At 54.0% G+C, this 60,948-nt stretch overlaps 2 protein-coding genes across 6 annotated transcripts in view; one reads left to right on the forward strand and one right to left on the reverse strand.

Annotated features, from left to right (window-relative positions):
• Nucleotides 1–12,532, reverse strand: part of LURAP1 (leucine rich adaptor protein 1) — a 16,935-nt gene extending 4,403 nt beyond the window's left edge. Inside the window, exons 1-2 of the mRNA XM_038411985.2 lie at nt 11,981–12,532; nt 1–357 (exon numbers count right to left, since the gene is read on the reverse strand). The exon at nt 1–357 is cut by the window's left edge and continues 4,403 nt beyond it. Of these exons, the coding sequence (XP_038267913.1) occupies nt 1–357; nt 11,981–12,175 (552 nt within the window). The 5' untranslated portion in view covers nt 12,176–12,532. The remainder of the gene's footprint in view (nt 358–11,980) is intronic.
• Nucleotides 12,533–29,602: 17,070 nt separating this feature from the next.
• Nucleotides 29,603–60,747, forward strand: POMGNT1 (protein O-linked mannose N-acetylglucosaminyltransferase 1 (beta 1,2-)). Of its 5 annotated transcripts, none has more exons than XM_038414139.2 (22): nt 29,603–29,891; nt 30,951–31,162; nt 36,160–36,268; nt 38,620–38,735; nt 39,264–39,329; nt 40,825–40,938; nt 42,218–42,335; nt 42,725–42,823; nt 44,134–44,261; nt 45,386–45,456; nt 46,337–46,412; nt 50,504–50,587; nt 51,199–51,240; nt 51,789–51,847; nt 52,903–52,975; nt 53,827–53,955; nt 54,519–54,644; nt 54,907–54,971; nt 55,460–55,504; nt 55,739–55,874; nt 56,449–56,558; nt 56,939–60,747. In XM_038414139.2, exons 2-22 carry the CDS (start codon nt 31,037–31,039, stop codon nt 57,030–57,032), a joined length of 1,986 nt encoding a protein of 661 aa, XP_038270067.1. In that variant the 5' UTR covers nt 29,603–29,891; nt 30,951–31,036; the 3' UTR covers nt 57,033–60,747. The 5 variants fall into 5 exon arrangements, with proteins under 5 accessions (XP_038270067.1, XP_038270066.2, XP_038270065.2 ...); XM_038414138.2 differs by having other exon boundaries at nt 29,680–29,891; nt 30,922–31,162; XM_038414137.2 differs by having other exon boundaries at nt 29,681–29,891; nt 30,954–31,162.
• Nucleotides 60,748–60,948: the final 201 nt, after the last annotated feature.

A 60,948-nucleotide genomic window follows, 5' to 3' on the forward strand; every position in this document is an offset into this window, starting at 1 on the left:
GCTCCTGGACCAGTCCTGCTCCAGCCTGGCCGGTGGGATGCTTGGTCTGCCCGGCATGGAGGACAGGACAGGCTCCATGGCGCCATGGCAGTACTCGTCCATCTCATCAGCCAGCGTGTCCAGGTAGCTGCCAACGGAGATGCTGTCCAGCTTCTCACTGGGGTCCTGCAGGCTGGTCCAGCTGCCCCGGCGCGAGGTCTCCTGGCTCTCCACCAAGCTGTACTGGCTGCTGGCCAAGCTGCTGCAGTGGCTGGTCAGGGTCCCCTTCTCCTCCAGGAGCCACTTCACGGCCTCGATGCCCTCGTTCACCACCACCAGCTGCTGCAGGATCTTGACGTCGATGGCTCGCAGGTAGGCCTGGGTGGGGAGACAAAGGGAACACGGGTCAGCCTATACCCTGGAGTCTCCCCAAGGGCGCTCGCCGGGAGATTCACCCCCACACTCTGGAATTAGAGCAAAGTATTACAGGCCTCAGGATGCGAGGCTGGGATGTGCCCCTGGCAGAGAACAGAACAGACAGAGGGGCCACCAAAGCCCTTCCAGTGGCAGGGCATGGATTGACAACGTGCCAGCCTTGTGGGGGCCCACAGACCCCTCTTCTGGCCTTCTCTGCTACCGTCCACTGGGCCCACTCCTCCTCTCACCTTGCCACGAGCCGGGTGCCGCGTGACTGGGGCTACACAGCTGTCCAGGCAGGGTGAGCACGAGGAGGGGCGGGCCTCGCATCGATCCCGTGTGGAGGGTATCCTCCATGCTGTGCAAGGCACAAGGAAAGACAGTCCCTGCCCCTGATAGCTTATGGTCAGAGATGGCCAACCAAAAGCCACTTAGTCCTACAGTGCCTCAGTTTTCCATCTCTACAAAAGGGATAACAGCATAGCCCTACCTCACAGGGCTGCTGGGAGGGGGACAAATACATCATGGGCTGGGAGGCACTCAAATATGACAGGGATGGGAGCCATAGATACACAGAGCCGCTAAATCTATCTCCGCCCGCTCCTCTCGAATCCACAGGCAATTTGGCCGCTCCAGCCCCCAGCAGAGCTGGCAGGACGGTGTGGAGACGGGCCCAGCCTGTTGGAACTGGCAACCCCCAGGAGCCTTGCCAAACCCCACAGGTTTCTACAAATCACCACTTCCTCTGGCCTCCCTGGTAGTGGTGCCTGCGGGAGCCCCACCTGGACAAGTGCAGTCTGCTTTGACACCGGAGGGGTCTCCCTGAAAGAGGGGGACGGGAAGGGGAGTGCTGTAGCGGTTCTTTTCATACCCCCAGAGCAGAATGTAGAGCAGCTCAAAGGCTATTCTAACCTACCCTGGAGGATCTGAGAACATTGGAACTCAAGGGGATCATAAAGCCACCCTCCTGCCTCCATTCCTATGCTTATGCTGGGGATGGGGTAACAGACAACTGGGCCCTTGGAGATACTTTTGGATGTGGGCTCAGAGATCAACCAAGGAAGGGCTGTTAGCACTGGTCTGGGCCTAGTGAGCTCAAGCCCTGTCTCCCACAATCCCAAAAGGCAGCCTCACCCTGCCTCCTCCTGCTCCTCAAATCGCTACCCTGGGGCCAAATTCGGCTTTCTGACACTGGCGTAACTGCATTAGGAGGAGTCATTCCAGAGTTACCCTGGCTGGACTCAAGAGCATAATTCCCCTCGGACGCGCTAGGCTCCTGCCTCCCCCGAACCACTCACGCCACCCCACATCTCAATTGGGAGCGGGGCGTGGAGTGACGGGCCGGGGGAAGATGTAGCTTGGCACGTGGGAGGGGAGTGTGGGCTCTCTCCACGTGGTCACACACCAGAAAATAAATGCACGGTCGGTCAGCTGCCCTTTGGGTTCCGAGAGAAGAGCCGGGCGGCGAGGAGGCCTTGCAGGAGCGGACAGATAAACAGCTGTGTGCAAGGGGGCTGGGGGGATTGCTTGCCTCCCGCCCCCACCCAGATCTGGATCAGCCCCAGCAGCCAGCTGGCCGGCTCTGCCGTCGGACTGGCTTTCGGGGGGGATGCGCAGACTGGAGGGGGCGCTCGGAGGCCAGCGCGGGAGCTAGATGGAGAGAGTTGGATGGGCGGCAGACAACTGCACATGGGACCCGCTGCAGTTTTGGGGCCCGTGGCTTGATTCTCCTGCTGCTCCGCGCGCGGAACACGTCCAGCCCATTGAACTGGGAACGCTGGCCCAGCCCAACCCCCTCTTTGGCAGGGGGGAGGCATCTCCCACAGCGGCCCCTTCTCTGTTGGGGAGCAGCCCGGGTGAAAGCAGCACCCCCTTCCATGGGGCCAGCTACCCCAGGCACAGCATGTGCTGTGTGGACAGGAGGGGGCGAGAGGCGACCCCTGGGTTAATCCTCCAGTGAAGACAAGCTCCCATGCTTGAGCGAACGGAGACCCCAGTCCTCTAGCAGAGGAGGGTGCTGGGATCATACGCACACCCCAGGCACCATCCCTCCGTGCCCAGACCCTGGCACGACGGCACCGTCCTGCCTTGCAGAGATGTCAAACAGCAGCCATCCTAAGAGTCCCCTGGCATTTCCCACTCGGGCATGGGGGTGTTAACCCTCCACGGGTTGAGGCCTTTATCTGCCTATAGCTCCCCCGCATCAGCTTATTAGCTCTCTTTACCTCCTGTCCTCACCCTCGGGATGCTTTGGTCACTTCCCTGGTCTTGGCTGGTGCAACTAGGCTGTAATGTAACACCAGGAATAGCTTCCTCCAAGCCGCGGGTGGGGGGCACAGGCATGCGTGTCCGTCCCTAAGCAGGGGACAGCCCTGCTGTGTATGTGTGGGGCGGGGTCTGTCTGTCTCTACACCCCTCCCACCCCCCACTGGAGGAGACAGCCCTGCTGCGTGTGTGTTGTGCGGGGGGAAGGGTCTGTGTGTCTGTCTCTACCCCCCTCCCACCCCCCACTGGAGGAGACAGCCCTGCTGTGTGTGTGTGTGGTGGGGGGGGTCCATGTGTCTCTACCCTGCTCCCACCCCCCGCTGGAGGAGACAGCCCTGCTGTGTGTGTGTGGTGGGGGGGGTCCATGTGTCTCTACCCTGCTCCCACCCCCCGCTGGAGGAGACAGCCCTGCTGTGTGTGTGGTGTGGGGTCTCTGCCTGTCCGTCCCTACGGCTCCCTGCTGGAGGGGACAACCCAGCTGTGGGGGGGGATGTCTATCTCTACACCCCTCCCACCCCCGCTAGAGGGGATAGCCCTGCTGTGTGGGGGGGGGCGAGGGTGTCTGTCTGTCCATCCCTGCTGCCCCCTGCTGGAGGGGACAGCCCTGCTCTGGGGGGGGGGATGACATTTTAACTAGGTCCTTAAACTTCCAACAGCATACGGGAGGGAGACTGGGGGGGGGGAGCAGGGTACGACCCAGAGGATGTGACATGGGTGGGGTGGGGGCTGGGGGAGGGCGCGCCCTGCTATTTGAAAGGCCGTGCTTCGAATCGCTGAGTCGGGCCAATTGAGGGCTGGGGCCAGGCCTGCTGCAGCATCAACCATTGCTACAACATCTGGCTCGCTAACAGAAATCCCGTCCTGCCAAGACATTCCTGGCCGTTCACCCCGCTCTCTGCCAAACGGGGCTCTGCTTCCCCGGCGTGGGCCGGAAACCCACAGCCGGGCAGGGGGAGGGAGGGGGGGGTAAAGCAAAGCCTAGAAGAGGGCTGGGGCAGGGGAGGGCTGGCTTAGGAGGATAAATCGTGCTGGGTGTGGCCGAGCACTGACCCAAGCTGGACACGTCCCGGAGGGGCACGAGTGCTAAGGCAGGAGAGGAATTGTAGCTAAGGATGAATCCTCCCACTGTGACCTAGCACCCCTAACGCAGTGGTTCTCAACCTATTTATCATTGTGGGCCACTTACGCAGCCCCCACTGTGTTACCTGGGCTGCAGGTTAAGAACCACAGCGCCCCCCGCAAAGCCCCCCTCAGTCCCTTATGCCCAGCACCCCCCACCCAGAGACCCCTCCATGGGGTGGGGCCAGGAGCAGAGCCCTGGGCGGGGGGCCTGGCAGCCGGAGTCCACACCCCAGAGCCAGGCAGCCAGACCTAGCAGCGCGGGGCTGGACACCACACCCCGTGATGTAGGGCCAGGCACCCACACTCCGCATCCTGCCGTGCAGGGCCTGGCAGGCTAAAACCTGGGGGTGCTGCAGAACCCCCCCCCAACCCCTATGTTTCACCCCCCCACCCCCTCACTGCCCAGAGCACCCCCCCCAACCTGCCCAGAGACCCACTCCCTTGCCCCCCTCACTCGCCCCCTGCTGGCAGGAGCACTCCAGCAGGCTGTCAGACGCCATCTCCCACTCAGCCAGCCCCTTTCAGATCCCAGTGGAAAATTTTGAATTTTCTTGAGCACACAGCTGAGCGGCCGCTGTGTGCTAATTAGGCCGTGAACCGCTGCCCTAAAGGGACGGGTGGAAACCCCAGCACACAGGCTAAAACCTCCTTTTTTCAGCGGCTTATCAAAAGCTAGTCACAGGTGAGGCGAGCGGTGTGCTGGACTGCAGCTAGCAGTGGTTTCCCTGTCGCCGGGTCCTTCCCGTATCCATCCGGTGGCTCTCGGCTTCTCCTCAGATTGCAAGGTCCTTGGGGCAGGGACCGGCTCCTTGGCAGCTGCTTGGACAGCTCAGGCACGCTAATGATCATCGGAGCGATTGGAACCAGGCCACACAGGGATTCGGTGAACAGGCTGCAAGGGAGAATCCCGCCCTGGGACGGGGTGGATGAGCTAATGCAGGGCTTCCCAAATGCAGCAGTGCACTGGCACAGGATGCTCTGTCCCCCTTCCAAGAGAGTGGGGCCTGGGGTCAGCCAGCCCTATTCCACGATATGGCCCATTTAAGGACACCGGTGCTCAATGGGGTCAGGTGTTAATCTGGGAGCTACCTCCGGAACAGGAGAAAACCCAGCAGGTAGGGTCCTCCCAGGAGGACAGAAAGCGCACCTTGAGGTGGAGGATGATGAGTGCAGGGGAGCACCAGGCTGGGGAAGCCTGCCTGCATCACTACACAGTGGCACAAAGGGAAGCTGGGGAATCCCTTGGCCCGGAGGAAGGAGTTGTGAGCCCGGGGCAGGAGACCTGTGGGAAAGCCGCTCCCCGGGGCTGCGGTGGGACTGCCAGGGCTCCCTGCTTCCGGGAGAACTGGGAACCTACAGCCTTGGAATGAGGGTGAAATTGGAGCTGAAGCTGCCTGGGGACCGGGGAAAACACCCCCCCTTCTAGCCTAAACTCCCCACCTAAGCCCTCCCCACTCCGTTACACAGACACACACACACCCCCACCCAACCCCCAGAGCCCTCTGCTCTCCAGCCAGACCCGGCCCTCATTAGATCGCGGGAAGGGGAAATGGTTTTCCCCAATCTCAAAGCTTTTGGGGCTTCAAAAAGTTTCCCATTCTCCATCGGCACAAACTGGAGCCCTTGTAAAGGTTTTCCTGAAAACCCAGCAAGAGACCCCGCACCCACCCCCGAATAGCCAGTGCCCAGGGAAATCACTGGGCTGTGCGAGTCCTGGATCAGGCTATTGGCGATTCCAGGGTAGGCCTTTCTCAATCTCGCCTGTCAAAGCCGTTTCACTTGGTATGTATAAATATTCGCCATGCTGGGTCTTGAACCTGGCTCGCCCACATCCCAGCTGACTGCACTGGCTAGCAGGCTACAGTGGGGGTTTGACCAGAAACGCCACCCTGGCCCCAAGGAATCTTTCTCAAGGAAAGGTTCCGCGAAACTGGCACATTCCTGCAAAAAGGTTTGGTTTTGACAAATCCAAAAAAAAAGTGGGGTCAAAAAATTCCCAACTAGCCCTAAGCCACATGTCCTCCAACCCTCCCACCTGTCCCAGCCCACCTCGCTTCTCTTCTCATTTCTCCCCAGATACATCTCCACCAGCCCAATTCAAAATATACTGATCTTGGGGTCCCTAAATAAGGTAACCCGATGGAGGCCTAAAAGAAATGGACACTAAAAGGAGATGTTTGCATGTCATCCTTCAACCATCCATTATTTCAGCAAGTGGGACTTGAGCCAATCAAGTTTGGGAACTGCTGACTTAATGCATCTTTTTTCATCTCTGGGCATGTCTACCCTGCAAGAAAATCCCCTGGCACCGAGTCTCAGAGCCCGGTCCAACTGACTCGGGCTCACGGGGCTGCAGGACTAAAAATAGCAGTGTAGACGTCCCAGCTTGGGCTGGAACCTGGGCTCCAAGACCCTCCCCCTCGCCGGGTTTCGGAGACCAGGCCGAGATGTCTGCAGTGCTCTTTAGAGCCTGGTAGCTCCAGTCCTGCAACTGACCTGGGCTCCGAGACTTGGCACTATAGTGGATTTTCTATGCAGTATAGAGGTACCCGCTGACTCCATATTTACCATCCTCCTTCCCTGCTCATTTCTCACTGTCTCCCCACAAGAGTGGCCTAAAACAGCACTCTCATGCCCACACTTGGGACCATAACCCCTGCACACAAGCCAACTGTGGTCGCATCCTGGCAACAGAGCGACCCCCCTAGTCTCCTGGACTGAGCTTAGCCACATGGCTGCTACCTTACTCATGTCCACCTCAGCTCCGGTAGGAGGAGAATGGGGGGCTAGGGGAATCCGGTAGGAAACGTTCTGCTAGAGTTTCCTTTGAGCACTCAATACGACTGGCCTGGGGCTGCACGTTCCACACTGTTGTGGAGGAGGGGGCAGCATGACTGATCAGTGAGCTTGTGCTTGATCCCAAGGGCCTGTCTTGACAGACTTCAGCAAGGGGAAGTAACAGATGGAAGAATCAGGGGTAAGGAAATATTGTCCAGGAAGTGTTCACAGGCCTCCGGAAAATACAGAACAAATGGCCTCTCCACAGGTCTCCAGCACATTGCATCCGACTCCTATTGTTTCCTTTAAAAGACCCACAGCAGGTGTTCTTTAAAGAGCCACTGCTGTCATACAGCAGTATTTCCAAGATGTGGGGTGCATGGAGGGCTAGCAGAGGCGGGGAGGGGCACAGATGGACCTCTTTATTGTTCCCCAGAGTCTCTAGCTGCTATGGTGGTGAATACCACTCTTCCAATGTGAGCCAAGTGTAACCGCTGCAGTGATGTTCGCGGATAGCCCAGACACACTGGCTCCCAGAGGTGTGAAATGCTAGTCATTTACATGTCAACATTGCTAACTATTTCACTGCTCATCAGGGCATGGGAGGAAGGGTCAGATGCTGAAGATCAACACCAATCTTCCCCGAAGTGGAGGAGTGTGGTGGCAGGGTTTGGGACTAAATGAAACCCCGTCTTAGAACGTGCCGTTCCAGTTTGGACCAAGCACCAGATTCAATACAGTTTGGATTAAGAGACAGCTGGGATTTTAACTTGAAAAAATGCCAGGCGCTAGTTGATCTGCCAAGATGCCCAGCATTCAGCATTGCCGAGCACAGCAGGCTAGATCCCTTTGCCATGGGTTCCAAACACGAGCATGCTGATTCTTCGCCCTGGCCCCTGAATCTTCACCCTATCCCAGCTCCCTTCTCAGCCCAGCTTTGGTCTCTAACAACCAGGTGAAGTAAAACATCCCCCACGGGATTATTTCTAAGTAGGGCAGAATGCTTTTGAACATCAGCTGTCAGGTATCGGTGGCTCCTTTAAACACCCTCCCCTCTGGGAATTCATCAATCTAATGACGTTTTGGTCTGTGATTTTGCTGTGACATGATCCATGCAGCGAAGAAATCAAACTGAACAGATTAAAGAGTTTGGGAAAACCGAGTATGCATAGAGTGGATCTCAGCAGATTCAGAAGGGAGTTGACCCTTATATGGATCTGAACAGCCACAGTTATATCAGGCAGAATAAAAAATTACAAGGCAGAGCTATAAACCAATTCCCTGCTTTACTCCAGATTCATTTCCTCTCCCTGTGTCTCAGTATCCTACCTGTATAATAGGTATAACAATTGCCCTACCTTACAGGGGGGCAGTGAAGCTAGGTGAAAAGCTAGATCCTGCAGCAATGGTGAGCTCGATAAGTACCAAAGGTAGCCAGAATCCCACTGTGTTTATGCATGAGAAACAGGCAATGAAACTAATTGGAAATGAAATGTGAAACTGACCAGTTGGTAAACAGCAGCAATGGTGAAAAATAGGTTTTTAATAGATCTCCATTCTCATGATCCAAGGCGCTGTCAGCAACACAGATGAGGAAATTAGTTTGTAAACATAGCTGGGCTTTTGTTGATGGTGCCTCTTTAAGAGGAACCAGTGGTTTGAAGCAAGTTGAGCTAGCTTTCCCTGCGGTTGGAGGTACTTTGTCACTATCACCAGCCATGCACCCTGTCAGTGGCAGGGAAAGGAGGCTAAATGGGCATGCATTTTGAGCAGAAGGCTAAAAGCGGTTCAGAGCAGATGCAACCAGCACCATGAACCCAGTCAAATATAACAAAGGCGTGAAAGGTGAAAATATGCTGGTGTTCCCCTAGTGCTTAAGATCCCTAGTCTTGCACTCAAGATCCTATTGTGGTAGGCACTGTGCAGACCCAGAAGCGCCCCTGCCCTCAGTCACCAGGGCGGTGGGATAGGTCAGTCCATGCAGCATATTCAGTGCTTGGTCTCTCTACCCACAAGGATGTTTAAATGATACCTTAATTCCCGTTAGCTGCTGCCAAGGCAAGGAGGGCTCTCCACTGCTAAGCATGTTGGCCCAACTGCCTCCCCCCCAACCCTCCTACCCCATTTCAAACTCCCCGCTTTGGTTGCAACTTTAACAAGAAGTGGAGAGCGGGGGCTGATGTACAGGGAGTTTAGCGTCTGGGTGAGCCAGGGTGGCGGTTTCTTCCCAGCATAATGGCAAGGCAAGATTTATTGACTCAGAGTCCCGGCTCTCTCAAAGCCGCAGCAGGCTGCCTGTCCACCCAACGTGGCATGTGAAAGAGAATCAGTCAAGATACAACAAAACAGGCCCTAAGCATTCCTTGGTACAGCAGGGAGGAATTTGGCCTGCTACATAAAAATCCTCCCACGTTACTAATACCTTAGATTTTTAAAGCTGAAAGGATATTGTACATTTTCCCCTGAGGGTTTCTTTTTAGTTTTCATGTGCTAGCACAGGTACGAGGAGTTTGGGTTGGAGGCCATTTGGGGGAATGTTTAATCCTGATCATTAGCGCTTGGGCCCTTTTGGATCCAAATCCCAAGTTTCCCCAGAGATCAATGAAGGGGAGAGGTTTCAAATTCAGGTTTCTGGTTCCAGATCGCATCTGCTAATATACTAAACATACATAGCTGTTATCACAATGCATGTCAGAAACCTGGGGCCATAAAACTCCACTCACATGCAGCTGCTTCTGGGGTGGAGAGCAGCAGCCAGACATCTTACAACAAGAGTATTTTCTCTCAGGCAGCACATTTAAAACCCAGGGTTAGTACTTTGGAAGGGAGACTTCTATGGATGTTGCAGGGAGTGGTGGTGACTATTTTCCCTTCTATGCGAGTGATGGGCTGATGCTCTTGCACGGCGGTTGGGGTCAGTGCATTGTTGGAAGTAGCGTCTTTCCAATGAGAGACAAACCTGAGGGCCTAACCCCTTGTAATCATTAAAGAACTTCCACTAGAGTAAAGGGGTTGGAAATTGGCCAGTTCACTGCACCCAAAGTGGATCATTCACTCTCCCCCCTCTAAGCTCCTGCTGCCGTTTCAACCGACTACAGTAACTACGCTGTCTCCTAAGTCATCCTGCAGCCGTGCTGGGAGTCACTCGCCAGCTGCTGTGGCCAGCTGTTTCCTTACTGCCTTTTGCAGTGTTAGGGTTCTGTGCGCAGAACACAGCTGACAATGCAGGAGGTAGAACAGAGGCCAGCTGCCCCTTCCCAGAGGTAAGTAGGGTGAGAACATCTATCATCGACAGCAAAAAGAAGTGTCTCAAAAAAGCAACCGATATGCAGAAGGAGAAAGGTTATTTCCGCTAGCCTCCTTCTCTGTCCATAACGACATTTTAAAGATGAGTCAGTCTTGACTGTTCTTTTGGGAAGAAAAACCTGCATACCAAGGTTTGGCTGGATAATAATATTTTGCTCTTCTGTGCCCTCTTGTCTTTGAGGATCTCAAAGCACTTTACACTCATGAGCCAAAAGGAGCTCCACCCAAGCCCGCTATGAGGTAGGGGAATGTGACTACAACCACATTATAGCAGGGGAAATTGAGTCACAGGCAAGATGAGAGACTTGTGCCTGAACAATTAGCAAGCAGCAAAGCCGGCAACAGAGCCCACAAATCCTCTGCTTTAACACGAGCCACGGGTCGGAGTTGCAGGTGGGAAAACTGAGGCACAGAAAGAGATGAAGAGACTTGTCCAAGAAATTCAGTGAAAGAGCCAGGAAAGTAATCCAGGTCTCCTGAATCCCAACCCTGTGGTTTAGCCACAAGACTTTGCTCCTTTCCGGAGGATAAGTTTTTAAATGACAAGGAGAGCAGTAATATCTATTTAGAGGCCCCTTTAAATTTTTTTGCTCTTGCAGCCACTCTCCCCCAAATCAATTAAAGTGTTCAGTTACCAATGTACCAATCAAATCAAAATGCCCCACAAGCCTTACGCAAAAACAGGAGCTGGTGCTAGTGGACAGGCAGGTTCCTGGGCCCTGGGGAGGGATAGCTCATTGGTTTGATCATTGGCCTGCTAAACCCAGGGTTGTGAGTTCAATCTTTGAGGGGGCTATTTAGGGATTGGGGCAAACATTGGGGATTGGCCCTGCTTTAAGCAGGGGCTTGGACTAGATGATCTCCCTGATATTCTATGATTCTATAAGCTGCTGCTGTGTACTGATCCCCTTAGGAAAGGCAGCTCCTACCTGTGCTCACATCATCCATGGCTCAGCTAGTCAGAGTAATAGGTTTCAGAGTAGCAGCTGTGTTAGCGTTTTTTCCACCGAATGCATCCGATGAAGTGAACTGTAGCTCACGAAAGCTTATGCTCAAATAAATTTGTTAGTCTCTAAGGTGCCACAAGTCCTCCTTTTCTTTCTAGTCAGAGTAGTTGGTGTTTCCATCCAGACACCAGAAGGCGCTAGTCTAGCTTGAGAGGGGGAGCCTGATCCCGAGAGGCGCCCAGCGCCCATAAGGCCAGCGGAAAGTGAACAGCTCAGGCTGGGTAACAACACCTGACCTCATTCTGCCTCTCTGGGCCTGCAACTAAGCCAAGAGCAGAGAATTACACCAGGGAGCTGGGAACTCCAGCCTGGGTCTGGCATCTCCTCTAACGTCCCCAGGCTCCGAGCTCAGAACCAGATTATCTCCCACCCTAACCAACCTTCCCACTGACCCTCTAGAGTCTAGAGGGGAGAAGGGCCTAGGCACCCTGGTGATGGGCATGGTAGAAGATCAGTGACACACACACACACACACACACCCCTCAGGGGGCAGACAGTGGGATTATGGTCCCCATATTTCCCATGGGGCAGAGAAGAGGGGAGGATATTGCCCCAGAGGGCTGAGAAGCAGAAGGGGAGTGAGGGGGTTGTGGCCCCAGGGGGAAGAGAAGAGGAGATGGGGGGAAATGTTAGTGGCCCCTGGGGGCAGAATAAGGGGGAGGCTGTGGCCCCAGGGGCAGAGCAGGGGGAAACAGGGTTTGTGGCCCCAGGGAGGAGGTGGGGGGGCTGTGGCCCCAAAGGGGAAGGGTAGAGAAGGGAAAAGGGGACAGTGTAGCCCTAAGGGGCAGGGGAGGAGGGAGATGGGAAGGGACATTTAGACCCCAGGATATGGGGGGCTGTAGCCCCAGGAGGCAGGTGGTGGGGAATGGGGGGGAAGATTGGGTCCCCAGGGGATGGGGGACTGGTAGGGGGATGGGAGGGGAGGTTAGCACCCCAGGGAGTGGGGAGAAGAGATGGGGGCAGTTGGGGGCTGGGGCCCCCTAGAGGTGGAGGGAAGATACGAGGGGCAGATAGGGCGAAATGGGGAGGGAGATTGGGGTCCGAGGGGATGGGGGGGGAGTTGGGGGCAGGCCAGGCAGGACCCAGAGAGGGCCGGTCACACTCACCAGTTCCAGCTTCAGCGCCTTGATCTTCCCCGCCAGCCCCCGGCGCTGCCCCCGGGCCGGGCTCTCCCCGAGCAGCGCGGCGGCCGGGTCCTCCCGCAGCCAGCGCACCAGCCCCTCGGGGGCCCGCCGCCCCACCTTGCTCTCCAGCTCCTTCAGGTCGGGGGGCAGCGGCTCCCCGCAGCCCGGCCCCTCCATCCCGCACGCGGGGAGCCCCCGTCCCCGGGCTCAGCAGGGGGGCAGCCCCCGCAACGCCGCCAGCTGCCCCCGGGCGCCCCGCATCGCACCCGGGGGGCGAGCCCGGGACCCCGGCGGGGCTCCCCCCAGCTCCTGCCCCCCGACGGCTGGGGAGGCTTTAATGCAGCATCAGCCCCACGCAGGATCCCCACTGGGGGGTGCAAAGGCAGGAGGGGGGCCCTGCAGCCGGGCCCCCCGCTCCAGGCAGCTCCCGGGGCGCCCGCGACCCCCCGCCCCGGCGGATCCAGCCCCGGCCTCGCCTCTTCCACCTGCCCGACTGCGACCCGCCCGGCCGCTGCGGAGACGCCGCTCGCCAGCCGCCCGCGGCCGTAAGGCCCCGTGTGCAGGCGCAGCTGCCTTATTTCTCCGAGTGGAGAGCAAGCGAAAAGACGGGGGCGGTGCGGAGCCCGAGGCGGACCAATCCTTGGCGCCGCAGGCAACGGGGGGATGGGGGAGACGCTAAAGGATGGGGGCACCTCAGAGCCGGCACCTCTTTTTTGGCTTCCATCCCCGGGACTGGGAAGGCTTCGCAGGTATGTTAGCCCCAGCGGGGGAGGGAAACGTTAGCCGGCCCCTTGGGGGTATTTGCGGGCCTAGGGGCTGGAACTAGGGGGGCTGCCGCACCCCCTGGCTTGAAGTGGTTTCCATCATCTACAGAGTTTACAATTGGGTTCAGTGGCTCTCGGCACCCCCACTATGCCAGTTGTCCCAGTACCCCTGTTTGCCAGCCAGAGGAAGGCTGGGCCAATGGGCAGGGCATTAGCCTAGCGCTTGGCAGCCCTGGGTTCAAGTCCCTGTTCTATCACCAGCTTCCTGGGTGACCTAAGCAAGCTCTCTAGGCCCAGGTCCTCGCAGGTATTGGGCTGGCAGCTGTCTGTCTCAAAAGGCAATGGTGTGAGTGCCACTGCACCACTGTTACTATGTCGTGCTGCAGTGTCTCCAGTTTGAAGAAGGCGACGGATGGTCATTCCTGAACTTTCAGCACATACACCTAGGTGGGGGAAAAGAGAGACAGAGGCTTGCCTTAGGACATAAAGCCCCCCCTTGGCAGTACCAAGGGTTCCATTTGGAAGCCAGCACAACTGCAGGAGAGGGCAAAGCTTTCTCTGCAGCAGATTTGGATCTGGGTTTTCTCCCCAGCCTTTGTTCAACCAAGAACTGGCTGGAGTTATGTCTTTGTGGATGTTGTTGTTCATTCCAGTGGGGAGCTGGCATGCCCCACACATGGTGAGCGGTGGGGTTCCTGGTTTAGTCACCCTGTGCCTGACGCATGGCAGATTGTGCTGGGTTATGTTTACCAGTAGCAGTCCTTACATGCCTGGCCTGACTTAAGGTCCAAGGTATGTAGGCTCCTAACTTCCATTGATTTGAAGAGCTGGGCCTTAGTCTCTCCTGGTTCTCCCGGTTCGCACTGCACAGTGGGGATAATTGCACTTCCCTAAGGCACAGGGGTGTTGTAAGGATAAATCCATGGTGATTTAAGTGCCTTGCCCAAGGTTGCCCTGGAAACCAGTGTCGGAACTGGGGTAGAGTGTAGAAATCCCTGTCTTAGTGTTGGAACTCCAGGTTTGGAAAGTCTCACCATAGGCGATCAGATGGTGTCCAGATCCCACATTTTGGATGAGGCTTTTCCCAGACAATGTTGTTGCCGCTCACAGGATTCCAGGAGGAGACAGAAAATAAAACTCCAAACAGAATAGAAAAGGCAAAAAATGGCCTGACGTGCATTGAACCCCCTGGGACATGCTTTGGTGCTAGGCAGTTGTGATAGATCCCTTGAAAAAACAATATGGGGAAGAGATTTCTGAGAGGAGACACTCCCTCTATCTAGCAGAAAAAGGCATTAGACAATCCAATGGCTGGAAACTGAAGCTAGACAAATAATTGGCAATAATTATTAACAGGGAGGGTAATTGACCACTGAAACAACTCACCTAGGGGTGTACTGGATGCTTCATCCCTTCAGATCTTTACATCAAGACCACGTGTCTTGCTAAAATACATGCTCTAGCTCAATCAAAAGTTTTGGTCTTGATGCTACAATCGCTGGATGAAGTTCTCTGGCCTGACTTATACAGGAGGTCAGCATAGATAGTCACAATGGTCCTTCTCGTCTTAAAGTCAATGAATGAATCTATGAAATAGCATAGATTGGACAGATAGAGGCTCTTTCCATCTGGCTGGTGATGCTTTTCCAAACAGTAAGGGGTGCTAGTTGCCTGTGCCAAATTCCAGACAGCTAATCCCATTCAAAAGCTCAAAGGGTATTTCTAAGGCACCCATTGCCATGCTCTCTAAGCATCATATTGATTCTGCCAGGCTAATATTCCCCCTGCCGTTCGTAGGTTCCTCACCTCTCCTGTCCTACACTGAGTTGGTACACGCTGATAAGCATCCACCACAGAATAACACACTGAAATTCAGTGTCAAAGCAAACCCTGAGAAGCATTTGTCTATCTATTTGTAAAGGTGCTCTGGGATGCAGAACTGAATATTTTAGCTGGGTTTTGAAACTGTAAAGCCCTAGGGAAGTACCAAGCATGGTTATTTGGACAAAAGGCCCCATACGGATGTAGGAAGGATTGTCTTGAGGTTACAGTACAGGACAGGGTGTGAAGAGATTGTGAGCTTTAGTCCTAAATCTGTTACAGATCTCCTGTGTGATGTTGGGCAAGTCATGCCCCTTTCTGTGACTCAGTTTCCCCATATGTCCAATGGCGAGAACAGGACTGACCTCCCTCACAGATGTGTCATGAAAACTACCTACCTGCTATTTGCAAAGCCTGCTGAGATCCTCTGACAGACGGTGCTAAATAAGTGCCAAAACCATCAATGTGGCTTTAGTGTCAGGCAACAACAAACCTGGACCATTTACATCAATGGGAGTTTTGCCATAGAGTTTAGTTGGTGCAGGATTGGTCTCCAAGTGCATGGGATCCACTGATCCTTGGGCAAGGAGCCAGGAGGCCTTTCTGGATATGCCGGTAGTCGATTGCTGTGACTAAATCCTTTGCCTTCTCTTGGGGTTTAACAGTTTTCATTTTGAACCTCGCTTGCAATTTGCGTCTTGATTTATATGCATTAAAAAACCCCACTGGGCTGGGGAGATGTAGCTGCCTTTGTAATACTGCCCCCGCCCTCCATGTCAGCCTGGGACACTAACAAGTCTAAAATTAGCCTCCAAGAACACCCTGTGTGCTTCAGAACTTGAAACAGCTCACTGAACCCAGAGGAGGCACACAGCAAGTGCTGCTGTGGAAGGATACAACAGAGCAGGACTCTGTAATCCCCAGAAAATGATATTAAAATGAGGCTCTTTGGTAGGTAGGAATTGCCAGGCAGGAAGTGCACCAGACCTCTGGACCATCTGGTACAGAAGCCCTGCCTGAGGCAGTGTGGGCTTGAACTCAGGAGACCTCAGGACTGCTCCCCATTCAGCCTCCAGACTCCTGTGTGCCTTGGGCATGTCTTTTCCCTATTCTATGCCTCAGTTTCTCCTCCCACCTTCGTCTGTCTTGTCTGTTTGGAGCAGGGACTGCCTCTCGCTGTGTGTTTGTACAGCACCTAGCCCAACACCTTTATCTTGGTCAGAGCCTCCAGGTGCTACCTTAATACAAGTGATAAATAATAATAAACAACGCTGGGTACTTCAGGGGTAGGTGCAAAACCCCTACATGCAATTCAGATGATCATGTATTTGTATTTGCCTATGAGCCCCAGTCATGGACCTAGGCACTCTACAACATGTACAATATTCTACACCTAGGGAATATTTCTTCTTGTTCCCAGATGGAGAACAGTTTATGGGACTGAAGTACCTGTGAGTCTTGTTATTGACCTTAATGTGAGTGGTTGGATCAGACCTGCTATCATGAGGTTGGAGTATGGATAGCCCTTTTTATTTTTATGGGAGCTAGCGTACCTGCAGATTCGAATTTTTCTCCTTAATTTCCTCTGTAATATCATGTGGCACTGAGTTCCACAGGTTAATTGTACATTATATAAAAAAGCATTCTTTATTCTTAGCAGAATGAAAAGCAAATCAGTTTGAGGCAGGTGACAAGTGATTAAAACTCTATACTACACGGGGCTGCAGTTGGAGTGAACTGTCAGGGCTTAGTGCTGGAAATTTGGCAGGGGGCTGTTGGGAGGTTAGTGAGGGGCATGGCCTACAGGAGGAGGGAGCTTGCGTTGGCACTCTGACTAGCAGCATGAAGGATGACATCTGCTCTTGGCACAGGCAGTGCGAGGGGGGTCTTGTGCTGCTGATCCTCAGGCTGGAGATATCAAACGGCTCTTGGTCTCCAGGGCCCGTCATGAGTGCTGAAACAATTTGCTTAAAAACCTAAATCACAATATTGAGCTTCCCAGGTGAAAAATCAGGCATTTCACATCACCCCCAGCCTCGCTGCAGCTACAATATAGTATCACGTCTGAAGGCGCCGGCTTAGCTGGCAGCCCTTCCCAGAACTAAGCCAGTTCCACTAGCCACGCTCCCTGGCTTCCCACTGAAGTGTTACAAAGCACAGCCAGTGCAGCAAGTTGGCACGCATCACCCACTGCAGCACCAGCACGGTGTAGCACTAAAGTCCCCGGGGCCTGCCGCTTCCTGAAGGATTCAACCACCACCCATGCCAAGGATTCTCTTTCGATGCGGCGGAAGTTCTGATCAGCTCATTTATCTCTAGTCTTCTTCGCTATTATTATTTTTATCGCTCAGCCTTAGCAGAGCAAGGAGGCCAGCCTGGCAGGTGGTTGCTGATCTTGTGACTGTCTCCTTTCAAGAGGCAAAAATGCATTCCTACACAGGAACTGGCAGAGTGGATGCACCCATGGTTCATCTGGCCCAGTATCTTGTCTCTCTGACAGCAATCAGCACTGGATGCTTCAGAGAAAGGTTTAAGAACCCTACCATGGATTCTCCCTCACCACACACATTAATTATCATCCTAATCCCTTACAGTTAAAGATTGGATTAAACCCAGCCTGGGGATTTATATCCCATCCAAAATTTTGTGAGCATTAACTGTTATAACTCTGGATATTCTTGTTAGCCATACAAATATCCAATCCCTTTTCCAGTCTTCCTAAATGTCTGGCCTCAACAACATCCTATGGCAACGAGTTCCACAGTCTAATTCCACTTTGTGTAAGAATAATAACAATATTTGCACAATAATAATAATTCACTAATAATTTGCATTTGCACAGCACCTGGGGGATCTTAATATCTAACCCACTCTGGGCCTTCAGAGCATGAGCATCTACTGCTTGAGCTAAAGAAAACACTGGTAGCAGTAGTATACTCTTATCCTTGTACATGGAACACTAGAGGGAGACCAATACCCACGCTCTCCAAGTGTGGGCTACATAAAGACTACAAGCATTAATTTTGCCAAAAGTCCCAGGTGGCAGGGTCAGGAGCATTATCCCCTTTTTATGATGGGGAAACTGAGGCACGGATAGACTAAATGATTTAACCAAGACCACACTGCAGTTTAATGCCAGGACAGAGATTACGATGTAGGATTCCTGATTCCCAGTCCCTTCCTATTAGCATGTCCTTCCTAGATGGAGGCCTCCACAGGGAAGGGGTCGGTCTCACTGATCTCTTGGTGTTATTGGTAATTCACAGGGAATGCCATTGGGTCATGGAGGGGTGAACCTGAAGGATTGGAGTTCAACAATCACAGGAATGATGTGTTTCAGAGTAGCAGCCGTGTTAGTCTGTATTCGCAAAAAGAAAAGGAGTACTTGTGGCACCTTAGAGACTAACAAATTTATTAGAGCATAAGCTTTCGTGAGCTACAGCTCACTTCATCGGATGCATTCGTTTGTTAGTCTCTAAGGTGCCACAAGTACTCCTTTTCTTTTTGCGAATACAGACTAACACGGCTGCTACTCTGAAACCTGTGATTTCTTCTACTGAGGCAGGAAAGCAAAATGTCATGACAACAAGCTGAGCTGTGTATGCAGAGCTATGGAACCAATGTCATTTAATTAGTCTTTTCTTTGTGTAATACTCGCAAAAGAAGGACCGTCATCGCTGGGCAATCTCCTCCACAACCACACATTTAACTACCATCGCTGTGCTGACAACTCACAGTTCTACCTCCCTAAGGATGGAGATTCCACCACCTCCCTAGGTACCTGGCTACGCAGGTGGTGTCGGAGAGAAGGCTTTGGATTCTTTGACCATGGGATGGTGTTCCATGAAGGAGGAGTGCTGGGCAGAGACGGGCTCCATCTTACGAAGAGAGGGAAGAACATCTTTGCCAGCAGGCTGGCTAACCTAGTGAGGAGGGCTTTAAACTAGGTTCACCGGGGGAAGGAGACCAAAGCCCTGAGGTAAGTGGGAAAGCGGGATACCGGGAGGAAGCACAGGCAGGAATGTCTGAGAGGGGAGGGCTCCTGCCTCATACTGGGAATGAGGGGCGATCAACAGGTTATCTCAAGTGCTTATATACAAATGCACAAAGCCTTGGAAACAAGCAGGGAGAACTGGAGGTCCTGGTGATGTCAAGGAATTATGACGTGATTGGAATAACAGAGACTTGGTGGGATAACTCACATGACTGGAGTACAGTCATGGATGGTTATAAACTGTTCAGGAAGGACAGGCAGGGCAGAAAAGGTGGGGGAGTAGCACTTATGTAAGGGAGCAGTATGACTGCTCAGAGCTCCGGTACGAAACTGTGGAAAAACCTGAGTGTCTCTGGATTAAGTTTAGAAGTGTGTGCAACAAGAGTGATGTCATGGTGGGAGTCTGCTATAGACCACCGGACCAGGGGGATGAGGTGGATGAGGCTTTCTTCCGGCAACTCACGGAAGCTACTAGATCGCATGCCCTGATTCTCATGGGTGACTTTAATTTTCCTGATATCTGCTGGGAGAGCAATACAGCGGTGCATAGACAATCCAGGAAGTTTTTGGAAAGCGTAGGGGACAATTTCCTGGTGCAAGTGCTAGGGGAGCCAACTAGGGGGAGCGCTTTTCTTGACCTGCTGCTCACAAACCGGGTAGAATTAGTGGGGGAAGCAAAAGTGGATGGGAATCTGGGAGGCAGTGACCATGAGTTGGTTGAGTTCAGGATCCTGACGCAGGGAAGAAAGGTAAGCAGCAGGATACGGACCCTGGACTTCAGGAAAGCAGACTTTGACTCCCTCAGGGAACAGATGGCCAGGATCCCCTGGGGGACTAACATGAAAGGGAAGGGAGTCCAGGAGAGCTGGCTGTATTTCAAGGAATCCCTGTTGAGGTTACAGGGACAAACCATCCCGATGAGTCGAAAGAATAGTAAATATGGCAGGCGACCAGCTTGGCTTAATGGTGAAATCCTAGCGGATCTTAAACATAAAAAAGAAGCTTACAAGAAGTGGAAGGTTGGACATATGACCAGGGAAGAGTATAAAAATATTGCTCGGGCATGTAGGAAAGATATCAGGAGGGCCAAATCGCACCTGGAGCTGCAGCTAGCAAGAGATGTCAAGAGTAACAAGAAGGGTTTCTTCAGGTATGTTGGCAACAAGAAGAAAGCCAAGGAAAGTGTGGGCCCCTTACTGAATGAGGGAGGCAAGCTAGTGACAGAGGATGTGGAAAAAGCTAATGTACTCAATGCTTTTTTTGCCTCTGTTTTCACTAACAAGGTCAGCTCCCAGACTGCTGTGCTGGGCAACACAAAATGGGGAAGAGATGGCCAGCCCTCTGTAGAGATAGAGGTGGTTAGGGACTATTTAGAAAAGCTGGACGTGCACAAGTCCATGGGGCCGGACGAATTGCATCCGAGAGTGCTGAAGGAATTGGCGGCTGTGATTGCAGAGCCCTTGGCCATTATCTTTGAAAACTCGTGGCGAACGGGGGAAGTCCCGGATGACTGGAAAAAGGCTAATGTAGTGCCCATCTTTAAAAAAGGGAAGAAGGAGGATCCTGGGAACTACAGGCCGGTCAGCCTCACCTCAGTCCCTGGAAAAATCATGGAGCAGGTCCTCAAAGAATCAATCCTGAAGCACTTAGAGGAGAGGAAAGTGATCAGGAACAGTCAGCATGGATTGACCAAGGGAAGGTCATGCCTGACTAATCTAATCGCCTTTTATGATGAGATTACTGGTTCTGTGGATGAAGGGAAAGCAGTGGATGTATTGTTTCTTGACTTTAGCAAAGCTTTTGACACGGTCTCCCACAGCATTCTTGTCAGCAAGTTAAGGAAGTATGGGCTGGATGAATGCACTATAAGGTGGGTAGAAAGCTGGCTAGATTGTCGGGCTCAACGGGTAGTAATCAATGGCTCCATGTCTAGTTGGCAGCCGGTGTCAAGTGGAGTGCCCCAGGGGTCGGTCCTGGGGCCCGTTTTGTTCAATATCTTCATAAATGATCTGGAGGATGGTGTGGATTGCACTCTCAGCAAATTTGCGGATGATACTAAACTGGGAGGAGTGGTAGATACGCTGGAGGGGAGGGATAGGATACAGAAGGACCTAGACAAATTGGAGGATTGGGCCAAAAGAAATCTAATGAGGTTCAATAAGGATAAGTGCAGGGTCCTGCACTTAGGATGGAAGAATCCAATGCACCGCTACAGACTAGGGACCGAATGGCTCGGCAGCAGTTCTGCGGAAAAGGACCTAGGGGTGACAGTGGACGAGAAGCTGGATATGAGTCAGCAGTGTGCCCTTGTTGCCAAGAAGGCCAATGGCATTTTGGGATGTATAAGTAGGGGCATAGCGAGCAGATCGAGGGACGTGATCGTTCCCCTCTATTCGACACTGGTGAGGCCTCATCTGGAGTACTGTGTCCAGTTTTGGGCCCCACACTACAGGAAGGATGTGGATAAATTGGAAAGAGTACAACGAAGGGCAACGAAAATGATTAGGGGTCTAGAGCACATGACTTATGAGGAGAGGCTGAGGGAGCTGGGATTGTTTAGTCTGCAGAAGAGAAGAATGAGGGGGGATTTGATAGCTGCTTTCAACTACCTGAAAGGGGGTTTCAAAGAGGATGGCTCTAGACTGTTCTCAATGGTAGCAGATGACAGAACGAGGAGTAATGGTCTCAAGTTGCAATGGGGGAGGTTTAGATTGGATATTAGGAAAAACTTTTTCACTAAGAGGGTGGTGAAACACTGGAATGCGTTACCTAGGGAGGTGGTAGAATCTCCTTCCTTAGAGGTTTTTAAGGTCAGGCTTGACAAAGCCCTGGCTGGGATGATTTAACTGGGACTTGGTCCTGCTTTGAGCAGGGGGTTGGACTAGATGACCTTCTGGGGTCCCTTCCAACCCTGAGATTCTATGATTCTATGATTCTATGATTCTATGTGCTGTTGTATTACGATGCAATGTTCCTCTCTGCTTTCCCCAATATGAGGGGCCGGGCAGCCCACCACGGGGCACAGAGCAGACACCTTTGGGCTAGATCCGCAGTTGGAGTGGCACAGCACAGCTCCACTGACTTCAACGGGGAGCTTCAGACCAGCTAAGGATCTGGAAAGAGGGAAGTTGTCCTTAGAGGTGCCTCCATTTCTGAAACGACTCTGCACTAACAAGCTCCCGTCAGGCAGAGATGTGTGTGGCCCAGGGATCTCTGGAGATGTTAACAGCCACAGCAGTACACATAGTGCTAGTGCAGGCACCGCAGGGATTAGCCGGTCCACCCCCTGCAAGGGTGTCGACCGCAGCTGGCAGCTCCAGGTCAAAAGAGAACCCTTCCTACCTTTTCCCTTCCCCCAGAGCGCTGGAGATTTCACAGACTGCCTGGCCATGAGCATCATCTTTGGAGGTCAGGTACATATTTGTCCAACCTCTGGCCACTTTCTCAGCTGTTGATCTCTGAGGCACTGAGCACCCATGAAGCCAATGGGAGCTGGTGGTTGCTCTGCACTTTTGAAAACCGGGCCACTGATTTAGGAGCCTAGCTCCAACTCTGCATAGAATAAGCTAAACGCTCTAGTAGGGGTCCCGTCTGACTGCTGAGTCTGGGGAGAATCTGGGGATGCAGTTCTCAGGAGCTGTCTCTATTTCAGTTGCTCCAGAGTCCTGATAAGGAACGTGGAGGGGACCATTCCAAGGCATGACAGATATAACAAAGCCATCATAGTAGTTAATTAGGCCTAAACTCATATAGCATGCTTTATATGTCATTCTCGCTCCACGTCACTTATAGGGAAACTGAGGCATGGGTACAACAAGAGTCAGATTTCTTGTTCAGTGACCAAAGTGCAGAGCTCTTCTGAACATCTGGTCACTTATTGTAGTGCCAACATGGGAGCTGGGCTGTTTTGAAAATCTGGGCCTAAGTGACTCACCCAGGGCCACACAGTGAGTCAGTGGCAGAGGAAACACATAACAGCAAAATATTCTATTATGGTAGCATTTGGAAGGCCCAGCCAAGGTTACTTATCCAAAGAGTTTACAAGTATCAGGGGAGTAGCCGTGTTAGTCTGTATTCACGAAAACAACGAGGAGTCTGGTGGCACCTTAAAGACTAACAGATTTATTTGGGCATAAGCTTTCGTGGGTAAAAAACCCACTTCTTCAGATGCACGGAGTGAAAATTCAGTCAGGGTGGATGTGGTCCACTCCCAATAATTTATGAAGAGGTGTCAATATCAAGAGAGGGAAAATTCTCTGACATTATAATCAAAGGGGCTGACCAAGGAGGTGCTGTCGTCATCATGAACAGGTCAGATTATGAACAGGAGGCTGCCAGGCAGCTCTCCAACACCACATTCTACAGGCCGCTATCCTCTGATCCCACTGAGGAGTACCCAAAGAAACTACACCATCTGCTCAACAAAATCCCTGCTATAGCACGGGAACAAATCTACACGGACACATCCCTAGAGCCCCGAGCAGGGGTATTCTATCTGCTACCCAAGATCCATAAACCTGGAAATCCTGGACGCCCCATCATCTCAGGCATTGGCACCCTGACAGCAGGATTGTCTGGATACCCCATCATCTCAGGCATTGGCACTCTTACAGCAGGATTATCTGGCTATTTGGACTCTCTGCTCAGACCCTACGCTATCAGCACTCCCAGCTATCTTCGAGACACCACCGACTTTCTGAGGAAACTACAGTGCATCGGTGATCTTCCAGAAAACACCATTTTGGCCACCATGGACGCAGAAACTCTTCACACCAATATTCCACACGAGGATGGGCTACAAGCCGTCAGGAACAGTATCCCTGATGAGGCCACGGCACACCTGGTGGCTGAGCTTTGTGACTTTGTCCTCACCCACAACCGTTTCAGATTTGGGGACAACTTGTACCTTCAAGTCACGGGCCCTGCTTCTGGCTCCTAGACTGTATTTCACTCAGAGCACTTCACAGCTGGACTTGCAGGGCTGAGTGGATAACGGCTGGGAAGCCACAGCCGGCTTCCCCCTCAGTGTGACATTTACATCAATAGCCACGACACTTAATTAGCGCAGCAGCCTAGAGGCAGCAAGGCTCGCCCTGTGGCTGTTCGGTGGAGTCAGCCTGCTGCTAATTTAGCTAGAGTCCCCAACCGGCGCTGGTTCAGCTAGGCTGCTGAAGGGGGCCCAACTTGACTCTGGGCCAGCTCTGAGCAGAGAAGCGAATTGAAGGGGGACCCTGCCCAGCTCTGCCCTGCCACTCCTCTACTGCCTGACGCCATGAAAAGGTGGGGTCAGCCAGATGGCTGCTGCCAAGGATCCTGTGTGTGGCCTATGTCTTGATATGGGCACAGGCTGGTCTGCCCTGAGGGAAGGAGGATGAGAGATAGGGATGGGCAAAAAGAGGGGATGGGTCTCCCATTGACACCCACTCTCCAGCTCCTGGGGTGGAAGACAAAGTGCTGTAGATGTAACACTGGCCGAGCGTGCGTCCACTACAGGATAACAGCCTACTACCACCAGCAGGGCTCATGGAGCTCTTCCTTTAGTTCAAGTGGGAGAAGCACGTGCGGCAGCTCCTAGGTGGAGGCCCTACTGGTGGCTCTGTTAGAGAGGTTGTTATCGAGGCAGCTGTAAAAACTATCTGTGCTGACCCACGCAGAAAAACCAAGGCAGGCGGTGTCCCAGGTGCTCCTGTCTCGCTATTTAATTGTGCAGAATCCTAAAAGTTATCAATGGGAGAAGGCCCCTTAGGGCCGATCTAATTCAGGTCCGGCTGGTGCAGGATCCTCCCTCGCAATACTTAACTCCTGTAGCTTGCAGTGGCCCAACCGATGGGGTTTCCAGTGCAGTGGGCAGGGTGCTAGCATGGGACTGGGAGACTTTGATTCTGTTCCCTGCTCTGCCGCAGACTTTCCTGGGTGACCCTGGGCAAGATCCTAAGCCTCTCTGTGCCTCAGTTTCCCCTCTCTAACATGGGGAGAACAGCTCCACCGTGCCTCACTGAGGTGTTGTGTGAGAATAAATATCTTATGAGCTGCTCAGATATGCAAGTTGGGTCGGGGAGGGGGGGCAGCTGAGTCCCTCAGGCAGACGGCTCTACATGTACTGTTCACACAGGGCATAGAAGAGAAACAGGAGCCCACTGTGAACCCAAAGGTTACTCTTGGTCCGTTCTGAGATCTTAGCATTGCTTTCGAACTCGCAGACCAGCCTATTCTGTCCCGAACTGAGCTCCCGCAAAACCAAAATGCATTAGCCCCCTGCAGCGCGAAGGGCCCAGTGTCTCTCACTGAAATGGGAAATCCTGTCCCCTCACCCCCACCCCAGCTCTGGGACAGACAGAGCGAGCACCAGCCTCTCCAGGGGACAGTCCGTGAACGAGGGAGTAGTGGCTCCAGGACAAATGGGTTAGAGGAGAGACTGTCAGGATGGACGCGATGAAAGTCTAACGATGTCCCGTATTTAACTCCCCCGTGTCCTAGGGCTGTGCCACTGTGATCCAAACCCCGGGCAAGCATGGGACCCAGGGCTGTGGGAAAGTCCTGGAAAACTTTAGAAGCCTGTAAACTGTGACAGGTTTCAGAGTAGCAGCCGTGTTAGTCTGTATTCGCAAAAAGAAAAGGAGTACTTGTGGCACCTTAGAGACTAACAAATTTATTAGAGCATAAGCTTTCGTGAGCTACAGCTCACTTCATCGGATGTAAACTGTGAGAAAGCCTGCACTGGCCCCTACTGGTGCGACGATGCAATCAGTCCCTCCGGCCAAGCAGCCATCACTGCAGCTAGCGACAGGTCCCTGCTCTTCTCTCCGTGCAGTTCAGAGGCCTTGACCGTCTTGATGCACCGTGCAGCCTGGTGGAAGGGATCTGGGCTGGAGGAGAAAGACATCCCCCCTCCAGCAGCAGCCTTAGGCTTTCCAGGGTCCCACATAAGGGAAGCTGCTGGAAATGAGTGGCACTTCCCGTCTGGCCCCACTGGGGCAGGAGGAGATCAGGTAGAGCTTGGATGGCCCACGGGCAATGTTCCCTCTAATTTTTGACAGGCCATGTGCACAAAAAATTTCTTCTGTGCAAATTGTCATCCCTCTGAGCACCACAGGAGATGAATGATTTTGAAACATCTGTGGACCATAACTTTCCTGCTGCCAGATCTTCCAGCTGCTGCCACGTCGCGGATGCAAGGATCCTGCGTACACAGCTGTGCTCTGCCTGGTCCATTCAGCAGCCCAGCGGGTCAGCTCTATGGGGGAGGTGCAGAAATACACAGCAACCCTGCCTGTGCCAGGTTGTTCAGTAGCACTGGAGACGTTTGATGGGCAATGGGGGATCATGAAAGTCTGTGGTCTAGATATTAGAGCCAATGGGCCGGTCGTGGGTTCAAGTCTCAACCCAGGCACTGAATGATGTGTGCCGACAAAGGGTTTAACATGCAGATTGTTGTCTAGATATACCATTCGGTGGCACCTCAGAGAGAATATCTAGCGCTCTTCATCCATAGATCCACAAGCACTTTGCAAACAAGGCCAGCATCATTATCCCCATTTTAAAGATAGGGAAACTGAGGCACAGAAAGGGGACGTAGTCTGTGGCAGAATTCCACAGTCCCAGAGATAATCTACTAGGCTGCACTGCCTCCCTGGAACTATGCCATCCTCCGTGACGTGGCAGCAGGGGATTGGAAACCAGTGATCTCCTGCCTTCTAGGCCAGGGTGATATCTCTGGTCAATGCCATTTCTATAGAGCCCTTCCATGGGAAGGGTTTTCCTTGCTCCCTCGATAGCACCCCCTCTCTTTTCGAGGGGCGCTATGGAAGGCTGTCTGTGAGATCCACTGCTCTACCCGGCACAGGGAATATTCAGGGAGGTTAAAAATAACCCCAGACTGGGTTAACTTTTCTGTGCAGCAGCCCCCTCCATGCAGGGAGCGGGGTGATCCCAGCCTGGGGGTTTCCCTTACAGAGAGCTACCCTGTCCAGTATGTCGGAGGGTACTGGGGAATTTCAAGTATCTGCTACCTGGTGCTGATGAATAGCTGCAGCAATGTTGCAGTCATGATCAGGGACCCGATCCTGCAAACTGCTCTCTGGGGGTCCACAGGGATCCCCCGTTCAGAAGCAGGGCTTGGGATGTCTGTGGCTTGGGAATAACAGCCCCCTCACAAAGGCAGCGGGGTGGGGATGTCAGCCCACAGAACGCTTTTGATGCCAGCAGAGCGAGTTTCCACGCATGTCTAATTTCATTTTCCTTCCTCCGCTCCCGTGCAAACTTTGACACTTCAGCATTCAGAGGAGAGCGAATTACCGGCGAGCAAAAAAAAGTGAGCCCGCAAGTTGTCCTGGGTGAGCGTGACCCCCAGTAGGAGGATCTGGGCCTGAGTAAGTCCCTTGAATGGAAAAGAACATGGATCCCCTAATCCTCCCCGGCCCCAGTGCTGGTTTCAAAATCACAACCATGCCAGTGGTACCCTCCCATTAAAGGGCTGAGGGCTGGGGGGAAGGGAGGCAGACTTTATGTTGTGACCTTCACCTTCCCAACATCTGGCTTCCTCCATGTGACTGGATACCCCGTCCTACAGTCGCCCAAAATAAAGATAGCAGTCACCCTTCTAAACATAGCAGCTGAGCGCACCACCCGATCTGGCATGGCTCACTAGTACAGACAGAGCACAGATCTCGGTGAGCTCCCAAAGGCTCCAAGCATCTGTTATTTAAAATGCCTGTGTCCAGTTGGCAGCCCTCTCTTACCACCAGGTATCTGATGACAACATCACTATGATCTATATCGAGGAGACACGGCCTCAGGGTATCTCTTAACCCCGGAGGAATCATCCACTCCTCATGCAAGAACAGAGAAAGATCAGGCGTATACCATTGCCAGTGGAAGTACTCCTCCATAATCGGCCTCTCTCTTAAACAGCCATTTTACCATAGCCACTTTGCTATGACAATTTTGTTTGACTTCTGGTTGAAGACTCTGCACTGTTTGGTGGGTAGTTCTTTTCCTGGTCTGTCAAGACTGGTTTAGCAAGGAAGGAGGGTTTGTGGTTAAGGCTCCGGTTTGGGATTCACAGGATCTAGGTACAGTTCCTGGCTCTGCAACAGACTCCCCATGTGACCATCAGCAAATCACTGCATCACTCTGTGCCTCAGTTTCCCTAGCTGTGCAATGGGGATAATAATTCTGTCTTATCCATTTAGACTGCAAGCTCTTTGCGGAAGAGACTGTGTCATAAGAACGGCCTTACTGGGTCAGGCCAATGGTCCATCTAGCCCAGTGCCCTGTCTTCTGACAGCAGCCAGTGCCAGATGCTTCAGAGGGAACGAACAGAACAGGGCAATTTTGGGTGAGCCATCCCATCATCCAGTTTCAGCTTTTGGCAGTTGGAGGTTTAGGGACACCCAAAGTATGGGGGTGCAGCCCTGACCATCTTGCTAATAGCTATTGATGGACCTATCCTCCATGAACTTATCTAGTTCTGTTTTGAACCCAGTTAGACTTTTGGCCTTCACAGCATCTCCTGGCGACCAGTTCCACAGGTTGACTGTGTGTTGTGTGAAGAAGTACTGCCTTTTGTTTGGTTTCTAAACATGCTGCCTCATAATTTCATTGGATAACCCCTGGTTCTTGTGTTATGTGAAGGGGTAAATAACGCTTCCCTATTTACTTTCTCCACATCACTCATGATTTTATAGACCTCGGTCATATCCCACCTTAGTCATCTCTTTTCTAAAGGGAACAATCCCACTCTTTTTAATCTCTCCTCATATGGAAGCTGTTCCATACCCCTAATCTTTGTCATTGCTCTTCTCTGTACCTTTTCCAATATCTTTTTTGAGACGGGGAGACCAGAACTGCACACAGTATTCAAGGAGCGGGCGTGGGCATGCCATGGATTTATATAGTGGTGTTATATTTTCTGTTTTATTCTCTATCCCTTTCCTCTTAGTTCCTAACCTATGTGAATGTACAGCACCCAGCACAATGGGGCTCTGATCTCAGTTGGGGGCCTCTAGTGATACAAATAATTACTTGCAATCAATTTCACTGTGCTTTGTTACCACATACATGGGCACTATAGAAAAATCTAAAATAGATTTGACTTTCCTGCTTGAGAGAGAAGAAGACAGAAGAGGACATGGGAATGCTGCAAGCCGCAATCATTCAAAAATCATGAGTCAACCCCCCCTCAAAAAATGCCTAATATTTGCTTAAAAATCATGTGTATTTAAAAGATTGGGTACTTTTTTCCTTGTGGTTTCCGAGCCCTTAGCATGCCCTCAGTTCACATTTTCCAGCTTTACTCTGCAACCACAAGAGATAGAAACTTTATTTTCTTAAATGAAAACTGAGCTAGCTCACAAACTCACATGACTCCAGGAGCTGGGGCTTGAAGAACCCCTCCCCTCCTCCCACTATCTCGAGATTCATGAAAAGAAAAAAAAACCCATCGCAAGAGTTAGCAACACCGCTGGAGGCCTGCTCTGACTTGCTGGGTGAGCTTCAGCCAATTACTCACTACCTCTACCCCTGTTAATAAAACAATAAATAGGGTTATACTGCTCCTGCCGTACCGGCAGGGCCTTGGACGATAGCTGGGGCCAGAACGCAAAGCGTTCCCGAGCTTCAGGAAAATCTCCGCGGGCAGTACAGGGCGCATGACACGCCGCTGCAGGAGGCCGACTCCCTCCCGGGGAGCAGCCCCCGCTCGCGCCGCCCTTTGCCTCCTGGGCGCGGGGAGGTCCCGCTTGCCGCTGGGCTCAGACGCTGCGCAAGGAGAGGGGCGAGCCGCCGCCGTGCCGGTGCCGGTGCCGGTGCCGGTCCCGCTCTGCATCGCCCCGCCCGCCTGCCAAGCCCAGGGGCCGACGCCCGCCGCCGCCCAGCGGCGCCCCGACCCCCGGGGCTCCTGCAAAGCCCTCGCAAGTGGGGGGCACCTGGCACCACGTGGGAAGCGGCCGCTGGCTCCGGAGTGGGCCCCCCCCCGCCCGCTTTCCCCTTTAAGAGCAGGCGGCTCGCGCCGGAAGCCGACGGGCGCGTCGAGTCCGGCCTCCCCCGAGCAGCTGCGGCGGCGGCGGCGCCGCGAGCGGGGGAAGAAGAAGGGGGCGGCGGCGGCAGCTGCTCCTCCTCCTCCTCCTCCTCCGCGGAGCCCAGCGCCCGTCCCCGAGGAGGGGGCCCCGCTGCAAGGTGCAGCCCCCCCCCCTTCCCAGCCAGCGAGGAGCTTCCCCCGGGCGCTGCAGAGCCGGGAGACCCCCGCCGCCCGCCATCCCCGCCCGGCCCTGCGGCAACCCTGTTGCAAATCCGTGTGCCGCCTCCGTTGGGACAGGTGCGCCGGTGGCCGAGTGCATGGGGCGGGGGGAGGAGTGATGCATGCAGGGGAAGGCCCTCCCCAGTTGCTCCTCTCCAGCATGGGGGGGCTCTGTTAGTGGATTTCCCCCAGAGCTGGTCTCCAACCCCCCCCCGCTTAGCCTTTACAACTCCCCTTCCCTCCACCTTCTCCAGCGGTCAGAGCCCAGGCCCCACAGAGATACTTCAGCCAGCCAGCCTGCCTGCTAGGTGCCCTGCCCCTGGGTGCCGTGGGGCAGTGGGCCCCCTTCCTCTAATATTACAGCGCGCGGCGGTGACTTTGCGGCTGGAGCACTCCTGTTGGGTGCGTGGGGCAAGTCGTGGGAAGGGGAGCTGAGATTTGGGGGTTTCTGTGCCCCCCTGCTCCTGTCTAGTGTGCATGACACCCTGGTGGGTTTAAAGACTCCCCTTGCTTGGTGTGGCTGCTTCCCTGACCTTCTCAGGGAGCCCCTGGAACAGCACGGGATGGGACGGCACAAGAGTGTCCTCACTCTCTCGCTAATGAGCCCAGACCAGGGTGTGGGGCAGCGTGGGGTGAGAGCAGAGCTCGGTTTCCTGGTGAGCAATGTGCCAGTGCCACCGCGGCTGTCCCTGCTGCAGACCCCTGTTCCATTAAGAACTGGACTGAAGACACCAGCTCACTCCACGCAGGTCAGTAAATGGCTCTTGGTTGCCGCCAGCCTCTGCCAGATTGTAACCGGTGGCCCAGGGACAGAGCTTCTTGCAACCCCTTGAGCCAAGCATCGCGGATCATGACGCGTGCCCCTCAGCCCTGAAAGAGGGGATGGGGACGCTCACGCTGCTGGCAAATTATCATTCCTGATTGTGCTAGGGACCTGATTTTTGCATTGACATTGGCTCGGGGTGACATCTGTCTGCCCTGCAGCTAACTTCCTGCCCTAAGGGTCACTCTGATCCAGAGCACCTGCACTACTTCTTCTCTTCCTGCCCTGCCCAGTGTTAGGCCGGGAGTGGGTGGAAGAGGTTATCCCTTCCTGATTCAACCACAGGTCTTATGCACCTGCTGATCCTATCGCAGCAGGGACCCTCGAAGGAATGGGACCGGAGCCTACCAGATCCTGACAGCTGCCCCAGGCTGCTCCCCTCACCCATCCTCCTTGCCCCATGATAATGGATGAGTGGAAACCCAACGCTCCAGCCAAACAGTTTGTCCCGTGGAAAAACCGGAGCTGGTACCTCGCCTGGAAGTACAAGCTGATGAATCAGAGAGCTGTCAGGCGGCTATGCCAGGTGAGTTCTCTGGAGTAATGCGAATCCTGCCTATGGGATTAAAGAAGATAAACTTGCAAAGCCCATGGATTATGGAGTCTCTATGTTGGTGGAAGTGGCTGCAGCCCCTGTGACCTAACATAGTGGAAGGGAATAACTTGTCCAGTCAGAAGCCACCTGAATTACATTTTACTCTTAAAATGCAAAATGGAATGAGTCTGACCCTCCTTTAGCTACAGCAAGTGCCAGCAGCCAGTTAAAGATTTTTTCCCCTGCAGACAAAGGGTTTTTTTTTTTATAGACTTCACCAGTAGTTAGATGTTGTTTATTACTGGGACAAGCACAGCTCAGCAACTGTTAAATAGCATTTCCAGGAGAGGAGGGTGGGCTTGCTTGGTGCCTAGTTTTGAGCGCTAGCTCTGGGTTTGACATCTAGGAGGAAAGGGAAATCCTTGCAAGGCTTCGACTAATATGGCTTCTCTGCTGTGATCTTGGCCAGGGAAACTAGAGCCAGTCGGTTTTTTGTTGGGTGATCCCTGTGCGTTACCAAGAGAGATGCTCTCATTCTCGGTGCTGCAGGGAGAGTGGGTAGCTCTTTCTTCGCTCATAGACTGACAAATCAAAACCATGTTCTGCTATCTCAGGAGCTGCCCCATCGCCATAGTATCTGAGTATCTTGCAATTACTGTATATATCCTCACAACATCCGGGTAATGCACATTGCGGGGGGGGGGGAGGGGAATCCCAAGTGTACACACAAAATGATGGGGTCTACATTAGCTGTTGCTGCTTAGGAAAGAGAGCTTGGAGTCGCTGTGGATAGTCTCGGGGAAAACATCCACTCAGTGTGCAGTGACAGTCGAAAAAGGTAGCCATGTTAGGAACCATTAGGAAAGGGATAGGTAATAAAACAATAAATATCATAATGCCACTATATAAATCCATGGTATGCCCACATCTTTAATACTGTATGCAGTTTGAGATGGTCCCATGTCAAAAAATATCTTGGAATTAGAAAAGGTACAGAGAGGCAACGAAAATGATTAAGGGATGGAACAGCTTCCATATGAGGAGAGATTAAAATGACTGGACTTCTCATCTTGGAAAAGAGATGACTACGGGGGGAGGAGGGATATGATAGAGGTCTATAAAATCATGACTGATGTGGGGAACGTGAATAAGGAAGCGTTATGTGTGGGAGTGAATAACACAAGAACCAGAGGTCAGCCAATGAAATTAATAGGCAGCAGGTTTACAACAAACCAAAGGAAGTACTACTTCACATAACACACAAGCAACGCGTGGAACTCCTTGCCAGGGGATGTTGTGAAGGCCAAACCTCTACATAAAAGAATTAGATACATTCATGGAGCATAGATCCATCAACGGCAATTAGCCAAGATGGTCAGAGATGCAACCCCGTGATCTGGGTGCCCCCAGTCTATGACTGGCAGATGCTGGGAGTGGACCACAGAGGATGGATCACTTGACTGTCTGTTCTGTTCATTCCCTCTGAAGTGCCTGACATAGGCCACGGTTGGAAGACTGGAGTAGATGGACCATTGCTCTGACCCAGCATGGCCGTTCTCGCTTTCTAAGAAAGTGCTGTGACACCATCTGTACAACGGGGATATTGAAAGGCTAAGCCCAGGGTCACACAGAGAATCTGTGGCAGAGCAGGGAATTGAGCCCAGGACTCCCAAGTCCTAGGCCAGGGCTGTAACCACTAGACCATCCTGCCTCTGCATGTGCAGAAGCAAATAGTTTAGAGGCCCTGTAATAAAGCACTGGCAAGTGCACGTATGTGTGTGCACTCTAGAAAGCTGAAGGCCAGATTCTCAGCTGGTGTTACCTGGTGTTGCTCCATTGAAGCCAGTTTGACCCCAGCTGAAGATCTGGTTGAATCCCTTTGGAAGTGACCAGCTGAGGGGGATGACATGCCCGAGGCATTGGGCGGCTGCTTCAGAAGCAGCTGTGGAAAGCCGCACAGTTCCGCAGCTTGCTGGCCAGCCCGTGTGTGCGTCCTGCCGAGACTCTGGACTTAGCTGTGGGAGAGTGATGGGCAAGGGGTGAAGGGAATGAGCCTGTGCCAGGGTGGGAAAATTTTAAAGGGGGTGTTCACCTGTTACTGAAAAATTAATAGTCACTTGACTTGCCTGTCAGCTTCCATTTGAGGATCTCAAAGCAAAACTGTAATGCTGATGAACTAAAACTTGGTGTCAGAGTAGCAGCCGTGTTAGTCTGTATTCGCAAAAAGAAAAGGAGTACTTGTGGCACCTTAGCCACAAGTACTCCTTTTCTTTTTGTAAAACTTGGTGAGAGGTGAAGAGGAGAAGCTGTTGTGATCTATGCTTTGTACATCGACGTGGCCTGTTCGGTGCTTGAGGACTGCTGTGATGGGCACTGCTGGAAAAACCTACATAGAAAATTAAGCTTTGCCAGCCCCCAATGCTGTTGGTGTGGCCCCATTTTTCAGATGGTGAAACAGGAAGAGAGAAAAGAAGTGACTGGTCTGAGATCACCCAGTGAGTCAGTGGGGGACAGAACCCAGATCTCTTTAGCTGCTGCTGTTGCCCCTCTAAGGATATTTATTGCTTCTGTTGATAGGCCATGGCTAATAAACAACCCAAACACGGGGCCTGTGGGTCTAACGATAGCTCCTCGGTACATGGGAAGCTTTACAGCTGCTTCTGTTTGTAGATAAATAAATGGCTGGGTATGAACCAGTCGGGTTCTGATTTTATTGGGTAAAGGTGGGACCTTTTAAAGAAGCACTTTCGCAGTGGGGTGGGTGGAAACTGATGGTATTGCTCCTATGTCAGAGACCCACAAAGCCTGTGCTGGCTGCTTGCTCTGCATCCCCCTTCCCCATCCTGTTACCTGTGCATTGTTGACCCTTATTTGGTAGCGCTGCTCTTCTGTTAAATAAGCCCTTTACCCCTGTGTTGGGCAGGATCTGCTCCTGTGTCTGTCCCTGCTGTCCAAAAGGAACACGCTTTTAGGCGTCCTGATGGATGTAATCGGTGGCCCATAGCCCTTGGGGTCGATTTTCTAGCTCCATGGGCATTGCAATGGAAATCCAGTCATTCAAATCCATGGATGCGCCTTCTATCTTGCTGCATGGCCGCTAGTCTACGTAGCCTCGCAGCCGCTCCGCAGGAGAGTGGCATCCTCCCGGCCCATGTGGCCTATATCGGAGCCCTTTCTCTGTGTGTGTGTGTATGTGTGTGTGTGTGTGTGTGTGCGCGAGCCTTCACAAGAAGGGAACGTGTTTCTGTGCAGAGCTGTATAAGACCCTGGTGCTATCTAAAGGCTCTTCGGAACCAATGTAACGATGCTGTCAGCGTCAATAACAAATAAATTCCTTAGTCTCTAAGGTCCCACAAGTACTCCTTTTCGCTTTTGCGAATACAGACTAACACGGCTGCTACTCTAAAATCTGGGCTGGCACACCATGCAGCAGGCTCCCTGGAACAAGCCTGCTCTTGCCAACTCTGGCTACCACCGGCAAGAGGGGAAAAACTCTGGGTGCTTCAGTGAAAAGCTGGAGCAGAAGGGGTAGCTGGGAGGGTGGCTTTCTCTTGCTGGATTGCTCCTCTCCAACAGGCTTTACCAACTAATTGGGTCTTGTTTTTATTCTGCTGTCTTTCCTCATAACCTGGCTCCTAGACACAGCTCCACCAGTATAATGAGGCAGTTGCTAATAGAAGTCAAGTGGCGGTAGACAATAACAAAACTCCAGGCTGGACTGAGGCCATGTGGCTCAGTGGACCTGCCCTCCCCATCTGCCAAGTGTGTGATGGACGTATTCGGTGCCCAGTGAGCAAGTGGCATTCTCCATCGGTCAGTTTCCAACCTTGCAGTCATAAATAATCTTGTGCCGGCTGCTTTGGTGGAAGGCTCTCTTGAGTATTAACTAGAGCTAAAGCCGGCAGGCTGGGCACCAGAATATGTAGCAGAGTGAAGGAGCCTTGTCTCTTGTTTGTTGTATCCCATTGCTGTGAGGATGGGGGTATTGCTTCCAGTGGGGATGTGATCAGCTACTTTAGTGACTTCCAGCTTTTGTGACTCAAACTATGTATATAGCCCCCCTGGCATCTAAACCCGTCCTTACCCCAGTTGAGGGGTATCCACTTCCTCTTACAGATGGGAGGGACACTAACATGGTGAGAGTCATTCTATGACTTATCCAAGGTCACGCAGGGAGTGTGGCAACACCAGGATTTGAACTCGGAGTGCCAGAGCCCCAGTCCATGTGGTTAGGGGACTGGTCACCCTTTCTGTCTCAGTTTCAGCCCTGAAAGGTCATTTCTATCTCCTGCTATATCCTCAGCCCAAAGGTGACTGGGGGAGGATTGCATTGGAGTAAGGAAGGCAATTGGTACAGGAAGCTCACCCCTGAAGTTCCAGTAGAGACCTCTGTCCACTCGTAGGTCTGCCTTACGACAGGCTCTTTCATTACGATAGCATCACAGGCAGCTGGGCCATGTGACGTTCTCTGCAGCGTTCAGTGTCATGGAGGTGACTGCATTGCTCTCCCCAGGCAGTCAGAGGAAATAAAATGCTGCTCTACTCTCCTCTCTTTCCCCTAGACCTCTGACTGCACTCATCTGGGCGTGTGAATCGCTGCAGAGATCGTAATGCAGGGGGAGTTAAGGTTTCTGTCAGAGGTGTAACGCTGAATTTCCTGACGTTTGCACTCTTCTAATGGCTGTGTTTTCCCCTCCTCACGCAACCCGGTGAGGCAGGGGTGTTATCCCCATGGTACAGATAGGGAAACTGAGACACGGCCAGGCTAAGTGACTAGCCCAAATCACGCAGGAAGAGGGTGGCAGAACTGGGAATTGAACCTGGGTATTTCAAGTTCTACACAAACACCCTAGCCACTGGACCACCCTTTCTTCTGTGTGCTCGGGAAAACTATGGCTATCTGAGATCCTCTGTGAGGATCGTATTGTGGTTTATCCCAACACGTTGTTGTGTGGCGTGTAACTGACCTAGAGCTTTTTGCCTTGCAGATGGGTGCCGTCCTCTTTCTGCTTGTGACTGTGATTGTGAATATTAAGCTGATCTTGGACACTAGAAGAGCTGCCAGCGAGGGGGAGGAGGAGTCTGCCCAAGACTATCGTGAGTCTGAGGGGCCTGGGTCGAGGTGGCAGCAGTCAATGCATTCCCATGCCACCCTGCCAATGCGTGCAGCCGTGCCGTAACCAGAGCTGGTTAGAAAACGGGCTTTGTCAAAACTTTCCATGGCAGGGAATCCACTTTTTTGGCAAACAAAATCTAAACCAAAAATATTTTTAGTTGGAAATGCTGGCGTGGTGCCTCAGGGGAGTTGTATTTCAGGTGCCATGTGCGCTCACTCTTCTACTGTATAGGCTAGGCTCCTTGTAGGACTACATCTCCCATGGTGCACCATGGTCTTACCTCATGGTGAAGGGCAGTGATTGCATCATGGGGAGTCCCCTGACCCTGGGAGATGTAGTTTCATAGAAGATTGGGTTGGAAGAGGCCTCAGGAGGTCATCTAGTCCAACCCCCTGCTTAAAGCAGGACCAACCCCAACTAAATCATCCCAGCTAGGGCTTTGTCGAGCCTGACCTTAAAAATTTCTAAGGATGGTGATTCCACCACCTCCCTAGGCAACCCATTCCAGTGCTTCACCATGCCTCCTAGTGAAATAGTTTTTCCTAATATTCAACTTAGACCTCCCTCACTGCAACTTGAGACCCTTACTCCTTGTACTGGCGTCTGCCACCACTGAAAACAGCCAAGCTCCATCCTCTTTGGAAACCCCTTCCAGGTAGTTGAAGGCTGCTATCAAATCCCCCCTCACTCTTCTCTTCTGCAGACTAAATAATCCAGTTCCCTCAGCCTCGTCTCGTAACTCCTGTGCCCCAGGCCCCTAATTATTTTCATTGCCCTCCTCTGGACTTCTCCAATTTGTCCACATCCTTTCTGTAGTGGGGGGGCCCAAAACTGGATGCAATACTCCAGGTGTGGCCTCACCAGTGCCAAATAGAGGGGAATACTCACTTCCCTCGATCTGATGGCACTGCTCCTACTAATGCAGCTAACTACTGTTAGCCTTATGGGCAACAAGAGAACACTACTGACTCATATCCAGCTTGATCCATTGTAATCCCCGGGTCCTTTTCTGCAGAACTGCCACTTAAGCAGTCAGTCCCCAGCCTGTAGCAGCGCCTGGGATTCTTCTGTCCTAAGTGCAGGACTCTGCACTTGTTTTTGTTGAACCTCATCAGATTTCTTTTGACCCAATCCGCCAGTTTGTCTAGGTCACTCTGGACCTATCCCTACCCTCTAGCGTATCTACCTCTTCCCCCCAGCTTAGTGTCATCCACGAACTTGCTGAGGGTGTGATCCATCCGATCAGCCAGATCATTAATGAAGATGTTGAACAAAACCAGCCCCAGGACGGACCCCTGGGGCACTCCGCTTGATACCGGCTGCCAACTAAACATTGAATTTGTCTAGGGAGCCCAGCCCATAGAAGAGAATGGGGATGAGAGGAAACGGGACTACAACTCCCATGAGGTACCTAGGGCAATACGTCAAAACTGAAATATTTCAGCTTTCAGGATTTTGGTGGTTTTGAGGGAAGCATAGAAATCTTCCAGAAAGCAACCTTTTTTGTGGGGGGAGGGAAATTGTGTAACAGAAACCCCCATTTATCTGCTGGAAAGACAGTTTTTGATGGAAAACTTTTGACCAGCCCTAGCCATGACATTGAATGAACCCTCTGCATGCTGCTAGAGATAATACTTCATTCTAGGTCTGCTCTATCCTTCGCCAGGCCATTTGTCCGGCTTTAGACCAGATAGCCCTCTCTTTTTGGGTGGTTTTCCCCTGTCCAGTGTTGAGACTAAACCAGATGGGGTGGAGTGGCATGCTGTTCCAAATGGCATTCTCTGTGCAGTGTGACATTGTACGCACCACACAAGCAAGGTCATGCCAGCAGGAGTGGGCCCACGCTATTTCCGGAAGGACTGAAAAGTCTGGCATTCTGGGAACGTGTGCATGGCCACCTTATCCAGCCTTGACTTCTCTGTTCAGACTGTCAGCCATGGTGCTTCTGGAGACGTGGACTTCTGTCCACCCAGAGCTGGACTGCCACACCAACTGGGAAAGGCCAGGTGGTTGGTGAAGCTAGCACTGCCTGCCCCTTCTCCCTCTTCAGGAGTAATTTATAGAGCTGGAGGTCCTCAAGCTTTGCCACCTGGTCCCTCAAGCACCAGGGGCCATGTCAGGTGGGCTTGGCGGAAGGATATTTTGGAATATCCCACCAGATCTGTAACAAGAGATACTGCAGCCTGCTGTGAGTGGCAAGAAAGCGCGTGTTGTGCTAATAGGTTGGGAATCTCCCCCATCCACTAAGGGGAACCCGCTGGTCCTCGTTGCACTGAGCCACAACTCGGCAGGTAGGGCTGAGTCTTTGGGCACCCCTCTCTCTCTCCTTAGATGAAGGAGTGCAGGATCTGGAGAACCTGCGCCGCCCCACCAGCACCAGGAAGGTCTTGGACATCGAGGTGTACTCCAGCCGGTCGAAGGTCTACGTAGCTGTGGACGGGACGACGGTGAGTGGCTGGCACAGGAGGCTGCAGGTTACCCACGTGAGCCGAGGGCGGGCGACCTGGCATGGGTGGAACCAGAACAGACCTGATCTCCGTCACCCAGACCTTGAACTGAAGCAATTCATGGAGCACTGAGCTCCTCGTCAGAGCAGAATGCAGCTCAGGCCTTTGCCATGCTCAACAATTGAATGGCTTGAGTGTAAGCCTGCTTCTGCTGCCATAGAAGTCAACGGTAAAGCTCCTATTGACTCGGTGAGCTAGGATCAGACTAAGGCTTAGCATCTAATTCTCCACCCTCTCTTTTTCTTTCTTCTGAGGATGGCTTGTGCTGAGTACAGTGGCAGCAGGTGTCCCACTGCCGCGAATTGGAGAAACCAGCGAAGGGGCTGGAATTTGAAGTTTAGTGAATTCTCCTGCTGTAGGAGCAGCTGTGTGACAAACCTGGCTGCCACCACTGGGGTGGAGGAGTGCCTGGGAAAGAACTGGGGAGGGCCTGGCTGATTGCGACAATAACGTTTCTCCCTCCCGCAGGTCTTGGAAGATGAGGCTCGAGAACAGGGCAGAGGGATCCACATCATTGTGTTAAATCAGGCTACGGTAAATCGCACTGGTTGTCCCTGCGTGTGTTCGGACAGGGCTGTGTGGCATTCCTGCCCCGTGACCCTGTTCCTCGCTGAGGGCTAGCTACATGCGTAAGCCAGTCTTGCATTTCTCCAGGCCAAAGAGAAATCTCTGAACCCTTTCTCTTGCAATGGTACAAAAGCACTGGGTGGGTTTCTCCCCTGCTAGCCCAGCTCACAAAAGTGGAGCTGCCTTGGAATGTCCAGCAACAGATGAACCCTTGTGTGAGCTGGATGCTTCAGCCCTGGGACCTGGGTTCCTCGGCCTGGGGAAGTTGCAGCCCCAAAGGAAATGCCTTGGGAAAGCCCTGGTTGGAAGTAGTTGGAGGTGGGGCCATGGACTTCAGTGGGAGGCATTCCATTGACGTTGATGGGCTTTGGCTCATGTAGTGCAGACTTAACTCTAGTTTTGGCTTCCCAGAGTGCCAGGATGCAGGGGCAACAGAAGGTCCTTAAAAGTGGGGGGCTACTTGCACCCAAACCATGGCTATGCCCCCCACGCTCCCTCTTCCCCTGAGGCACCACCCCCCCAACTCGCTCCTCCCCCCCCCCCCATCCCCTGTCGCTCACCCTTACAGCTGGTGAAAGGTTGGTGAAGCGTAGGACTGGAAGGGACCTTGAGAGGTCGTCCAGTCCGGTCCCCTGCACTCAAAGCAGGACAACATATTAACTAGCCCATCCCTGACGGGTGTTTGTCCAACCTGTTCTTAAAAATCTCCAGTGGTGGAGATTCCACAACCTCCCTAGGCAATTTGTTCCACTGCTTGACTACCCTGACAGTTAGGAATTTTGTCCTAATGTCCAACCTGCACTGCCCATTGCTACTTGTCCTATCCTCGGGGGTTGATGAGGAAAAAAAATTTCTCCCTCCTCCTCCTTGTAACAACCTTTTATGTACTTGAAAACTGTTATCATGTCCCCTCTCTGTCTTCTCTTCTCCAGACTAAACAAACCCAGTTTTATCAATTTTCCCACATAGGTCATGTTTTCTAGACCTTTTATCATTTTTGTCGCTCTTCTCTGGACTTTCTCCAATTTGTCCACATCTTTCCTGAAATGTGGCGCCCAGAACTGGACACAATATTACTGGTGAAGCCTAATCAGCGCGGAGTAGAGTGGAAGAATTACTTCTCTTGTCTTGCTTACAACACTCCTGCTAATACATCCCAGAATGTTTGCGTGGTGTTGTGTGGAGTGGTGTGTTTTATTTTGTTTGGGCAATAGGGTCACACTGACTCATATATTTAGCTTGTGATCCACTACAACCCCCAGAGCCGTTTCTACAGTACTCTTTCCTAGGCAGTCATTTTCCCAGTTTGTACATGTGCAATTGGTTGGGCCTTGCTAAGTGGAGTACTTGGCATTTGTCCTTCCTGAATTTCCGCCAGTGAGGAGTTTTGGGTGGTGCTCGTGCCCGGGGGCCTGGTGTACGTGCATCATGTAGGGTGTGCTATGTGTTTGAACATCTACAGGGTCACGTGATGGCCAAGAGGGTGTTTGACACCTACTCACCCCATGAAGATGAAGCCATGGTCCTCTTCCTCAACATGGTCGCTCGTGGCCGCATCCTGATCTTCTCTATTAAGGTAGGTGGGTCCGACACCGAGGGAGACTGCAGATCACGTCACTGACGCGAGTCAAGCTCTAGCAAGGCCCAGGCTGGTTCTGCCTCCCTGCAGTCTTCTCATGAACGTTCTAACACACGTCAGACAGTGAGCCCCATTCTCCTCCGGCCCATTATTTATATGATGGGAACACCAAGGAATCTGTGCCTTATTTATTACAGTAACACCTAGGAGCCCCAGTCACGGGCCAGGACCCCGCTCTGCTGTGTGCGGTACAAACGCAGAACAAAATGACAGTGCCTGTCCCCAAGGAGTTTACAATCTAAGTATAAGACAAGAGGCATCAAATGAATACAGATGGACAGGGAAGCCCAAGGAAACGCTGTGGCCGTATTGGTCAGCCTGACCAGCAGTGGTCTCGACACACCAGCAGCCGAACCACTGTAAAGTTTTTTTTGTAGGCATCCTGGCAAAGGGGAATTTTGAAGGAGGATTGTGCGCAAGTTTTGCAGATGTTCATGGGAAGCGCCTCCCAGATAGTGCTGTCTTCCTACCCCATTTGGAGAAAGCACAAGGGTGCTTGTTTGAAAACACTTAAATGTGACCACAGGGTACCGCTATTGAGCAGAATGGGGTTACTCCTTCCCACTCATGCTGGTGGGAGACAGAGCATTTGGATGGGTGTCTTCCTCCTCCATTGTTTTCTGTCACTCTTGGGGGTTTGTGCATTTTCTGTCCTATAAAGCGTCCTTCACCTACAGTTTCTCTGAAACACTCTACGTCCAAAACTCCCTGGTGCCCTTCTACTTAAACTGTTCCGTTTCCTGATTTCTGACTGACACTTGTGTGTGGCATCGCCTGTCTCGGGTGGGAAATAGCTTGGAAGATGCGTTCCCCAGAGCAATTAAGAAACTTTTTTTAATCCATCATGCAACTTACTATCCCTTGTGACCCAGAGGCAATGTCTTTCTTTCTGTCTGATCTTTGCAAGGGCAATGATCCTGAGTCAGAAATGTGTGGCAGCTCTGACCTTCCCTTTGGGTCTGCTTAGCACCCTCAATTCGCAGGGGGGTGAATCGCCCTGCAGCCAGTGCGCATCAGCGAGCTCTGCTGGGGGGAGTGAGTGGAAGAGGCCTTCCAACAGTCAGCTCTGAAACGTGGCTCTCCGGGGCTGAGCCTCCAGTGGGATTTAGAGGGGGGATGACGGGAAGACCACCCTGCTGGCTGCAGTGGGAGATGGATCCTGCCAGTTCAGAGCAGGGAAAGGTGCCGCCTCATGACGTATTTTGTTCCGTTCCAGGACGAAGGCTCCTTCCACCTTAAAGACTCGGCAAAGAGCCTCCTGAAGAGCTTGGGAAGCCAAGTCGCCTCGTCCCTCAGCTGGAGGGACATGTGGAGCTTTGTGGGGAAGAAAGGAGGTGAGAGCCCTGCTCCGGCCGGGGCCGGGTGGGAGGGAGGCAGAAGGGATGGACTCTGGGTAACTGGACGGAAATGGCATCCCCTCAGTGAGTGGGGACACGGGGGGCAATCCCACAAACCCCCTCCTCATCCTGCAGTGTCCGAGCAGAGTTGACATCTCTTGGCCATGGGGGCCTCCTCTCTGGGTGTAGGTTGAGTGTTGGGGGGAGGGAGACACGTTTTCTTCTCAAGCTCCTGCCATTGTTGGAGGGAAAGAGGTACCACCTGGTCTCTCAGTGATGACATGGGTTCTGGATGGCTCTGTACAGCGGCCAGGAGGACAGGCATGGTCGGGTATCTGAGCCCCGTTGGGTAGCAACCTCGATCTGACCGCATGTCTGCCCCTCAGGCGAGGTGTACGGCGAGAAGCATTCCAAGTCCCCGGCGCTCTCCACGTGGGGGGACCCCATCTTGCTGAAGACTGAAGTCCAGCTGACCTCCGTGGAAGGTAGGTGAATTGGGGGGGCTCCTCCAGACCGGGGCAGAGAGCCACTGGGTGGGTGGGTGCCCCATTGCACACCTCGCTTGGATAAGAGGTGGGGGCTGCAGGAGCGAGACGGACGCTGCGGGGAGACCCTGGCTCTGCCTCAGCACCTGCAACTGGAGGAACCCCTCTCAAGAAGAGATCAGCCCCCATTCTCAGTGGGGGGAGGGGGGTTGAGATGGGATGGGGGGTTGGGAAACCGGATTTTGCTGTAAATCTGGCCCCATGGAGATGAGAAATGATTGGGGAGGAGGGGCAGTGCCGCCTAGGGGATGGGGCTCTTGGCTCAGACCTGGATTCTATTCCTGGCTCTGCCACTGATGCTGTGTATGTCCACTCGCCCTTCTGTGCCCCCCACTTTGTAAGCTCTGTGGGGCAGGTGCTGGCTTCACGATGGCCGTACAGCACCTAGCACAATGGACCTCTGAGCTCAGCTGTGGTTTGGAGGTGCTGCTGGCCAATAAGTAATCAGATGCCAGCACTGTGAGGCCTTCTGGAGGGCCTGGGGAAGTTTGGGGTCTCTCTCTCTCAAACCTGTGCTCCCATACCTCAGGGATGGTATTCTTCTGGGAGGGTGAGGCAGAGCTGTGTGCAAGCCCCTTGGTGAGGAATTTGCACTGGGGGGGTGATGGAAGCTGACTTCAGGCTGCATTGTTCTGACAGGGCCGTTTCTGGGGGCTAGGAAGTGGTGGTTGGTTTGTTTTTGGTTCCCCCCCCCCCCTTTTTAAAGCCGCCAACCTCATTAATACAGGACTGGGAGTTAAAATGGAATTGGTGCTTCGATTGTAAATCCGGTGCTCGCTCTTTTTTATTTTCTTAGCAACCCTACAATAACAAACCAGCGTGCTCCTGCCAGGAGAAGGGGAGGAGATAAAGGAGTGGGTTTCCTTTCCTTGCTTCCAAGGGATTGTTTGTGAATGCCTAGGGTGGGTTTTAAAATAGAAGTTGGAAGAAATCTCTCTGGACCATGCCATTCAGAGCTCCCATTCCTTCTGAGCTCATCCAGCTGCCAGGGCCTTCTGCACCCCTGTAGGGTTTGAGCCTGGGTGCCCACCCAGGGCAGCAGACAGAGGCTGCACTTCTGCGAAGGCATCCGCTCGGCCCAGGTGGCCACCAACAACAAGCCCTGGCACGACAGCTGAGGCTGCAGGTGGGGGCAGTGAAGTGGCAGGGCAGGAGGGCTGTGCCCTGGCACAAAGGGGTGAGCTGCCTGCTTTCTCCCCTCCCGCCCCGAGCAGTGGTCTGAACTCGGCTACTCTCCCGTTCTCCCGCAGATGCCGAGTGCCGCTGGCCCGACACGGAGCTGAACCGCCGCCGGTGGAGGTTCTGCACCAAGGTGGAAGGTTACGGCAGCGTCTGCAGCTGCAAAGACCCCACGCCCATCGAGTTCAATCCTGATCCCGTGAGTGCGCAACGGCCAGAGGGTCCCCCCGCTTCCCCTCCGAGCGTGAGCGGAAGAAGGGGAGCGGGAAGCCCTTGCCTCCAGCTGAGCATGGAGTGGCGCATGGCCCTCTCCTGGCATAACGTCTGCAGGAGGCGTCAGAATAGACGGAGGGCGCCAGCTGAAGTCACGTCGGCCCGCTTCTGTGTGGCACGCCGCCTCCAGCAGGCTCCCAGAATGCACCTGGCTGTCGGAAGGGAAGGGGAGGGTGCTGCAGTGTCTCTCTGAAGCGGCCAGGGATGACCGTGGTAGAGCAGCACGTTGTAGCTAGGGCACGAAGGTTCGTACACACCAGTGTCGATCTCGCTACGTCCATTCCCTGCCATTGCAGGGGCCTGGAGCATTCCTGACACTTCCGTCTCTTCTGTTCCCTGCCCGTGGCACACCTCAGTCCAGCCTCCTGAGGGCTGTAACGGTCAGGCTTGGTGTGGGGTGGCCGGGGGGTGGTCAGTGATGACCTCCTGATCTGGCGCTCCCTTCTGGACTAGGGCTCTGTTATGGTCTAGCAAAAAGTACTCTTGGGTCCGAATGGCAGCAAGCAGGCAGGACCCCTGTGGTATCTCTTACCTGGCAGCTGGCATCTCCAGTCACCTGGCATTCCCCTCAGGCCAGGCTGAGCCCTGGGATCAGTCCTGAAGAGAGAACCTAGCCTAAATAATCACCAGGCGACTTTTTCCTCCCCCACAGCCCCAGGGTTCGTTAGCTGTCCTGCAGCCAAGTACTGACTGGGCCCAGCCCTACCTGGATCCCAGCCTGCCATGGTGGGGCAGGAGGGCATCTGAAGGTGTCTAAGATGAACTGAATGAGGCCATCATCCTTGCACCAGGGTTCTCCTTGGGGGCAAAGGGTCTCTGCTCTGTTTCAAGGCTGGATGAGAACAGTGCTGTCCCCTCTCTTGAAATAAAGCCCAGCCCCGAAGGGGAAGGAAGCTGGGTGGTGAATTGAGTCCCATGAGAACCCCTCACTGTGGGCAGGTCTCGTAAACCTTGCAGACATCACTGGTTCTTCTCAGGGCTGTTGGGGCTGGGCGGGTGGCCCCTAGTGGCTTCTCAAAGCCCTTATGACAAACATTTTTTCTCTTCCAGTTCAAGGACAATAAAGTCTTTAATGTGCCTGTGGCTGTCATTGCAGGGAACAGACCCAATTACCTGTACAGGTGAGTGCTGGGTGGGACGTTGCATGGACTGTGGAGGGATGTCCTGGGGAAAGCATTGGATCTCTCTCTTGCGGGGTCCATAGAAAACCAAGCTGGGGAAGCCCCGTGAGATCACTCCATCTCCGGCTAGTGCAGATGGAGCACTGAGAACAGCTCTGCTTCTCTGCCCAGGTTATTCAGAGCCAGGACTGGGCAATGGGGGCACCCCCATTCTTCTTGGGAGCCCGCTCTCTGATGTCATTAGCGGGAGGTGTCACCTATTAGTCTCCTTTGCTTTCCCAGAATGCTTCAAGGGCATCTTCTTAGTGGCCAACTCATGAGTAGCTCAGCCACAAAATGCTGCAGGAGCAGGTAGTGGTGGGGCTCTGAATGCCCCAAGGGTGGGTGGTTTTTGTCCTGGGGGCAGGTTAGTGTGTTTGTAGTCCGCAAGGGATTTTTCTCCCTCCCTACTGACCAACTCTGAGTGGTGATAGGCGTTACCCTCCCAGCTTCACCAGGGGAAGGGAGTATGGGGCAATGTCTGGGTTTGCAAGGACATAACCACCCCCCCCCCCCCGCAAGGGATCTAGGCCTCACTTGAGTGTTGAACCATCTCCTGCTTTTGTTGCCCAAGTTTCATCAATGGCTCAGTGTGTCGCCAGGTGACCGTCTCTCACCCGGTGCCCTCTGCAAGAGGGCTGGACACTCTCAGGAAAGAGAGCAGGGGCCTGACCCTGGGGTCTGGGAGGGCCCACTTCCCCCTCCATCTGAGAGAGAAGACGCTTGTGCAAGGCTCTTGCACGGCACCCCCTCTCCCTGTTACCATGGCGTTCGGTCTGTTAAAGAGACTCTAGACTTTCAAGCAACACACATTTCCGCTCTCTCCTCTCCTGGCCCCCAGGATGCTGCGGTCCCTGCTGTCGGCTCAAGGGGTCAACCCCCAGATGATCACAGTCTTTATTGATGGGTATTATGAGGTAAGATCTCCCCCTGCAGCGGGGAGGGGGGCTTCTCACACTGTCTCTGAACATGGGGGAGGGGAAGGAGCAGGCAGCTGCTGTCATCCTTGTCCCCTCTCTGCCCACCCCCCAGGGCAGCTCCTGGGGAGGGCTCCTCACTAGGCTCACTGGGACAGAGCAATTTCATTGGTCTGTTTCCCATTGGGCATCTTCGTTTTGACAATGGTTAGGCTGCTGGTGTGTTGAGACGGCTGCGTGTCACACTGGCCGTTATTGCTTGTCTCAGGCTTGGATCCAAAGCTCTCTGAGGAATGGGCCACGTATTTGTTCTGGGTTTTGTACAGCACCTAGCACGGCAGGGTGATTTGGGGCTCCTCATACAAACGCGTTATTTTTCTGCATCTTTAAAATGCCCTGAGGCTGTGGGGCTAGAACAGAGGGGGAAAGAAGTGTCAGGTGCCCTCTGGAGTCCACATTCTGACCAACCCCTGTCTGCAGCCCCCTTCCCCCCCCCCCCCCCCCGCTGAAATAAACCAACTGAATGGTGTTGTCTGGCATCAGGTGTCCATGGGGGAGAGGGGCTGCTCAGGGGTGGGCTGATGGGGGGGGGGGGGGGTGAGGGGGGAGAGCACCCCGTGATTGTCGCAGAGCTTCGGGTCATGAAAGAGAAGCCAGTGCGCCCTCTAACGTGAAGATCTTTCTCCCAGTTTCTGAGCTGTGAGAAGAGCCAGAAATTTCAAGTGAGCTGTAGCTCATGAAAGCTTATGCTCAAATAAATTCGTTAGTCTCTAAGGTGCCACAAGTCCTCCTATGCTTTTTTTGAGAATACAGACTAACACGGCTGCTACTCTGAAACCAGAAATTTCACTAGGGACTTCACCGTGGCCAGTCTGTTTTACATGGACAGCGGCCATGAGATCTTGTCCTGGGGTAGAATTTCACAGTTCTCCCACTCTTTGACCAAGACCCTGGTACGACACCCCCCCTTGTACGAGAGCGAAAACTTTTTGGATGAATGCTTTATTCGCTGACAAACGCAAGTGTCATTGGACGTGGAACTATTTGTGACTTTGGGTCGAATTTGACATGAACTCACTGAACAAGTTTCAGCCCAAAACCCTGGCTTACAGTAGATTCGCAAGGACCTTTCTGTGGAGGAGAAGGAGGTGGCAGTGGGGCAGTCCTCCCCCTGTAATGTTTAGCCCAGTGGGTGGGCACTCGCCTGAGAAGTGGAAGACCTGGGCTCGGGTCCTTGCTCCACTGTGTAGTTCTTTGTACACAGTGGAAGCGTTTGATTAGAATTTAAGAGCCCCACCTCAGGGTAGCTGATGCCTTGGTGGTTTGAACGCTCCCCTGGAAAAGGGGAGATCTGGGTTCAAATCCCTGTTCCCGAGGGAGAATTTGTACCTGGCTCACCTCCCCCATTAATCTAACTAACCATTTTGTTTGAATCAAATTTTTTGCCAACTTTTTTTTGCTTCTCTGAAAAGGTTCAGACTCGGGTTGGCCCAAACTGTTTGGGTTTTGACCAGTCAGTGACCCATAGAATCAGTTAGTCACCCAGCCCCACTTATTCCCAAGCCTGACTGTTCCCTCGTGTGCCTTCCCTCTGAGATCCTGCGACCAGCGCTAGGCGGTCACCTGCGGCCTTCTGAAATCAAGTGGGTTTATTTAGCAAATGGAGCGAAGCGTTAGAGACGGTGACTTTAAAACAGCAGCCAGCTGCCATGCTCGTCTAGACCCCTCTGACTTTAGGCTTCGCTACGAGCTCATTTAGACAGGCTTCCTGCCGGTTAGAGGAACCGAACGGACCCAACGTGTTCTCTTGGCAAGCCCAAGAGTTCTTGGGATCCAGCCTGGTCTCCGTTTGCCTTCCAGAGTGATTCCCTCCCCAAGGAAACCCATTTCTCAAAATCCTTTCCTCCCTGCATGAGCCAGACCCCACTTACCATCTGTCCAAGATCCGTCTATGCTGCCCACTGAGCTAGACTGACTCAGGTTTCTGTCCGTGCACAGGACCCGGGGCCTAGCAACCTGCTGAGGGCGTGGGTCAGAGCCCCAGTCCCACAGAGACTTTGGTACAAGTGCTGTCGTTTTGCAGCGTGATCACAGCTCCAGCCGCAGACCCGTGTCAGAAGGTCTACATAGCGCCATACAGACACGTTAACAGGCCTGGGAGACCCAGGTGTGGCGATTGTAAACCCGGGGTTACAATGCAGTGTGGACACTCAAGCATGGGCTTGGAAGCACAAGCCTGGGTCCCACAGACCTGGTTTACAGTGCAGAACAGACACACCCTGAATGGCTTTCTTACAGGGCCAGGGGTGCAATCTTCCATTTCTCTCCAACTGTTTCCTCCCACTTGACCTGCCAGGCCAGGTAAGGAGAAGCCCCCATGATGGCTGCTCCATTGTCTGGAAGTTAGACCTGTTCAGCCTTAATGGCTTTCAGTCATGGGCCTTGTGTCTGGAGTGCTGAAACTCTGCTCCCCCGGACCTCAGGATTCCTATACATAGCCCATATTGTAGGGTGCAGCTCCATGTTCCCCACCAAGCACCCCTAGGTCCATCAGACCCCTTCCAGTCTGGGCTTGACCTGATGTGTCACAGCCAAAATAAACACCCCTGCCCCACAAATCTGTCTCAAGATTGGAACCTGGGTTAGACTCTCTGACTTTTGACGCCATCACACTGCATAGTCCTGGCATTGGTGGGGGGAGAGGGGGCAGTGGTTGGATCCCCCACAACCCCTTAAAACAACCTGCCTTTGGTTGGCCTTTCCCCATAAACCTCATCTTCTCCCCCGTCTGTAAGCTGAGGCCTCGCCATGGACAGAGCCAGATGACCCAAATGCTTGTGTGGAACTTTTCACCTCTTTCGGTCTCCAAGTGCTTCGCTTGTGACCCTGCTTTGCATTATATCCCCGTGGTTCAGCTGGGTGGGGGTGCCTGAGGTGCAGAGAAGGGGATTGGGTTGCCCAAAATCACACCATGACTGAGCCTGGAGCAGAACCCAGATCCCCCAATTCCCAGGCTGACCCCTGGCTAGTAGTCTAAGGGGCTTAGGACATGCTGTCTAGTGGGTGTTGATTGCAAGCACTGTTACTGGGTCTGGACTGTACTACAGGGTAGGGGTGACTATTCCCCCCCCCCCCCATCAGACCCAGTGTTTCTGTGTCTCCTGTTCATACAGCACCACTCCATTTAGTGTTGGGGTGATAGAATGAGATGAGCAGAGCTCTTTCTTTGTGAGGAAGAACGTGAATTAAACCAGTAATGCGTGGAGGGGGGGGGTTGGCGGAGGGGGAGGAATCCTCTTCTTTTAGACACTTGCCACAGTGACTAATGCTCTGTAAGTGAGAGCAGATAATGCTGGATGCATCCCGTTGCCATGGCAGTGGAAGCAGGCTCCCTGGCCTATGAGGGAGCAGCCTGAAAGTTCAGCCTGTTTTCGTGAGTGCACAGGAGATGCTGAACACGGAGCTGTCATTTTATCGGGGTGTCCGGGAGAGGATAAACCCATGGTGCTTGATGCAATCCGAGTCCCCTTCCCCAGCTGCAATAGGGATCTGCGGGCGGGAGGGGGGGCCAGACTCTGGGATGACTAAGGGGCTCTCTAATGGGATTACTGGTCAGCTGGAGAGGTGACCTGGTTTCATGCTGGATGGCGTCTCTCTGGTGCACGTGTATAACGCACAGCTGTTGCATGTACCCATGGAATGCCCTACCCCCCGCCTCCCCATTCTGTACAGTGCTGTATGCACATGAAGAAGAATTAGACACCTGCATGAGTGAGCATGGCTAATGTGCAACTTCAGTTAAACAAGCTGGGTTAACCATTACAGGAGTTATCTATGCTCATGCTTCAGGGCTGATTATCCACTGAGGTCAGGCAGCCCTGCTGTTTCCTTAAGTCACCATGGCGCAGCACTGCACAGTTAAGCCCACTGTGGGGTGTTTCCCACACTTGCCTGAAGCATCAGATGCCATCGGAGACTTTGCCCCATCTCCTGGCTTGCCAACCCTGCGCACTAGAGAAGGGGCTGAGCATAGACGTGTAGACAGACCTGGGGCCCGTGCAGTGAGTGAGTCTCGTGTCTCTCTCTTCCAGGAGCCAATGGATGTGGTCGAGTTGTTTGGCCTGAAAGGGATCCAGCACACTCCGATCAGCATTAAAAATGCCCGAGTGTCCCAGGTGAGGGACCCTTCCTACTTGCCCCGCTGGCCCCACTTAGGCAGAGGGGGGAGAATTTCCCTGGTGCACCGTGTGCCCCACACGGACCAGTAGTGGGGCTTGAATCTAGGACCTAGAGCGGGGGCGCCAAATTTATTGATCCTCTGAGCCGCATATGACACTATTCAGAAGTTCGAGAGCCAGGACGCACTTGCCAGGGCTCAGGGCTTCAGCCCTGCTCCTGCTGAAGCTCCAAGACCCCCCTCCCCACTGGGGAGAAGCCCCTACCCTACACCCTGCTGCAAGGCAGGGGTCCTGAGCTCCTCCCAAGTCTGGTAGGTGGAGAATGGGCGGGAGGGGGGACATGGGGGCTCCGAGCCACACTTCAATGGTAATCGTGGGCTTGTGAGCCACAGTTTGGCCATCCCTGACCTAGAGCAATAAAAGCAGGAGTTTCCACTGCTTGAATGAAAGGGTGGGTCATGGACCTGGCAGCGGTAGTAGACTCTCTTACATGGACTGGATCCATGCTTCCCGTAGTGGCGCCCTCCAATAGCAACTGTTAATCGGTGTCTGGAGGGGATAGAAACCTCGGAGGCAGTGTTTGCTAACGCCCGTTTCTCTTCCCACAGCACTACAAGGCCAGTCTGACTGCAACCTTCAACCTGCACCCGGTGAGCAAGTCCCTCCTCCCTGCTCCTCTCAACCGTCTCTGCTCTCGGCGCCGGGCACTTCCGCTCCCCATAACGAGCGCCTGCGGACCCGCTCGGGGGCGAGCTGGGCACTTGCGCATCAGGAGAGTGACGCCCGCGGTGCCTGCTGACAGGAGCAGGAATTCTCATCATGGCTCAGCACCCAGGAGCGTGGCGGGGGAGAAGGAGGGAGACCCGCTCAGGGCAGCAGCTTGGGTACCTTCCTGCTGGCTCTGGGAACACCGCAGTTCCCTGGAGTCACTGAACTCGCTTCCCTTATGCCTATCTCACGGGAGCGATGGCTGCAAAATGAAGTCCTCTGAGAAGCAAAATGGCTGCCAGTGAGGTAGCATCCATGGCCAAGCACCACCACGTTGGGTTTAAGTCAAGACAGGCCTGGTGCAAATAACATCAGCGAGGCTTGCTGGGGCTGAGCGCTGAGAGCAGCATAGACAAGGGGATGCTGTGAGATGTCTCTGGTCTGTCCTTAGTACCCTTCGTCCTGCTGACGTCTCTCGTTTCCCTCCCAGGATGCCAAGTTTGCTGTGGTGCTGGAAGAAGACTTGGACATCTCCATCGACTTCTTCAGGTGAGGCTCATAACATGCTGATGTCTGGCCCTCTGCTTGGCCCTGCAGCTCCCTTGTCGTCTAGGAGGCCCAGCCACATCTGTCTGTCTTGCCAGACCAGAAACAAATGGCTCTTCACTCTACCGGTGTACCACAGTCTGCAAGATGGTCCCGGGAGACATGGGAGCATCCTGCTGATGCTGGGATGGGGGTGACTCTGTTATCCACAACCAAACTCTGATTACAAAGAGGGCATGTGTCAGAACCTCCATCCGTCCTAGGGTTTTAGCTGCTAGACAGCTTCTTCCATGGTGAGGGGTCAGTGCCGCTAGAACTCCTGGCTCTTCTGTTGACTTACTGGGAGTTCAGGCAGGGATGTCACTGGAATTCTTCGTGCCTCTGTTTTGCCCGTCTGTAAAATGGGCTCGGTGCTCGCAGTACCTACCTCACAGCGGGGCCCCGAAGCTTAATTAATATTGGAGCATTTGAGGCTGGTTCTGGGAGCTGCCGAGGGCCGGTGCTGGCAGAGAAATCGCTACAGGGACTAGAAACAACTTGGGCCAGATCCTCCGCTGATGTAAGCAGTTGTAGTTCCATTGGAGCCAGCAAGGCTACACTGATTTTACATCAGCGGAGGATCTGGCCCACTGTCATTTGATCTCCTTTGCTGAACCCTGATCGCTGAGTCAAAGGCTGCTTTAAGTGACTTCCCGCAGGTAGTAAAATGCTTTGAGCATCCTCTGGCCCCAGCTGACCCACATTTTGCCCTGCGCTGAGGCTGGCAACTGTCCATCTCCTCCGTCCCCTGCCTTAACTTCTCCCCACCATCCTCGCTGGCTGTGAGGGTGGGAGCTGCCGGCCTAGTGGGTCTGAGCAAAGAGCCTCCATGACGGATGGGCGCACTGGGGGTTCCTAGGGGTCTCCGTTACCTGCTCTGCCCATCTGGAGCACAGAGGGGCTTATTTAGGATCGAGGTGTTGTGTCCCGTAGCAGTGGGTGGGAGAGAATCCTTTTCCAGGGTGAGCTGGGCACCCGGGGGTGCAGCCAGTCCTGTCTGAAATCTGTCTCGTTTCTAGCTTCCTGAGCCAGTCGATCTATTTACTGGAGGAGGACGACAGCCTGTACTGCATCTCGGCTTGGAACGATCAGGTAGGCTCATGGATACTCGCTTCTCCCATCTCTGTAACCCCACCGCAAGACCTGCTCCGATGCAGTCCAGCGTCCCTGTGCTCCGTCTCCTCCAGGCGCTGGTTCCTCCCGCCCGTCTGGCGGGGATTGCTGCCTCCTGCTCCATTCGCAGCATGCTCTTCCCTCTGCAAAGGCAGCTGTTGGGAGGGGGGGCCCAGAAATGCTTCACGCGGTACAGAGATGTACCATGTGAGCTGGGGAGATTCCTGATGGCCCCGCTGCAGCCACTGGCCCCAGCACCGAGTCTGCGCCACGCTCCACCCCCGCTGGGTGGGAGAGCAAGACTGTCCTGTGCCCGCCCTAGGCGTTATGACCTGGCCCCTGGGGGTTTGGTCTATCCATCCTGCAACAGATGGAGACAGAAGAGCAGACGGCCAAACCTGAGTGGGGCTGTGACCCCGCCCCCTTCACCCAGGCACCAGGCCACAACACCACTCGGTTTGGGGGCCCTCTCCAAAGGGGGCCCAGGGCCAATGTGCACTGGCTGCATGCACTGCTGGAGAAGACCCCCTCAGCTTGCCCAGTCTGCCCTCTGATATTTAGGTGCCTGGAATTGACCCTGCAGAGCTCAGGGCGGGGGTGGGAGATGTATATGAAGGTGGGAGGGAAAGTGAAAGGGTTCAGAGCGGGTGGGACAGGCAGGTGCTGATCCCTTCCAGAGGCTGGTGAGGAAACCGCCGCCCAAAGGAAGGGGCAAAGTGCTGGCCTTCCTGTGCTGAGAATAGCGCCTCCTCCTGGCGTACCTGCGCTCCCGTGGCCCCCTGTCAGCATCCTGGTGAGGGCGCGCTGAACACTGCCCTCTGGCTCCGCAGGGCTATGAGCACACGGCTGAGGACCCCTCGCTCCTGTACCGCGTCGAGACCATGCCCGGCCTGGGCTGGGTGCTGAGCAAAAGCCTCTACAAGGACGAACTGGAGCCGAAATGGCCAACTCCAGAGAAGGTCAGTGCCCTCTGGTCTGCCTGGTAGGAGCCCTGGTGCCCCTATTGCTGCGGGTATGGAGGGAGTGTGGGGCTGTGAATCTTGGTGGGCAGCCAGCGGAGGAGCTGCCTTGAAGCATCCAGGCTGTGGGCGCCCGCAAGCGACGCATGTTGCTCTTAGGTTTTTAGATACGGGGACGGCGTCCACGTTCCAAGCCCCCAGCTCCGAGGGGGTTATCAACCCTGCTGTGGGCAGAGCCTGGGTAAAGCCAGTGCTCTGTCTAAAAACACGTCCATCTCTGCCAGCAATCTGGCTGAGAAGCCCTAGGATAACAAACACCGGGGGGGGTGCCATGTGGGCTCTGACCATAACCAATGGCTGCCTGCGTGCGGCATCCAGTGTCCACGAGCAACCTGCAATAACATGCCTGAAGGCACGGAGGTCCGGGGAGGGAGTCTTTGGCACAGAAGTATTTCCATCTCCAGGGGCTAAGGGGCTCTTCTAAGGAACAGCGTGATCAGCGACAGGCACCCAGTGCAGCTGCCAGATTCCCCCTCTAAATCAGCATCCTCTCCCCTCTCCAGCTGTGGGACTGGGACATGTGGATGCGGATGCCGGAGCAGCGGAAAGGCCGGGAATGCATCATCCCCGACGTCTCACGCTCGTACCACTTCGGCATCGTGGGGCTCAACATGAACGGCTACTTCCACGTGAGTGACGCCGAGTGCCATCTCCCGCGGGGGGGCGGGCAGTTGGACAGGCTCCCCTCCCTGCTCCGAGGTGCAGAAGCTGCCCGTTGGGCATTGCCGTGGTCTGTTAGCTGACCTCTGCGCGCACCCTGTGGCCTCGCGAGGTGCATCGGCCGGGGAAGGGGTGTGAGCCAGAGCGTTGCCGTGGCTCCGAAGGATGGAGCCGGGCGTGCTGGATGAGCAGTGATCCTCTGACAAGTCCCTTTCTGCGCTTGGTTCCCAGGAAGCCTATTTCAAGAAGCACAAATTCAACACCGTCCCGAATGTGCAGCTCAAAAACGTGGAGAGGTGAGTGCCAGCCCTCTGCGAAGGAATGACTGGAGGTCACCCAGAGCCTGCTGCACCATGAAGGGCTTTGTCGCTTGTATCTCTTAATTCTAACCCACCCTCCACAGCTTCACTATTCCAGCTCCGAGCTCCCCCTTCTCCTCCACTGCACGTAGCTCTGCCAGGGCCCCCCCCCCCCCCCCGTTCTGAATGGACGTGCCCCACAGCTGTTCCAGTAGCTTTCCATTCTGCCGAGCAGAGGGGGACACAAGGTGCATTGACTCAGATGCCCACTGGCATTTGTCACTTAAGCCAAAGCACTAGGGGGCTGAATGCTTGGTGCAGGAACCATGTCACCGGCACTCGCTGGTCTCCCCTGTTATGATGCTGGGAATGTTGGACCTGGCTGGGAGACGAAGTGTGTTGCTGTCCATCCGTGGCATGTGGCCCATCTCACAGAACCTCCCTCCTCATTCGCGGGCCCTTTACGCTCTGTCTTTCCCATGCAGCTTAAAGAAGGACGCCTACGAGATTGAAATTCACCGGCTCCTGGGGTAAGTGTGTTCTGTGTCCCATGCCCTGAAAGATCAGGGCTGTAACAGGGCCTGCCAGTGCTTTGGGATTCACAGGGGTATATCTAATGCCACCTGTTGGAGGGACAGATGGGTCCTAATGTGGTCCTAGCCTTTCCTCCAGCATCGGCTGGGACCCTATGTGTATCGCATGCCTGGGGGTGGGTGGGCGCACGCCCTTGGTTGCCCACTCACCAGCCCTGTGCCCCATTTCAGCGAGGCTGCGGTTCTGGATCACAGCAAGAACCCATGCGAGGACTCCTTCCTGCCTGACACCGAGGGCAAGACCTACGTGATGTACATCAGGATGGAGCAGGAAGCAGACTTCACCACCTGGACTCAACTCGCCAAGGTGACTCCCTGCCTGGTCCCTGTGTGACTGCAGCCCCCTCCCCGACATTCTTAGCTGTGGCTTCCATGGCAGTGGAGATTCAAGCTACGATGCCCAACTTTTTTGTCTGGCACTCAGCTGGCCCCTAGCACCAACTCCCATTGGCCAATTCACTTGGGCCCGAGCCTTAAACTGAGGCTCCAGCCTGCACAGTGACTCAGGGATTGACTGTGCACCAAAGGTACCAGAGCACTTGTGGTCAGGTCCCCGGGAGAAGGAGGCAGCTTTCTGCTCCCTGGCCCTGCAGTCTCCCCTCGACCTGTGAATCAGGCTGGCTCGCACATCAGGAGCTGAGAGCCTGCCCTGCCGTGGGGTTACTTGCTGGCTGCTGAGGAAGGGGAGGGAGCGTTCGGCTCTGCCCGAGCAGCCGTGGGAGAAGGAGTGGCATTTGCAGCGCTCTGAGCCCAGGCCTGGTCAGCCTTTCCATTGCTCCGCCGAGCAGATCCGCAGCTCAGACTGCCCTGGAGCCACAGGCGGAGCGCAGCAGGGTGGCCGCGGTACATGCCCTCAACTCTGTCCGCTGCTCCCCTCCTAGTGCCTTCACGTCTGGGACCTGGACGTCCGCGGGAACCACAAAGGCTTGTGGCGTCTCTTCCGCAAGAAGAACCACATCCTGGTGGTGGGTGTGCCCGCCTCGCCTTACTCGTGAGTATGGCCATACCCCCCAGGGAAGGGACCAGGGGAGGGGGTGCAAGATCCCTGCAGTGCCCCATGAAATCGCAGGGCTAGCAGGTTCCCCTCCTGCACCCGGCACTAGTCAGGGCTCGTGCCCATGGCTGGGTCCTCTCGCAAAGGAAATCTTGGTAGGTCCCTGACCTGGGAGAAGGGAAAACCCTCTCCAACCTCTTAGAGCCTAAGGCTCCGTATGAACCCCGTAAATACCACTCTTGAGCAGAATCCCAGCTGCTCCCTGTGGTTACAGGGATCTGCCCCTTTCCCCCAGGCCTGTACAGCACCCAGTGCAGGAGTTGCAGCCCCTCAAGTGCTCCCGTGTCTGACCAGCTGCTCCTGGCTGGTCCCTGTAGGTCGAAGAAGCCCGCTGCGGTGACCCCGATCTTCATGGAGCTCCCCGCCAAGGAGGAGGCGGCTGGGCAGGTGGCAGCAGCAGAGCAGACGTGAGCCGGAGAGATCTCCACGGCACCACCGCACGCGGAGAGGAAAGGGGGCAGCGCTTGGTAGAGGCTGGGCACTCCCGGTGGGGTGGGGACTCGGCTATGCCCCTTGTGCTCCCTAGACGGGAAACGGGGCACAGGACCCCACCCCTGCCTGGGGACTGGCTGCCGTGGCTCTGGGACCCTGCAGCGTTGCCCTGTAGGATGTGACGCCCGCCCATGCACACAGGCTCTTTTTTTTTTTTTTTTTTTTAACACTGACTCTTTACTAACTGTGCCCCCCTCCTTAGGGGGAGGCATTTTAAATGCACTGGCTCCTTTAAGGGGGTCTCTGCCCTACGGCGGGGTGGGAGGGGAATTTTGTAGCCCAGATAGTGCTGATGCCCTCGGGCCAGACTTTATTTATTAACTCCTGTGTGGCTGGCTCGCCCTGTGCCAGGCTTTTCCATGGGGGCCCGTGTCCCTCTGACGGCTCTGCCCTGGGCCGGTGGTGCCCTGGGCGTCTGAGCCAAGGTAGGTGAAATGCTCTGTCCTCTGCCTGGTTCGTGGGGCAGAGAAGGGACCTGGTACAGCCCAGCTCTAGCGAGGTTTGGGGATGTCACTGGTGGAAGGGCCAGAGCCTCGGGCCCAGCTCACAGTATCCGGAGGAGCAAGGATCAGGGGAAATGTGGCCTGTCTCTTCAAATGGAATTCTTCCCTCCCTCCCCCACCGCACGGATCAGTGGATGGCGCCATGTGGGAGACCCGGGTTCAAGGCGCCCCTGCCTGGCCATGATGTCGTGACTCTTCCCAGCGCAAGCTCATGCGTGGCAGCCAGTGAGCAGCACAGATTAGCCTCCCGGTGGCCGTGGTGCTGGAGCAGAGAGACGGGAGCCAGCTGGAGAGGGGGTGAAGGAGCCTTGCAGAGCGGGCACTGCCCTGGTGTGTGAAGAGCAGCCTCTGCCCGTGCATGGGCCCATCGCTTGCCTCCCAAAGGTTAAAGGGAAGACGGCAACAAGGGGGTTGGGAGCCCAGCAACTCCATCGCAGACAGCTGCTGTGGCAGGCCCCATGTGCCAGAGGGGACCACATCCTGCTGTGATCACTACTGGTTCCCGGTGGTACTCGCCCACCCTGCTGGGCACTCTCATCCCCCTTTGCGCTGAGCGAGGTTGGGCTGGCTCTGAGGAGCGGCCATGGGACGCCGCTCTCGGGGTGGGGGTGGCTGTCCCCTCTGACCCTCAGCCCTGCCAGCCTGACCGAAGGTACGGAAAGGGCAGAAATTCAGGGACGAGGAGGATTTGGGTTTCCCCTCCCCACTGCGTGTGCCTTAGGGGAGGCCGGGGTGGGATGAGTGAACCCAGCCTGTAGATTTTCCCCCCCAGCTGTAGCCAGCGGGAGCTGGGAGTGGCCCAGCAAGTGACGCCACCGGGTTCCAGTTTGATCAGAGTCCAAAAGTCTCCGTCCTGTGGTCGATGCCTATATAGAGATGATTCTCTTTTTCCCCTTCTCCCACCCCCCACCTTCCTGCCAATCAGATTTTCAGGAGCAGCTCTCTGAGCTGCCTCCTTCTTGGGGCAGAGGAGCAGGGGAAGGTCCCCACCCTGGGAGCTCTCCTTTGAATTGGTTCGAGCTCTGGCTCCAAGTCTGGGAGAGACAATGCCTGGATCAGGCACTCCCCTGTGCCTCTGCTCCATGGGATCAGACCCTCAGTTCCCTGGGCTGGTTCCAGCCCCAACGCTAACCAGACAGTGCATTTATTGGCAACAGACCTGGAGGCAGATGGCCGTGAGCAGAGCGCCAATGCACTATAATTTGGGACGAGGGGAGCTGGGGGCTCAGGAACGAGACCTGTAGGATTATTGATTTAGTTGCAGCCCAGGCATGAAGGGATAAGGGCCAAGACCAAGTGCCTAACTTCCATTGGTTTCAATGGGAGTTAGGCACCTAAATAATCTTGAGGTCTGGACCACAATCCTTGCCAGCTGTTTGGCCCATGCTATGCAAGCTGGCTGCTGGCAGATCTGCCGTCCGCATCACTCGCCACTGGCCATCTTGGCTGCAAGGTCAAGGGGCAAACCCATGGGCCATTTGGACTGCCGCTGCCCATGGTGTTGGTAGAAGATTCTGCTCTCTTCACTGGCCTGATGTTTGCCATGCAGCCCCCTCTCTGCTGCCATGGTTTCCAGGTACATTGGGACGGTCCCTGGTGAGTGGCTGGGGCCATCTGCATTTTGTGGCATTGGGAAGGGGGAGGAGTGTCACAGGGGCCTGACGACGATTTTAAAGGTGCGTGTGATGGAAAACCAAGCGATCGTTAAGAGCAGCTTTGCTGTACTACAGATCGAAACCCACCTCAGATGAGCCTCTGATCCCCAGGCAGTCTCCTGCACATAACGCTACATTAACTTATTTATTTATTCGACCGTAAGGATGAGGTTTTGAACCAGGAAGGCGCCTGGGGTCCTCCTTTGGGATTGCTGTCGGAGAGGGGTTTCCCACTTAGCAGATGTTAGGGCGTTGCATTGTTCCATTCCGTTCTCCCTTGGCCAGTTGACTTTGGCAGGGTTATGATGGCCTGTGGTGTGTGTGTGTGTTTGTTTTTTTTTCCTCTTCTCACCCCCAAAATATACAGCGGCACCTCATTGGGTTAAACTGGGAAGCCCAAGCACAGGTGATGGGAGGGAATTTTGCAAATGCTTCAGGAAACACGCACACAAAATCGACCCAGTGTATGTACCGTGAGTGCTAACCGCTCTGCCTTAGCGACTGCTCTGTAGTGTACTTTGCCAAGACCCGGAAAGTCCCCCTAGCGCTGTCGCTGCATCTCCAAGAAGTGGAGAGAGACCTGTGTCCAGGGGGCAGGTTGCTGAGGATGAAGTGGTGGGCTGCTGCCAATCTCCTGTATTGGTGGTGTGCAGGGACTGTTCTGAACCCCAGAGTGATGCTAGAAGGCTGGGGGTATCCTCCTCCTTTTCTCTTGACAAACCCATTTTCCCCCCCTCCCCCTGCCACCTTTTGCAGGCAAACTTTGAAATAAAGCCCTTCCCTTGTTTTACAGTTGCTTGCGGGTTTTGGCCCTGAACTGCTGCTAATTCTACTCTTGTTCTGTAATCGGTTTAAACTTGTGGAGCGGAGGGTCTAGAAGAAGGCAACCCAAGCTGGTTCTTTGCACACTGAAATAGTGTGATTTGATTGCTGGTGTCTCCTGGCTGCTTGCTTTTTCTTCTTCTTCTTACTACCTGACCTCATCCAACAAAGGCCGCAGCCAGGGGAATCCTCCTCTAATCAATCTTTCTTGAGTTGGCTTCCCCCTCTGCTCTAACTAATGGCGTTGCAATGCACAGAATGGAATGGAAGGGCCCGATTGACTTCACTTGGTAGTGTCTGTGTCCTGCCCCATGGAAGCCAATGTACTGTTGCCTTGTTGTAACAGGATTTGACTCTGGAAAGGGGTCACACTGTGTCTGGCAGCGCCTCGAAGGGTCAAACTTTTCTTACCCTCCTTCCTTGAAAACTACCAGCTTTGTGCTGTCAGCCCGTTTTTTTTGTGTGTGTGTGCCTCTCTCTCTCCCCTGACTGCCCCAGTCCATCTGGCTTGGTCTGAGGGGCTGGCCAGCCCTGGCTTGCCCAGCTGCAGGGTCCTGTGTGCGATGGGGCAGAGGGACGGGGCCTGTGTGAGGGATTGGTGCTTTCTGAATCAGATTTATCTTTTTTTCAAAATAAACATTGCAGTCCTGTTTACCCTTGTCTTTCACCCCCATCTCTGTGTGGGTGCTTGTCGGGTTCTCTGCATGACACCACTGGTCCCAACCTATCACTGATCTGGAGGCCACCGGGAGAGAAGTGGATGGGGGTAGCTGCGTGCGCGGGCCCGTGCCCTTGCTGGTGAGCCCCTTCCTAGGCAGCGAGGGGGGAAGAGAAGTGGATCCAGACTGGCAAAGA

The sequence above is a fragment of the Dermochelys coriacea genome, chromosome 8 (assembly GCF_009764565.3).
Source record: "Dermochelys coriacea isolate rDerCor1 chromosome 8, rDerCor1.pri.v4, whole genome shotgun sequence".
Taxonomy (NCBI): Eukaryota; Metazoa; Chordata; order Testudines; family Dermochelyidae; genus Dermochelys; species Dermochelys coriacea.

Excerpts from the sequence above, each read along its gene's own strand:
- POMGNT1 (XM_038414139.2), top strand. The coding sequence starts at position 31,037 with ATGATAATGGATGAGTGGAAACCCAACGCTCCAGCCAAACAGTTTGTC. Across the intron at positions 50,588-51,198 it reads AAAATGCCCGAGTGTCCCAG|CACTACAAGGCCAGTCTGAC; the intron begins GTGAGGGACCCT and ends CTCTTCCCACAG. Across the intron at positions 53,956-54,518 it reads AATGGCCAACTCCAGAGAAG|CTGTGGGACTGGGACATGTG; the intron begins GTCAGTGCCCTC and ends TCCCCTCTCCAG.